The following is a 72,089-nucleotide window of genomic DNA, read 5'->3' on the forward strand; positions in this document are numbered from 1 at the left end:
TGTTGAGTTAACGAGTCTAAAGAAAAGTAGAAGACTGATGAATTTGAAAGACTCTTTGGAGATTTGTTATATATTGAGGGAGTAGCTCATTTATTTACTTACGCGCTTATAAAGATAGCATCATATTGACAAATTTTCTGAGAAGTTCCAAAGCTTGAAGCAGTTATAGTAGAACTTGTTCCTATTACTTAGAGTTAAGGAGTCTTTGACTTTATGTATTAGGTTGGTTCTTGAGTTATATTTTTTTCTAGTCTCAGTGAAGAATAAACTAAGTTAGGAGCATTGTCTTCAAGTTGGAAACTCCAAGTATTAGGAACACTCACCTTTGGAAGGTTTGTGTTTTGTAGAAATAGATGTTAGAGTTTTATTTCTAGATTACAAGAGTTTTGTAATTTGTTGATTGTTGAGGCTCAATTGTTTTAGTGGAGTTAGTGTTAAATCCTGAAGAGGTATAGGTTGTGGTTTATTAAACCTCTTTGAGTCGGGTGTTTTCCATGTAAATATCACTGTGCAAATTACTTATTATTTTAGCTAGATAGGAACATGTTAGTCAATGTATTCCATTTAGGCAACTGTTAGGCTAAAATAAGTAATCAATGGGACATGTACTCTAGCACAAAATCTTCACTTTTCATTTCCATTCTTCTAAGAATTGTATCTATAAATTCTTTGTAATCAATTGAAATGAGATACTTGGCATTAGGCTTGGAGGAGGTTTTATAGTACATTGTATTACCATCTTAAGAGCAATTTTAACACATTCAGTATCAATTTTCTAAGATTTTATCATGTTTTGAAAAGATGAATTGAATTTGAACAAGGTTGGAGAAGAAGAATTGAGTTTAACCAAGTTTGAAAAGAAGAATTGAATAGAGGAAAGACTGATGATATAATGAATGTATACATCTCTTTAAAAAGGACCTTTTTAAGATCTGGTGGAAAAAAAATTTAAACATACCTCATACATTTTTGGCACTATATTTGTATTTCACATCACTACTAAGACTACGAGAACATGATGTGGCATGGCTAAAATAGATAACTCTCTTAAATTGTGAGTTATTCATCTTACATTTGAATAACTCACATACTTTGTGAGCTTTATAGAATAAAAATGGATAACTCACATAATTTCTGAGCTTTATAAAATAAAGATAGATAACTCTCATATTATGTGAGCTTTATAAAATAAAATAGATAAATCGAATGTTATGTGAGCTTTATAAAATAAAAAATGAATAATTCACATTTTTTGAGAGTTTTATACTTGCAACCATTCTGTTAAAAAGAAAAGCTAAAACTAACCAAGGTTTCTGGTATCCTTATCGAAGCCCAATTAAATTTAACAAGTTGTTGCAAAATTTGAGTGTAGTGGGCAATATTAGTTTGATTTTCACTTAACCTTGAGCTTGAAAGAAGTGGAATTGGTTGAGTTCTATCTGACATTCGATGCACTATCAAGAATTTGTAGATCACTACCCAACCTTCAAGACCCGAGTTTAAAAAATAGAAGCATCTTTAAATCTTTAAAATTGATTGGTGTGTCTTTTTATGAATTCAAGATTATTGCATATGAATTCTTTCCCGTGTTAGAGGAATTAAAATTAGAATTGTATTATAAGTATATGGAAAGCTCAGAGAATTTTGAAGAGATAGCTTCAGTAGAGTTTTGATGTGTGAGTAGATGCTAACACATTTGAGGCTTTTAACTGAGAACAATTGTAAAGTATTTAGATACTATTGTTGTTTTTGATTGTTTTATCTTTGATATTGCAGTAACAGTCAAGATGCAAGAGAACCAGCAACAACAGAGGCAAAAGAGTTGATTTTTGAGTAAGTAGAGATGGAAGTATGGATGACGACTTCTCTGTAAAGTCATCATCTTTGTGATAAGTTATCAGAAGTACCGTTATCCTTAGACAGAGAATTGACTTCAACTGGAATACATGACGACATCTGTGATAGGCCGTCAGAGTTGCGATAAGCCATCAGGTTTGTTGTCAGGCTTGGGCAGTGCATGAGAAGTTAAAGTGAAGAAATGACGACATCCATGATAAGTAATCAAAGGTATGACAAGCCATCATTCCTTATCGTCAACCTAAGAAAGAGATTGTCAAAAGTGAAGAGGATCTGACGAAATTCCATATAAGTCATCAGACTCCTGATAAGCCATCACCCACGACGTCATCTGTCCGAGAAAAAAACTGTGATCTGTGATTTTATTTCAATAATTAGGATGAAGTATTTAAGGACAAGTTCTAGGGTTTTCATTAATCATCTTGATTATCTTGAAACGGCTGGAACTTATTCCAAAAGAGATCACCTCTCTTTGAAAACTCTTAACTTAGAATTCAATTTTCATCTCTTTGATTTGGTTGTAGGAATTTTCTATTGAACTTAAAAGAGAATAAACTTCAGACTTCATCTTTTGTAAGTTGTATTACTTTGAATGATGATTGTAATTGTTGCTATCTCTTTCTTTCTCACGTGGAACTAAAACCCAAAACTAGTGTTGTGGGATCTATGATTATTCCCTTATGGATTTAATAGTTTGTTAGGGTTTGAGTGATTGTGGGGACATCTTGATAATTCCTTTGTTATGATTGTTATTTATTAGTTGCAAACAATAAATCCCGCCTTATGTTGATTTGCTCGAACTAAGAAATAAACTAAAGGTAGCGAATTATCAATAAGGATTTGGGAAGGTTAATCTCCCATCTAATGATTAATGTTTTCATAATATTGATCAAATTGAGATAAAATCAGTATGAATAGAATGATTTCCTAAGTTGGAGAGAATTAGGAAGTTCAACATCTAGGCAAGTTGAGAAACACTTAGATGGACTGTCGAAACTGATAATTTGGTGTTTCCCATAATTCATGAGAACCCAATACTATAGTTATTATAAAATGGAGATTAATAATGTTAGTGATCACAACCCTAGTTTCTCTCTATCACTGATTTGAACCATTGAAATTTTAGTTTTGAGCTCTAAAGCAAGTCGAAACTTTAATTATTGTTTGATTGATAAAACCCCTCATTTTATCTTTTCGCAACATTGTTTAAATTCAACTTGTAGCTATAATTTCAAATTAGGTAAATATATTGACGACGACCGCCTTGCACTAAATTGACTTGTAAGTTGAGTGTTATAAAAAATAGTGCCGTTGTCGGGGAATAATTTGGCGTATAGAGTTGGTTTGGAATTTTAGCCTATTTTCTTGAATTCAAACTTGTAAATATTTGTTTTTAGTTTTCTTTTATTTCTTGTATTAGGTAGATTTTTATTTTAGTTTACTTATTACTATGGCATCGTGGAATGAACATGAGCTTGGTGGTTGGAAATCTTATCTTGATGATCCATGTCCATATTGTGATGGACTTTACTTTTGGTAAGATTGTAGATATGCTCCCTGAAGAGAGATGTGTGCACCATATCCATCCTACCGGGAGTATAATTGTTCTTTATGTGGTGGTCAATATGGACATTGGAGTGATTGCCCAAATGACCCTTCCCCCTATTGCGCTAACCCAAATTCTAGTTCTTTTTATAAGTTTGATAGGTCTTATGGTCAAGAAAAGAAATAACAAAGCACTGGTAAGAGTGGCATTGAAGCTATGTTTCAACGAATGTTGGATATGCAGAAAGAAACGTATGATATCATATGTCATATACGTCAAGACATGAGACCAATCATTCATGAGGAGATAGATATAGAGGTCAATCATTTAAAGAATTGTTCTATATTATGTTTAGATGATATCTTGTCTGTGGAATCATTTAAAATAAGTGAAGAGTGTGAAGATGAGGAGCAAGAACCCTATATTGATGTTGAGCTTGATAATGAGGAACCCTCGGTGATTTCCCAACCAACCGAACAAACCATGAGAGATGATGCCAAGATTAAGGACATGGTGCTAGAGGCAAAAAAAGAAACAAAGAAAATCTCTAATAAAAACTCTAGCCAATTCGAAGTGAAAAGGTCGAGAAGGTGAATAAAAGTGAGTGTGTAGTAGATAGTGTAAATTTTGAAGTAGGATTGATTGGGACTCATTCAAAGCACTTTTCTACATTATGTTTAGATTATATCTTGTCTGTGGAATCATTTAAAATAGTATAAGAGTGTGAAGATGAGGAACAAGTTGGAGGTCTAGTGGTTTACCATGCCAAATCTATTACTCGACTTCTTAATTTTTGTACCACCCCCTACGAACGAGGAAAGAAGATAGACTCTAAGTTGGAGGTGAAATTCATATCCTCAAGGTGGTGGGAAAACCTGAGTTGGGTTGTGCCACGACATTAAATCATGCATTGCTTGGGAGGCAACCCAAGGTATTTTGTTGTTTGTATTTATATTATGTGATTGACATCAGATCTTCACACCCATGGTGCCATAGGTATGTTTCTAACTCTCTTATTTTTGTTTGACACATTGGGGATATTGCATGATTTTAAGTTGAGGGTGGGGCTACTTGTGGGTGTTGATGTCCTCTTGGAGTTTTTGTTGTTGTACCTCTTTTTCCTGGAGTCTTGTTCCTAGTAGAGCTGGCATATATAGGCATATTGTGATTTTTTGTAAAATTTTGCAGTTGACTAGGAGAAATACAAGTACCTTAGGTAGTTAACATGTTTTTGTTGATTTTTGAACACCTCTCCAATGGTTTGTTTTACAACTGTGTGATATGCATTTATGTGTGACCAATATGCATCTTGTAATGGCATTAGTACTAGTGACATAATAACCATTGCTAAAAAATTGCATGAACCAAATGGGTAGTAGCTTGTGATGTACCTTTGTGCCATATGTGGGTGAGATACTACCTAGTTCCAGTTATTTGTTAAATCCAAAACTTGCTCGGTTGGTCTTGCCTTGGTTGTAGGATATCGGTTAGGAAAAGATCATAGGTCATTATTGATATTAGTCCACTTTTAACCTAAATGACCTTCCATGTGTAAATAATATCCCTTGATCCAGATTTTGAGCCTGAATGCCTATTTTTTTTATTATAGCTATCACCTTCCCATTTGTATCACAATGAACCTATTTTGGCCCTGGTCCTCCTTGGACATTATGCACTTTGACTTAAGAAAATAGCCTAAGTTGAGAGTGGGAACCATAGGGGTGCGTGATGTAAAATGAGTATGAAGAAAGGTAGAATAAAAGAAAAGAATAAGAAGCTGGGTACGTTGGAAAAACAATAAGAAAAACAAAAGTTGTGAAAAAAAAGAAATGATTGTCAAAAAGACTGCACCCATCCGGAGTATGTGTAATCAAAAAAGGAGAGAATTAGGTAAAGGTAAATAAGTGAGACCCCAAAATTTAGTGTAGCGCAAAGGAGTCTTAGTCACCTTAAATATCATCGAGTATCATACCGTCCCTTAGCCTACATTACAAGCCAAAGAAAAAGACCTATAGTGATCCTAGCTTATTTGTTTGAAAACCTTAGTAATGAAAATAAGGGAAAACTTATGGTATTTGGTAGACATTGACTGGAACTTCTTTCTGAGAGTGAGTGTATCTTGAACGTCCCCGCATTGACATGCTTGAGTTCACATATGAGTGAGGAGGTACCTCTTTGTTGTAAGGGCACACTGGTTATGTTGCTAGTTGCTAACTTATTTGGATAGTGTAATATTGGTACATGCATGGTTGTTATTGCTGAATTGATGTCATGTCTTGGTTCCTGTGTGTCGGATTGTTTTTCTTCAATAATATACATACTTTTTTTTTTAAAATTAATTGACCTTGGAGATGGTAAAGATGTTTTGAGATAATATGAATGGTTGACTGCCAAATGTACTTTGTATCCTCTTGGTTGTGTTTTAGTTGGTTGAGGACAAATAATTATTTTAAGTTGAGGGTATCGATGTTTGAGCAGATGCTAACATATTTGAGGCTTTTAACTGAGAATAATTGTAATGTCTTAAGCAACTTTTGTCGTTTTTGATTGTTTTCTCTTTGATATTGCAGTAACAGTCAAGATGCAAGAGAACCAGCAACAACGGAGATAAAAGAGTTGATTTCTGAGTAAGTAGAGATGGAAGTATGGCGGACGACTTGTCTAATAAGTCGCCAGCCTTATGATAAGATATCAGAAGTACAGAGAATGGACTTTAACTGGAATACGTGATGATATCTGTGATAGGCCATCAGAGTTGTGATAAGCCATCAGGTTTGTTGTCAGGCTTGGGTAGTGCTTGAGAAATTGAAGTGAAGATGTTATAACATCTGTGATAAGTCATCAAAGGTCTGATAAGCCATCATGCCTCATCGTCAACCTAAGGTAGAGATTTTCAAAAGTGAGGAGGAGATGGCGACATTCCTGATAAGTCGTCGGACTCCTGATAAGCCGTCACCCACGACGCCAGTCTGAGAAAAAAGCTGTGATTTGTGATTTTGGTTTTCATTCATCATCTTGATCATCTTGAAACAGATGGAACTTATTCCAAAGGAGTTCACTTCTCATTGGGGGCTCTTAACTTACAATTTAATTTTAAACTCTTTGATTTGGTTGTGGAAATTTTCTCTTGAACTTAGAAGAGAATCAACTTCAGACTTCACCTTTTGTAAGTTTAATTACTTTTAATGATGATTATAATTATTGCTCTCTCTTTTTCTCATGTGGAACTAAAACCCACGACTAGGGTTGTGGGATCTATGATTATTTCCCCATGGATTTAATAGTTGGTTAGAGTTTGAGTGATTGTGGGGACATCTTGATAATTCCTTTGTTATGATTGTTATTTATTGGTTGCAAAAAATAAATCCCGCCTTATGTTAATTTGCTCGAATTGAGAAATAAACAAAAGGTAGCAAATTATCAACAAGGATTTGGGAAGGTTAAGCTCCCATCTAATGATTAATGCTGTAACAAGTTTGATCAACTTGAGATAACATTAGTATGAATAGAATGATTTGCTAAGTTGGAGAGAATTAGGAAGTTCAACATCTAGGCAAGTTGAGAAACATTTAGATAGACTGTCGAAACTGATAATTTGGTGTTTCCCATAAGTCATGAGAACCCAATACTATAATTATTATAAAATGGAGATTAATAATTATAGTGATCACAACCCTTGTTCCTCTCTATCACTGATTTGAACCAATGGAATTTTAGTTTTCAGCTCTAAAGCAAGTCGAAAATTTAATTATTGTTTGATTGATAAAACCCCCCATTTTATTTTTTTGCAACATTTTTTTAAATTCAACTTGTAGCTAATAGTTTCAAATTAGTTTAATCGCCACTCACATTGTTCCTCGTGGATTCGACCCCAACTCCAAAGTTGGGTAAATATATTGACGACGATCGCCTTGCACTAAATTGACGTGTAATTTTAGCGTTATCAAGTTTATATAATTGAGTGAAAACACTCTTCTTGAAGAGCCGGCATTAAAGATTAAGAAATACATTAAAGAAATTACGGAAGAAGACAATAGCTTGATGTAAGGTGCAAATATCAAGTTCTACGGGAACTTCATCCTGTATAATATTAGTATTTTCTTGATATCATACGTATGCCCGTTTTCATTACCATGAGATCTGATGTATTATTAGATTTTTCTAAAGTGTTGCAGCTATAATCTTCTGTTACAGCAAAGCATGAAACTAGCAAGTTCCAATGCCTAACTTGGAATTGGCAGGCATAGACAGTCACCTTAACTTGGTCTGAACTGCCAAATAAGAGTTCTACCTTACAATATGATCATCTAAAATCTTCCAAAATTTATGTGCTGCGTCAATGTCGAGTGTCTATAAGAAATGTTGTGGTTGAGTAGAGGTGACTAGATGTACATACAAAAGTTGTAGTATTTAGTTGTCAGTTAAGGATCAAGTGAAGTTGTCTATCTACGTATTATGCTTATAATAATGATAGTCAGTAAAAGCAAGTAGAAGGGGCATTTTGAAAATAACAACATAGGGATGAAGGAAGAGGGATCATATATAACTGAACATGGATTTCAATTATCACAAAGTTTCAATTACAACTTCATGCTTGAGGATCAGCATGTGTTGTTTATATATGTTGTAAACGGTCATACATTTTGCTCGGAACCCTTAGGAACACTGGTTCAGATATCCGTTCATGCGCCTCCGCGACCTCCAAATCTTGAATAAGCTTTTTCACTCTACTATATCTACCCTCACCACACTTCACCCACTTAGTCCCCATCCTTATACCCTTCTCTAGATTCCAAAGTTTTTTAAATCAATTTTAAGGGTTGTTTTGTATGCTAAATGGAGTAAGGATATCTCCTGACATTATTTTATCTCACCTTGTAGATGGGATAGTGTCATTTTAGTATACATAGTGAAATAAGATAATCTGGGAATTAGCTAATACCTCGAACCAAATATGACTAAAATTTAATCTCAATTTTTATTTCCAAAATTCTTATTCTTATTTGACGTATCAAACGAGCCCATGTGACCAAATAAGAATTCCACTTAATCATGCTTTAATTTTCACTTTTTGTGCAGTCTCATTAGGTAAGGTTCCTATTTGGTCTGATCTGCAACGGTGTCCACAAAAGTAGAAAAATACAAAGGGGTAAATGACTTTTACGTGCAATTACATAGGGGTAACTTATGTCTTTTTCCTTTAATCAATGGACATAATTAGTGAAATTTGATTTATAAATAATTAATAACGTACTCACACTACTTTTTCTAATGTGATTTATCATTTTAAACATCAAATCGTATGGAGATTAAAGTAGTCCCCAGTCCTGCACTATGTGGGACATTACATTCTCTTTAATCCAACTATGTATTATAAAAGTTGGTGTCTGAGTCAATTTTTTTTTCATAACCTTTTTGAGTAAGAAAAATAATTTCATCCTTCACCTTTTTAATGGCTTTATGGCAGAGGAAGTCCAGATTAATGAAACTCGAAAGCGGAACTAAACACCGGACAAATATCCCAAAAAAAGAAAGAAATCAAGAGGTATCATTCGAGTTACGGTAAGATAGATATGATGCCTTCACCTTTAACCATAGATATAAGGTTTTAGTCTTGAAAATGGAAAATAAGATGCTTCCGGTTTATTGTGCATGAACAAGTCTGAATTAGTCGAGCCTGAAACCCAGCGGAAAAAAAAGGAAACAAAACAGGTCGGTACGCTTGAGTTAGTTTAATAATCAAAAAGAAACCTAAAGTAATAAATCCCTTAGTGGAATAATCTCAACAACTTTATTATGATGGAGTGTTTGATTTTTTTTTTACTGTTGAAATTCCTGTTTAGCCATTTACTTTAGCTTCTCTCTGAATCACCTCGTGTACTATTTCACACAGCTTCGTCTTGGCAGGTTTGTTGAAATTTAAAGGTATGATTATATATTCTTGAACCACTCTTATTTTAAAATTAACTCTTGCACGATGTTGAACATATGATTCAATTTTTCTCTCTTAAATTTTAATTATTAGTCTCTAAATAGATCCCTAAATAAAATAGTACCATCAAATCTGTTTATAACGACATTATTTGTCTGAATATTTTTGCTGCTATAGAAAAATTGTGTTATAGAGAACATGCAAAAAATTGATTCCAACACGAAAAACAATACTTTTGTTATTTATTTATTATGAGTCGTCTGGATACGTTCCTTTTCTTTGTATGCTTCAGAATGCTTCCCCTATCTTTTGCGGTGTCTTCATTTCTTTTGTTTTGTCCTTTTAAATCTGGTCTGAACTACTTTCGTAAATAGTCTGTCGAATACCACACATAGGGATAAGGTTCGTGTACGTTCTACCTTCTTCAGACCCCACCTATTGGATTACACTAGGTATGTTGTTGTCGTAGATGTCTGACCATATCTGCAGTAAATTGTTTCCTTCTATGATTTATTAAGTTTTTGTGTTCTTTATTTTACTTTCAATACATTATCAGATCTTAAGAACTAGTCCGGCTTGACTAGTAAAAGCTACAGACATGGAAAGAGGAAATGGAGGAGAAAAAGGGGAAGTGGAAGCAAACATATCATCGGTATGTTATGCAACATTTGTTTATACTTCTTTTTTTTTTTTTTTTTCATTTCACATAATTAAGTTAGTCTTGTAAGTATGTTCATTTTTATGTAGTTTCTATATAAGAAGCTGAATTTTACACCGGGCTAAGTTGGTTTAAGGGCATTGATTCAGATTGGGTAACGTGTCATTTTATGGTTGGATTTAATGTGCAAAATAGTGCTTATAACGATTTGGAGCTTGGGCCTATAATTCAAACCCAAAATAGTGCTCAAGAAAACCACCAGACCATTCTGTAGACAGTAAGGGACTCAAAACAGTGTTGAAAATCAAATGACTATCTCCAGTATATATTCATCTTTCTTTGATTTTGTACAAAGGCATCTGTTCTAATTAATATACTTCTTCTCATTGTATTCTCCATCCATTATAGTGAAATTCCTCTGCCTCTGCCCGTGGTTTTTTCCGTCAAGAATTTTCACGTAAATCTGTGTGTTCCTCTTTTTTTTTCTTTTTCTTGTGGTATTGCTTATTTTATTTGATCATATCAAACTGGTATTAGAGTAATCAATTATTTTCTTTGGGATGGAAACCATGAAGTATGATATTCCGTTGTTGGACCGCAATACCAAATTTTTGTTATGGCAAGTTAAGATGCGTACTGTGCTCATGCAGAGGTATTTGGATGATGCTCTAATAGGGTTTGATAAGATGCCCTCATCATGCACATAGGAGGATAAATGGCACAAGCATCGAAACGCTTTATCTCAGACCTATCTTCATTTATCCAATCAAATTCTACAGGATGTTTTGAAGGAGACCACAACCACTATGTTGTGGTTGAAACTAGAATCGTTATGTATAACAAAGAGCCAAACTAGTAAGTTGCATCTCAAATAATGACTTTATTCCCATTTTCTATCTGAGGGTATGTCTTTAGAGGATCACCTATCTGTATTTAAGGAAATCATTTCTGGAGGTTAAGTACAATAAGGAAGATCTAGGGTTGATTTTGTTGTGTTCTCTGCCTACATCATACTCAAACTTTAGGGATACGATTTTATAAAGTCGTAATACCCTGAACCTAGATGAAGTCTATGATGCATTTTTTTCTAAGGAGAAGATGAAACATCTTGTGAATTGGTCAGTGACTCAACGAGATGGTCTTATTGTTCGAGGAAGGACTCATGAGAGGAGCTCCAGAGGTGATGATAGAAATAGGTCAAAATCCAAAAACAAAAAAAACTATAATTACGTTTAGAAGAAAGGCCATATCAAATCTGAGTGTTATAAGTTACAGAATAGAAATAAACAGGAAGTTGAAAACCAGAAAGTAAGACAACTAGAGAAGTCCGGTGAAGCCAATTTTGTTAAAGATGGCGGTAGTGATGGAGAACTCTTGGTAGTTTCTGATAGTAACTCCAAGCCCTGTGAGGATTGGATTTTTGATTCAGCTTGCACATTTAATATGTGTCGCAATAAGGATTGGTTTACAACATATGAAATGGTCTCTAAAGGTGTTGTGTTGATGGGAAATAACACACCCTTCAAGATAGCTGGTATTGGAACAATCTGGATTAAGATATTTGATGGGGTTGTGAGGACACTTGGTGATGTACGATATATCCCTGACTTGAAGAGAAGTCTTATTTCCTTGAGTACCCTCGATTCAAACAGATATAAGTACACTAGAAGGTTAGTAAAGGTGCCCTTATTATGATGGAGGGATAGAGAAAGACTGCAAATTTGTATGTCTTGCAAGGCTCTACGGTTGCAGGTGATGCAACTTTTTCTACCTCCTCTCTAACATATAGTGATGTTGCTAAACTTTGACATATACGCTTGGGACATATAAGTGAATACGGGATGACTGAACTAAGTAGGGGAGGACTTCTTGATGGCCAGAGTATTACAAAATTGGAGTTCTTTGAGCACTGTGTTTTTGGGAAGCAGAAGAGAGTCAAATTCACTTAAGGCATCCACTCAACTAAAGGCACACTTGATTATATTCATTATGATCTCTGGGGTCCTTCTAGAGTACCTTCCATAGGAGGTGCGAATTACATGTTGACTATTCCAGAAAAGTTTGGGTGTTCTTCCTAAAGCAAGAGAATTATATGTTGCCTACTTTCAAGGAGTGGAAGACTATGATTGAAAAGTAAATAGGAAAGCAGGTAAATTGCCTATAGACTGATAATGGTTTAGAGTCATATTCTAATAAATTTAATGTTCCATGCATGTCAGAAGGAATTATGATGTCATGACCCGAGCCGAGGCCTTGGCTGCGACGAGTATCCCAAACCATGAAGGCTCGAGTGCCCTTCACTATTTGGAAATATGCACACATTCATATACAAAACAAAAAAAATATGGAAGTACACAACAACACAAAATCATGGTCAATATTATAATTCAGTTGAACAAATTTGGAATAAAATCCATACATCTCTAATAGAATTAACCTCAGTCTACAAAATCTCTAATACAACAAAGCCAACATCTTATCTAGAACTGGGATAAGGCCCCCAGTTAGATCATAAAACATAAAGAGATAATGAAATCTAATAACTAGGCCTTCCGAAATAGAGAAGGCTCACCAACTGAAAGTTCTGACACATAAGTCTACTGCTAAATGGGACCTAGGACTGTGCCTCATATCTTGAAATATAAGGGGTCAATACATTTGTACTGGTAGACAGAGCAATCCAAAATAATGACTATTATACAACATAAGCAAGAGCATTTTATAAACTCTTTACATAAGTTATGTGGAAAACACATGGGCATATTTACAAGACTTAGAACATTTATTTGAAATCCACGACTCATTATTTTATTTTACTTCTGAGCTAGGTGGTAAACCCTACAACTCTATAATCCCATGGGCTATATGGAATCCGCCCTTAACTCAGCGGCCAAGCCCCCAACCCATGTTTGCCACAAGGGCTAGAATCTTTATCTTCAATACACCAAAGGGAACTAGGCCAGTGTATGGTCCCTCTTGGGGACATAATAAACCCGTATCGTTAAAACACGATTTTGGGCTACGAGTTATCTAAATTCAAGTCTTCTTCGAGTAACCACCTAACTCTCTTTAAGCCCGTTTTAACTTTTAAGGCATACATTCTTTGAAATCAAAAATCTAAAAATCTTACTTTGTTATGACATTCATCTGCTTTGATATCGTCATACCAAGACTTGCAATTCATATCTTCTAAGCCATAAAATATCATGTACATCTCTTTTATTCAAAACAATGCTCAGACCACCAATTCAAATGATAAAAGAGGATTCATATTTCAAAACATGTGTCAAACCATGCAAAGATTCTCTCTTTTCAATATTTCGGCAAGAGGTGGTCAATTTCTCAAAACAACCATGCAATTCCTTGATTTTCACATTTAACATTTAAAAATAAGAAGTTATCCCTCTCTTCAATTCTCAATCAATACAAAGTTCAAATAAGATAGTAAAGCTCTTGACTTATACTTAAACAGGCACTTTTAGTAACCCATAATTTGTAATTCAAGGAGTAAATCAATAAGAGAGGAAAAATTCATTATTCTTGCTCTCAACTCATATTTCAAAACTAAAAATTACATATATACATATACACAAGAAAAATTAAGATTTAAGGGAAGGCCTTAAGACCAAAACGTTATCATCGAAGGATTCACAATACGTCATTGTCAATGCAAATTCAAGAACCTTTGTAAATACAAAATTTCTTAACATTCAAACATTATTAAAATGATTTCACCATTCCCATGTAGTTTAGGAAAACTCCATGTGCCTTAGATGACCTAATTCAAAGGATAGAACTAAATTCTTAATTTGTTTCTTGGAAATCTTGACCTAAGAGCTTGATTCTTAATCTTTGGGTCTCTAGGGTTTTCTTGAAATTAATAAAAGAGAATAAAGATGTACAATGATCTTTAGGGATTCAAATCATATGTTTTGGACGGTTTTGAGTGAGGTAAATGACCTTATTGCGCTTAATTATGCATAATTATAAGCTAGAAATTTTTAGAGTGCACGATGGAGGGCTTGGAATGGGCTTCATAGCACAGGAATGAGTGCACGATGTGGGATCTATAGCACTATTTTGGAGTGCACGATGTGGGCATATTGAGGGATGCTACTATTTTGGTTATCCAAACTTCCCCTTACGCTTATCAAAAAATTTTGAAACTCACCCGAGATATACTTCTTACCACTCCAATCATGATTCAACGTTAAAATCAACAATACACTTTTGAAAAAGTTGAAAATAAAATCATCAAAGTTTGAGAGGTCAAAATGAGGCTAATTATCCAACACTTAGTTTTATTTTTAAGGTTCTAAGTGTCTTAAGTTAGCACTAGGGGTGGTATCAAGTTGAGAAGGCTACGGGGTGCTATATGTAAGGCACTTAATAGTTCGTCGTACTCGGCAACAGAATGGTATGGCTGAACAAATGAATAGGACTATAATGGAGAAGGTGCATTTTATGCTCTCTAATATTGGTTTACCCAATTTTTTTTGGGCCGAAGCTGCTTTCACAATTTGTTTTCTTATTAACTACCCTCTTTTAATTGCGATTGACAAAAAGACCCCATAAGAGGTATAGTCCGGTACTCCTCCCAGTTACTCTGTTATGAGGATATTTGGATGTGTTGCTTATGTTCATGTTGATAATGGAAAGTTGGAACCTAGATCTGTCAAATGTTTATTTATGGCTTATAAGTCTGTTGTTAAAGGATATAAGTTTTGGTGTCCAAAAAGCAAAAAGGTTATAATTAGCAGGGATGTTGTGTTTGATGAAACTTCCATGTTTCGTGCTTCCTCCAAATCTAGTGCTTCGCCCCCAAATGAGTTTAGTGTCATGAATCAAAAAAATTCAAGCACCCACGTTGAATTGTAGATTAGAGAAGAGTCCACACCAGTGTCTACTTCTCAGTTTACCCTGGAGATATAGAGTGATACTATTTCTTCTACACTACCAGTGATGCCATAATATTCTATTGCTAAAGACAGGACTAACAGAGATATTAGACCTCCTCAAAAGTATGTTGAAGCTAATTTGGTTGCTTATGCATTAAATTTAGCAAAAGGTATTAATTTCGGTGAAGAACCTTCTTTTTACTCAGAGATAGTTAGTTGTGATAATTCTTGATGATGGATGATTACTATGCAGGAGGAGATAGAATCACTTCATAAGAATAGAACATGAGATTTGGTGAGATTGCCTAAAGATAAGAAAGATGACCGTTGCAAGTAGGTATTTAAAAAGAAAAAAGGAACATCAGGAGTTGAAGATGCTAGGTACAAAGCAAGACTAGTTGCTAAAGGTTATAGTCAGGTTCTAGGTGTTAACTTCACAGATGCGTTTTCTCCAGTTGTAAAGCATAGTTTGATTCGATCCTTACTTATTATTGTGGCCATGAATGATCTTAAACTTGAGAAGTTAGATGTCAAGACTGCATTCTTATATGGAGAACTTGAGTAGGACATCTATATACAACAACCAAAGGCTTTTGTAGTCTCAGGAAAGGAGGACTATGTATGCTTACTGAAAAAGTCCCTTTACGGCTTAAAACAGTTGCCCAGATAGTGGTATAAGAGGTTTGACTCCTTTGTGACTTCTCATAAGTTTAAAAGGAGTTGTTATGATAGTTGCGTCTATTTCAAGAAGGTAAGTGATGGTTCGTTCGTGTATCTTCCCTTGTATATTAATGACATATTGATTGCAGTAAAGTATATAAGAGAGATAGGAAGAGTAAAATCCCAGCTGAGTGAGGATTTTAAGATAAAGGATTTAGGGGTAGCAAAGAAGATCCTTGGCATGGAAATTCTGAGGCATAAAGAGAAGTGTAAGTTATACTTGAGTCCGAAAAGGTATATTGAGAAAGTGCTTCATAGGTTCGATATGAAAAACACCAAAAATTTTAGTACTCCATTGGCAGCTCATTTTAAACTCTTAGCCATGTTATCTCCAAATGCAGATGATGATCGTGATGATATGTCTCGAGTTCCATACTCTAGTGTTGTTGGGTCTCTTATGTATGCGATGGTGTGTTCCCAACCAGATTTATCATATGCAGTCAGTGCAGTTAGCAGATACATGACAAATCCTAGTAAATAACATTGGTAAGCAGTTTAGTGGATTTTCAGATACTTGCATGGATCTGTTGATGTTTGTTTGTAGTTTGAGAAAAATAGAAATAGAGTGATCGGTTATGTTGATTCTGGTTTTGTAGGAGACCTTGATAAAAAGAGGACTATGTTTTAACCATTAGTAGTTGTGCTATCAGTTGGAAAACTATTTTACAGACTGCAGTTGTTTTGTCAACTACTGAGGCAGAGTACATGGCTATTATAGAGGCTTGCAAGGAAGCTATTTGGATGAAGGGTTTGTTTGGTGAACTTAGCAAAGACATGTAGATTACGACAATATTTTGAGATAGTCAGAGTGCTATCTTCCTTACAAAAGATCATATGTTTCGCGAAAGGATAAAGCACATCGATGTTTGGTATCATTTTATGCGTGAAATTATTGCTCCTGGTGATATTATGGTATGCAAGATTAGTAACCATGATAAACCTATTGATATGATGACCAAGACACTACCAAGTGCCAAGTTTGTGCATTGCTTGGACTTGATTGGTGTCAACAGTTAAGATGCGCCCTTAGGGGCTTTTGTAGAAAACGTGGAGAGTTTTCTTGAGATGGATTTGAGTTCTGAATTTGAATTTGTGTCAAGGTGGATATTATTAGAGTTTGTGACCTGAATTCTGTTGATCCGGCCCTAAATATTTTGCAGTGCAACCCATCTTTGTGATTTTTTGTGATGTCAGTTGTGGTAGCATAGGGATCGGGTCGATATGGACCAGTTTGTTTTTGGGCTTAGGATTTATTTGTACACACACATTATATAAGTGCAATTAGTGGGACAGTTTTGGAAGTTTAGAAAATACGTCATTCTCCTCATTGTATTCTCCATCCGTTATAGTGAAATTCCTCTGCCTCTACCTGTGGCTTTTCCTGTCAAGGACTTTCACGTAAATCTGTGTGTTCATCTTGTTTTTCTTTTTTTTTTTGGGGTATATGCTTTTCAATCATAACATCTTCTGCATTTCTATTAGCTACATGTTGTAATTCAGTTCATGGACAATTTGAGACAATATTTGGTCTCTTTAGTAGGTGTCATCCATTGTATTTCGTGAGGGCATTATCAATATTCTTGATTTCATAGAAAAATTAAATAACGGTCGTATGAAAATTTCAATTCTTAAAATGGATTGAATTGAAGAGATGACATTTGTTTCCGCATTTTCATCAATATTGCTATTTCCTTTCAGAAGGTTGTATTGACAAAATCTTGTCTTGCATATCAAATGAGATTCATGATCTGGTTCAGTCACTTTTTCATTAGTGTGGAGAAGGCGTGCTGGTTAAATTTATGGATCATGATGTTCCTTACCTCCAGGAAAATATCAAAAATTATGTTAGCTCACATAACTATGTTGAATCATGTCATGTGCCCATGATCGAGGATCATTTGGTTGAGCTTTTTGATGCTATCCTCATGTATCTGCAATATCTACTCAAGTGTTAGTCTGAGTTGATTCAATATTAGTTTTTCAAAAATTATTTAACATTTTAAGAGATTTCATCGGTTGAAAGTAAAAGGTCGTATTAGTATGAGACAATTGAATATGTGTTACCTCATCTTCAATTTATGGCTCAGAGAGTAGTAAGCTTCTGCTTTACTCTTTTGGATTATCATCTTGATGAATTCAATGGATCAGAGGAAACAGATGAATCATATGTATCCCAATTTAATTTCAAGCTGGCCAATCTGCTTGTGGATATTATACCCATTGAACTAGAGGTTATGCACATCTATTAAACAAATTTGAAAGCTTCAAAATCGGCAGAAGTTGGTTGCTTCATTAGGAACACTCGAGAAGCCTCTCTGGAAATTGTTAGAGACTCTCTAATTTATCTGTACAAACATATGGTTAATGATATTACTCCTAGTACCTCAGTGGGAAACATTCATATCATGATAGAGTTACTTTCGATTATTCTTTCAGATGTGCCCGAGGACATCATTCATCATTACAAGTAGTTTTTTTTCTTGGCATGTGTTGAAGCACTTACCAAGGAGGTATTTGTTCTTGTTCGCAACTTAGGAGTGAACTCAAGAAATGAAGAGAATATGAATGAAATAGGTGGTGCAAGTTTAAACTTACCAGAAAAAATTGAACTCCTGAAGGAAGATCTCAAGAATGTTTTCATGAAAGCCCGCACAGACTCATACCAGCTCAGCCTCCCGCTGAGTGATGGACCACTCTTCATGACTCTTCTTCTCAGAAACTTAACTAACTTGCTCAATTCCAATGCTTATTTAGTTGCTCTAATAAAATAACGAATTAGGTAGGTGAAAGAAGACATGGAAATCATTAAATTGTTCTTTGGTAAAGTTAAGCAAGAATTGTATAGAGATCTTTGGACTCATATTCTCGATGTGGCATATGAGTCGAAAACTCGGATTAACTCAATTCTTGCCAGAGATCCTTCTCTATTACAACTTATCTTCTTACTTCCTGATATTGTGGAAAAAATCAAGATTATCAAAAAGAGGTACAAAAGCAGATCTCCAAGAATACAAGTATCATTTCTACAAACACTCACAACAAGCCAATTGAAATCAAGTCCTCAATAGTTGGTAAAACAATTACTGGTTTTGTGGAGGAGAAAAAGTGGATAATTAGGAAGCTCAATAGTGGGCCAGCTGAGATAGATGTAATTTCCATAGTCGGCATGCTAGGTCTTGGAAAAACTACTTTGTTTTACAAAGTTTATAAAGATAAGTCTGTTGTTTGTCATTTTGACATTCGTGCACAGTGCTCAGTCGATCAGGAACTTAATGGGGAAAACTTATTGCAGAAAATTTTCATTGAAGTTATTGATTTGAAAGAAAGAGACAATAAGGATGTTATAAAACTAATAAGGATGTATATATCATCAGCATCATCATTTAGAAATTCTACATTCTTTGTCTTTTCATTATCTTGCCAGCTCCAGGTGTTATTCTCCACAAATCTGACATCCTTTTTAACAATCAGTTTGACATTTTAAGGCCGATAGATGCTGTAAGCTTTTGATAGACTACTATATCCTACAAAGATTCTGGGTTCAGCTTTTTTATCCAGTTTATCTCTTTCCATCTGAGGTACATAAGAAAAACAAACATAAATAAATATTTTTCAGATTTTTTATTAAGGTTTTGTAACTAAGCCAAGCCTTAAATGGTGTCTTCTTTTGTAAAGCCTAGATTGGCAATCTGTTTAGCATAAATACTGCGGTGTGGGCAACTTCAGCCCAAAATTTCTCTGGCATCCCTTTCTCATGGAGCAAACACCTTGTCATCTCTATTAGTATCCTATTTTTCCTTTCCACTACTCTATTTTGTTGGGAAGTATAACGTGCTGTTAGTTGATGCTCGATTCTTTCTTCATTCCAAAATTTGTTGAAATTTTCTAAAGATACTCGATTCCATTATCTATTCTTATCACCTGAATTTTGCAGTCACTCTGATTTTCCACAAAAGCTTTAGTTTTCAAGAATACATCAGCGACCTCAGATTTAAAAATCAAAATATAAATCCAACAATATCTGGAATAATCATCTATAAAGGCAATATAGTACTTACTATCCTTTAAAGATGGTGTTTTCTAAGGTCCACCTAAATTCGAGTGAATAAGTTGCATTTTATTGTTTGCCCTCCATGATGAATTCTGAAAAGGAAGCCTTGTTTTCTTCCTGAAAAGCTTCACAACCAGAAAGATTTTTCTCAAAGCTCGGGAGACCTTTTGCAAGTTGATTTTCTTTCACGAAGAGTATTGAATCATGAGGATGATGTTTGAGTCTTTTGTGCCATAACTATGAATCATTTTCCAATCAGACAACGGTTGCGTGCTCCTCGTCCAATAGATTCAAGGAAAAACTCCTTCCTCTCATCTTGACCTTGAACATCTCCTTATCATCAGAATCCTTGATGACATTTGCTTTTTCTTTAAGCAACACTTTAAAACCATTTTCAAGTAGCTTGCCAACCCTTAAGAGTATTTGTTCAAGATCAGAAACAAAGAAAACATCAGTTATAAGTTTCAAACCTGTAGGGCTTTGAATTGCAACTGTTCCTTTGCCTTTTCCATCAAAATATTCTTCGTTTCCAATTTTGACTTCAGAGATAACAGATCAATCTAGCTCTTTAAAGAGCTCTTGATCAATGGTTATATGATATGTACATTCGCTATCAATCAATCAATTTTCAGAAGTGCTTTTGTTAGCAAAACAAGTTGCAACAAATAATTGCTCTTCTTGATATTGATTTATAGAAGCTTTGGCGTTTTCTTGTTGCATTTTTGACTTGCATACCCTCTCCACATAGCCTAGTTGACCACATTTTTTGCACTGGACATTTGGCCTCCACAAATATTTTTGTTGAGAGTGATTTTTCTTTTTGCAATGAGAGCAGGGTGAATTAATTACTCCCCGATTGTTATTATTATTGCCTTGCCTTTGCTTGTGGTTCTTTTTTGTTCCATTTTCTAACTCGTTCTATGATTTAGATTGAAAATCACCTTCAATAAAACCTTTTTTCCTCATCATTCTCTTTTGCTCCAATGCCTGCAAAGCTTTAATAAGTTCTGCAAAGGTAATGCTTGATAAATCGTTAGAATTCTCTAAAGAAGAGATTCTGGCTTCATATTTCTCAGAAAGTGTGATAAGAATGTTTTGAAAAATTTGTTCATCAGTAAAATCCTTACTAAACAATCTCACCTTATTGGCTAAGTTGAGTAGTTGATCTGCATAATCTTTTATAGTTTCTGATTCTTTCATTCTCTTTATTTCAAGTTCCCGAATCAGATTTATCACTTGCATATTTTAAAATCAGATTCATCACTTGCATATTTTGCACTCTTTCACTTCTTTGGTATTCCTCTTCGTGATACTCTCAAATTTCTATAGCAGATTTCATTTGCATAATTCTAGTAAGAGTTGAAGGAGATACTACGGAGAAAAAACATGCTTTGTCTTTGACTTTCCTTGTCTTTCTCTCCTTGTGATGTTTTATCTGATTCATTGTTGGATTATATCCAAGAGGAGTTACTTCCTAGTACTCTTCTACTACTTCCCAGAGGTCTAGTGCTTCAAGGTGAACCGTCATTCTAATTTCCCAAGTGGGATAATTTTTAGGTTGTGGAGCCTGATTAATATATGACGTAATGTTATATATTAATGTTCATGTTGTTCAACCTTTGAGAAATTATATTCTAATTTTCTAAATTTTAGGCTGTACCTTTTATTCTCATTTCTCTATGTAATTGAACATACTCTAATTCATTAATATCAATAGCCCATCCGCTGGGGAGGTTACCCACGAGTATTACCACAAAATTAATTCTCTCTCTCTTTCTTAAAGAAATCTCCCTCTAGTTTTCTTCATCCTCTCCATAGATTTAGTGTGTGTGAACTGCTAATCGAACCTAAAAGATAATTCTTACCGTTGAAGACAAGTGAAGTTACAAAGCTTGTTTCAGAATTCATTTCCTATAAACTATTTAAGACAACATTTTAAAGAATGGTTATATAGAAAGAAGTTATATTGATTCACTGTCTTCTCATAGTTCCCTCAAGATGACAATGCTCTTGATACAAATCTGTTGACTAAGAAAAGAAAGAGAAAAAGGCTAGGTTAAGTTTCATTGCTTATTGATGTTAAGTTTTACAGAATAATTAAAAGACCAAAAGAAGATAGGAATTTTGAAATTGAAACTGTTCCACTAATTAAGCCTAATCATATTTATAGATTTGACATTATCTTAACCAGTTGAGATTTTTGAATTTAAAATAGATTTTAACTTCTATTTTTGGTTTTGAATTAATCCAATCGTCCTTTCTATAAAAATTAACCATATAATTACTTCTAACCATTTATATGTTCTTAAATTTTGATCAAAAGTGATTATCAATTATCTTTGAATAAGACCTCATTGTTGCATTCGATTCTGATGAAGTTACACGGCAATTCATTCACTGGCTTTACCTCTTCTAGGTAACAATTTTTTTTTGCAATAGATTTTTGAATCTTACTCGTATCTTCATTTCAATACCAAGGAAGAAAATCCTCAATATACACGTATTAGAATATACACATACATGTGTTTACATGTTTTTGCTCAGTTTACATGTAAATATTTCATTATTCAAACCAATATTTACATGTCTTTGTTCAGTTTCATTTTTGTAAGCATTAATTTGATAAATGATATTCATAGGCTTTATCAGGTAAAATTAATTAAAATGGAGTAGTGATATATGAAAGGAAAAGGATGAATTTGTGGTGATATCATTAAAAGATTATAATGTTTTTGAAATTTTAGTCATTATTTTAAGAATTATGAAGAGAAGGTTTTGAAAGGGAAGAGGACAAATATAGCACTATATTTTGACGATTTGTTGCGTCTTATTTATTTTTCAATCTACTTGATTTTCTTATGTGTATGATATCTTAATTTTATATATTTTATAGACGATAGAAGTAACAAAGAATGAGTTAAGTCACAACACAATGAAATAATACTAAATAGTTGCAAATGTATAAATCAAATATAAGCAACAATAAAGAAAAAATAGAAACAAAGAGAAGCATGAAAAAATAGAAGAACAAACATATTTAAAATTAAGCTACGAAAGGTAAACACCATAGTATTGATAAGTGTAATTTAAACTCAAAGTTGATTGACTATTATTATTTTAAGCCTATACTGGATTAAACAAAAAGGATCTTCATACATGGAGGGGATCCTAATGCAACATCAGATTGAAGTTAGGACAATGTGGCTTATTTTTAAAAATGTCGTATGGATTATGAATATAAGTAAAAGTCTATAGAATCTAATTCAACACTTTATTATCATACTCTGTTTATTTCATTTTATTTGGCATCGTTTGACATGATAGGTTTAAAATAATTCTTAGATATTTGTTGGGTTATTCATCATTTCAATTAGGGATAAAATGGATATTTTAAAATAAAATTATTTTAAATATAATAATATGATATTTTTTTTAGATGGATTAAAAAGAAAATGGTACAACATAAAAAATGGAATGAAAGAGTAAAAAGTAAGGACACATGGCTTTTGAAATTCCTATACCAAACACACCTTTAGTTCTTTAAAGAACACATAAAATTTTCTCACATATAGGAACATTTTTGTTGATCAACTTTTTGAATGAGTTGACAACATTATTGGTGAACTGGGATATGTATCCGCGCGATGCATGGGCTTGTTATCTCTAACAATTATAGCAGATCAACAATTGTAATAAAACCAGATTCTGCAAGATTGCAGCCTTATTTAGCTTAACTTAATCCAACTCTGAAGTTTTATTTTGAATTACAACAACAAGTATGACTAATATCCTACTTTTGAGGCACTAGTCTTAACAAATATGAACATTTCTTTGAACCTCTTCCTTACCATTGTCATTTAAGACACTTGAGGCTTCATAAAAAGTTGGACCTGAAGAAAGCATATTTGACGGATTCTTTGCTAAATGAAATAGGCATGCTAGTTCATTTGAGGTGCTTAATCATTTAGATGGAGGAAGAAGCACTCCCTCCCTCACTTTCAAACCTCTAGAATTTAGAAAATCTAGATCGAGGTGTATAACCTGGGACCAATCTCAGTACTATCACGTAGTATCTCAAATCTTGAAAAGCTACGAAATGTGTTCAGCGGTAATTGTACTGTCTTTTTTTTTTTGGATATTGACAAACCAACAAAGTTAGAGAATCTGAGAACATTAAAGTTACTTAAGATTTCCTATTCGGTAGACATATAGATTATTTTCAGAAGGTTTTTCAATCTTTGAACCCTTGATTTCCTCATGGATTATTCAGCAGTGGAGCAGCAAATTATTTTCCAAGATTGGATGTCCTTAATAAACTTGAACAAGTTACCGTAATTTTTGTCCGCTTTGGGCATAGACATGCACATCGGTTCGATTTTCACTTCCCTTTGAGCTTGAAAGAACTGAAATTGGGTGGGTTCGATCTGAAATTCGATGCAGTACCAAGAATTGGGACATCACCACCCAGCCTTCAAAGGCTATGACTATCAAGCGCAGACATCTAGGAGGGGGAGAATGGAACATGGAACAAGTCACCTTCTAGAATATCAAATCTCTAAGTTTGATTGGTGTGTCTTTTTCTGCATGGTAGTTTATTGCAATTGAATCCTTTACCAAGCTTGAGGAATTACTTACATTGTATTGTGCATGTATTAAAAGAGCTCCCAGGTTAAAAAGTCAGCCCTCAACATTAAGGAATATGTTACATAATTGATGGGAGAAGACAAGTATGAGGTAGACTACACAGGTATATAAATTCATTGACTTGTTTCGTACATTAAATTACCTCTTCAAATATGATATTCTAATATTACTTTTAACTTATATAATCTTCCTTTCAGTGGGCGAGAGCATAATAAGTTCTGGTCGCGGTTTCAATCGCTAGAGACTTTATGTTAGTGGGAACTCATCATGATCATCTTAATTAACTGCCTGTTAATTTAGAGCATACTTAGGTCTTAGATCTATATCTCCAAACAAGTTTGAGGTACACTGCGGAGAAATGGATTCATCTTAGGTCCATACCTCCAGGCAAATCTCTATTAGTATATTACATTAACTTCTTTCCTACCCGTTGGGGCTTCAAGTGTTGGATCTATCATCACACACTTATGCCTTCTTCAAGATATTTCAGTTCATTTCCCATTAAGCACTGTTTTTCCCATCTGATTCTTCTTTTAGCAGATGCTTATTTTTACATAGAAATTGATGAATGATCAAAATGGAATTTTGACTGACAAATTGTTTCTTATCCTTTGGTTGACATATTATTTTGTTGTTGTTACAGATCCTTTTTCTTGAATGCGTTATAATTCTTCCTCTAGTTTTGTTTTCTCTTCCTATCTTATATATGTGTTACATGAGTTGGGAGTCTTTTGCAAACAAGCTTTCTACCTCCATGAAATAGAGTTGAGGTCTGTGTACACTCTATCCTTCCTATACCCCACTTGTGTGATTATAGAGTATCTTGTTGTTGTTGCACTATCCTTTCAGGATGAATCTTCTCTTCCTTTTGCCTCACAAAAGTGTCAACAAGAGTGGACTATTTGTAATTCTTTACATTGCCAGTGCCCAAAACATTAACTCTTTATATATGGTCGTTGAACGTTACTTATGATAGTAGTAAAGTCACAACTATTGTTTGCCACATTAAAGTAACTAAACTTGTTAAAATATCTCTCAAGCACTCTCACACACACATATAACTGCCATTCCAGCAGTTACTGAGCTCGATAAGAAGAAGGAAAAGAAGAGAGAGGATGATCTAAGATTGAAACTTGTATGTTAGTTATGTACAATGTGAGTTCATGCCACCTATTTATAGACTCACATGACTAAAATGTGATTATCTAGAAGATTCGTAACAAATTCCTAACAACTTAATCAAGTGGCCAGCTCACTAACCAACTTGACACACCTAACAGACTCGACTAACAAGCAATGCAATAGAGTTAACTAACAGTGTTAATCAACTGTTAACTAATTAATATAACAGAAAGTATGAATACTGAATATTGATACTATAAGTTTTGACACTCCTCCTCAAGCTACAGGGTGCAAAATGTTGAGCACACCAAGCTTTCTTAGGAGATGTAAGTGTTGATCATGACTCAAGCCCTTTGTGAGGATATCTGCAACCTGTTGATTTATCTGCACATACATGGGTTGAACCAACCCTTCCTTGATCTTATCTCTAATAAAGTGGCAGTCCACCTAAATATGTTTGGTCCTCTCATGGAATATGGGGCTAGCAGCTAGCTGAATAGCTGAATTGCTATCAGTAAAGATGATAATAATTTTAGTTATAGGGATCCCTAATTCTACAAACAGTCCATCCAACCATGTTACTTCTACCAAAGCTTAGGCCATGCTCCTATATTCTACCTAAACTGAGCTTCTGGAGATAGTGTTCTATTTTTTGGACTTCTAGGATATCAATAAACCACCAAACTGCACCATATAGCCTATAACAGACCTCTTAGTATTTGGACATGCAGCGCAATTTGAGTCACACCAACAAACAAACTCTGTAGTAGGTTGTTCCTGGAGCCATATACCTTGTCCTACAATTTCGTTTAGATATCTTATCACCCTGTTTGCTGCCTCCAAATTTTATTTTTTAGGTTGTTACATGAACTGACTTACTATTTGTACTTCATAACTGATATCAAGTTTTGTTATTCTTGCATACAACAATTTTCCAACAAGTCTTTGATACGATGTTATATCCCTTAGAATAATATCTCCTTTAACACCTGCTGCTTCATTCACTTTAACAAAGGTTAGCTTGATATTAATATCTAATGGAGTAAGATATGGCTTAGCACCAACAAGCCCTATGTCAGATGTAAGCTCCAATATATATTTTCTTTGGTTCAATATTACTCTACTTGCAGACCTCAACACTTTAATGCCTAAGAAGTCCTTAAGCTCACCTAGATCCTTAAGTATAAATTGCTGATGGAGAGTAACTTTTGTTGCATTAATCATGTTTGTATTATCCCCTATTATTAGAAGATCATCTACATAAACTAAAACCACCACCATACCTTTTGACTTCTTTAAGGTAAAGCGTGAATAATCATATCTGCTCAGAGAGAATGCTGTATTGAGCAATGCTGCAGTAGGCTTTATATTCCACTGCCTTGATACTTGGTTAAGTCCATACAATGACTTGATTAATCTTCAAACTTTGAGTTACTTCCCTCCAAGAAACCATCTGGCATTTCCATATACACTTTCTCATCTAAATCACCTTGTAGAAAAGCATTATAGACATCCATTTGGTACATACACCACCCTTTTGATACAGCTAAAGTAATAAAATTTCTCACTATAACCATTTTTGCTATGGGAGAGAATGTGTCATGGTAATCTAGTCCCTCCTGTTGGCTGTAACCCTTGGCGACCAACCTTTCCTTAAACCTTTCTACTTCTCCATTAGCATTGTACTTGATCTTGTAGACCCATTTTGATCCAATTATATTCTTGTCCAGAGGAATATCAACTACCTCCTAAGTATGATTTTCTTCAAGATCTTTAACCTTCTATTTCATAGCTTTAATCCACCTCTTATCTCCGCCAGCTTCATTATAAGATTGTGGTTCTACTTTTGTTGATAGACTGGACATAAAACTTTGGTATCTTGAACTAGTATTAGCATAAGATAGATAGTTTTCCATAGGATATCTGGTTTCTCTTTTTCCCTAGTAATGCATAGTCCAACAACCAAACAAGTTGTTTGATGACTCTAGATGATTTTCTTGGAGCAACTTCTGCAGGTGATAAGGATGGCTCATCTTTGCTGGTGAAGTTATGAGTGTCTTCATCTTGGATACTGTTAAGATTATGTGGTGATGTACTTTTCTCTTGTGGATCATATGATTGATTATCAGGATCTGTGTAAGTATCTACTTCTATTACTGCATTAGTATGATAAGATAAACTCAGCTTAAGGAAATCAACAGTTGATTCTGAGCTTGGGTACTCTACAAAAAGGAATGAATCATGTTTGAACACTGCATCTCTTATGACAAACAATTTGTTAGTACACCAATCCGACAATATATAACCCTTCTGAGTGGTAGAATAACCCTTCAATACTGCAACTTTAGCTCTTTTAGAGAGCTTATCACCCTTTGGTAGTACTGAAGCATAGCATTTGCATCCAATAACTCTTAGGTGTGTTAGTGATGGGACTTTACAGAATAATATTTCATAAGGACTTTCACCCTCAATAGCTGAGGATGGTAACCTTTTAATAAGATACACAATAGCCTTAACATTTAATCCCTAAAGCTTCATAGGCACCTGTGATTGAAACCTAATGGCTCTTGTGACATTCAATATCTGTCTGTGTTGTCTCTCAACCACACTATTTTATTGTGGTGTGTATGGGAAGATACTTTGATGTATTATTCCCAAGGTCTGAAACAACTCTGTACATTTAGAATTAAGGAACTCTTTCCCATTATCTAACCTTAATATTTTCACTTGAGCACTAAATTGATTCTGAATTAGAGTAAAGAAGTTTTTTATGGCTACAATACACTCAGACTTTAATTGTAGTAGATGAAACCATGTATATCTTCTATGATCATCAACAATAGTTAAAAACTAGTACTTCTTTTCAAAAGTAGGTGTCTTATAAGGCCCCCAAGGATCCATCTGTACAATATCAAAACATTTTGAAGATCTAGATATACAGAGAGGAAAGATTTGTCTAGTTTATTTAGCTAATGGATAAATATAACACTTATTTAGAATATGTACATCACTACTGTGTCTTAATAGATTGAAAGTTCTTAATGCCTGGGAAGAGGGATGTCCCAGCCTCATATACCACAGACTGCACTCATGCATCTCTACTCCTGTATCCTGCCCTTGATGAGCCACATTATTGATAATTCTATTCTCTCCACATACATTTTTGAGGATGTATAATCTTTCTTTTTCCTTACCAATCCCCTTCACCTTGCCACTATAAAGGTTCTAAAGTACACAAAAGTCAAGATAGAATGAACCAAAACAAGAGAGTTTCCTAGTCATTTTAGACACTCATAACAAGTTCAGTTTAAAATCTAGAACATACAACACATCCCTTACAACCTCTTCTTTCAGAACTTGTGCTTCTCCTACATGTGATATATCCACCTTGGCTCCAGTAGGTAGGTTTACTTAATCACACATTGTGTTGTCAATTTTGTGATAGTGTGAGAATATATCCTTGTGTGCTACCACATAATGTATGGCTCTAGAGCCTATGATCCATTCATATGGAACAACATGACTAAAAAAACAAGTAATAGTACTTGTCATATTAGCTTTTTCTGAGTCATTTGTCTCTTTGTTGATCAATGCTATGATCTGTCTATATTCATCTTCTGAGAAACCTTATCCCTTTAACAGACCAGCATTGTTGTTCCCTTTACTTTCCTGGTTACCAGTTTGATCAGCCAAGTATGATTTCTCTACTTGAGGTCTAATAAAGTTATGAGCTAATGACTGGCTGGTATTTTGACTAATAGCTAATTGTCCATCTCTACCACCTCCACCACCTCCACCTTGACCATTGTAGAGTTCTTGATTTTATACCCCCTTGGATTGTTGTAGTTACTTATTTTATTGTTTCTCCAATCACTTGGATATCCATGCAATTTGTAATAGTTTTCTCTTGTGTGGCCAGTGAAGTTACAACAATCATATCTTTTACCTTTTAATCTTGGCTTCCATAATTGGTTGATGCCTGATTCCTATTCCAAATCTAGAATTTGCATATTTTCTATGTACTTGCATAGGAATAGGCTTAGTTTTATGAATAATATTTACAACACAAGCAAGTTGCTGGATCTCATCTTTAATAATCATTGCATATTCTTGGTTAAGTGTAGGTGTTGTTCCCTTTATCAATATATGTCTATTTACTTGGTCATATGTATCATTTAGTCCACTTAGGAATTGTATTAGCCTCAACTAATCTAAGTGCTCTACATACTCCTTAGACTTAGAACAATTACATGATGGAGCTAGAATAACCGCATTATGTTCACTCCACAAATTCTTTAACTTAGTGAAGTAGGTTGAGACCGAGTCAGTGCCTTGGTGTAGGTTGTTGATTTCCCTGTTCAATTGGTACAATCTCATATGATTCACTTTGTCAAACCTCTTCTAAAGATTTTCCCATACCTCATAGGCATTTTTTCCATACACAATACCACTGAGTAACTGTTCACTTACTGAACTCATCAGCCATGAAAGAAATACTGCATTGAATATCTCCCATTAATCATGTAATTCCTCTCTGTATGTGTTCTTTTTACAAGTACCAGTCACACAAACATACTTCTTCTTTCCCAATAGTCCAATCTTCATAGATTTACACCAAATTCCATAATTCTATGAACCAGTCAACTTAATGGGAATCAATGCAGCTCCTACTACATCTGATGCTCCTAGGCCACTAGGATCAATCTTAGGTGCCATGTATATTTTGTAGGATACAACTATATTGGAATAAAAATGTCATAGAAATCTCAAAATACACCACTTGTATATAGAGATCTAAACTCCTCTAAGCTCACTAGCTCACAAATAGAAATCACAGATAGAAGGAACTCACTGTATTAAAGATGTATTGACATTCAATTGTTATTTCTCCAGTTCCATGATCGCGTGGATTTGATACCATGGTAAAATATATCTCAATCACTCTCTCTCACAAACACTAATACCATTGCAGCAGTTACTGAGCTCGATGAGAAGAAGGAGAAGAAGAGAGAAAATGAGCTAAGATTGAAACTTGTATGTTAGTTACGTACAATATGAGTTCATGCCACCTATTTATAGATTCATATGACTAAAATGTGATTATATAGAAGCTTCCTAACAACTTAATCAAGTGACCAGCTCACTATCCTACTTGACACACTTAACAGACTCGACTAACAAACAATGCAACAGTGTTAAGTAACAATGTTAACCAACTGTTAACTAACTCATATAACAGAAAGTATGAATACTAATTATTGATCCTATAAGTTTTAACAGAAATTTATCCACTATAATGGTTACTAAACGTTAATACTATTGTATACACGTCTTAGATACAAGCAACTGAGAGTTCTTGAATTCAACTTATCTAGCAAAAACTAGACGGTTGTGCAAACTAATTTTCCCTGCATATACTCTGGTATTGCTTAGCATACAGTTATAGAAAAAGCCTATAATTCAGCAAAATAGGAGTGCCCAAACTTAACTTTCAATATTACAATTCATAGTCTCCCTTTCGTTTTGTTTCTTTTTACTCTCTTTTCTATATCTAACCTCTATTTCTCTTTTTTCATATTTTTTCTTTTTTGTTTCTCTTTCTGTCTCTTCTATCTCTAGTCGATACTTCTCTTTTTTATGTTTTATTTTTTTCTTTTTCATTATTTTTTTGATTGTATTTTATATTTTATATCTTTTTTGTATTTTTGAAAAAATATGGCAACGTCTAGTATAAGCCGTGGATAATGATGGAAACATCATGACTGCTCATTGTCTTTATATTAACCATCATTTTTTTCTTTTCATTTTCTCTTTTTTCATTTTTTTACTTTTTGTTTTTTACTATTTTCATTTTCTTTTTTTTTCTTTTCATTTTGTTTTCTCTCTTTTATCTTTAGCTTTCGGTTCTCTGTCTTCTTTTTCGTCTTTTCTATTTTTTTTCATTTTTATGTATTTTTTTATTTTTTGTGCCTTTTCCTTTTTCTTTTTTTTTTATTTCCATTTTCTTCTTCTTTTTTTCTTTATTTTTTTATTTTTGTTTTCTCTCTCTTCTATTTCTAGTTACTATTTCTCTTTCTTCTTTTTTTCCCTTTTTCCTTTTTTTTCGTTTTTTTTTCTTTCTCATTTTTCTGTTATACTTTATATTTGTTGTATTTTTGAAAAATGTGGCTACGCCAAGTACAAGCCGTAGATGATAAGAAAAATACCATAGTCAGTTATTATATTTGTATTCACACCATCATTTATATTTTTTCATTCGTTGATAGAATAGTATTTGTATTTTATATATTATAGTTCACGCTTGTATTTGTATTGTATTTTATAATTTGCATCTATATTTGTATTATATAGTTCCCACCATCATTTATATTTCATATAATTTGCACTTATATCTTAAAATATTGTTTTGTATTTGTATTTAATTGTTGACTTCATATTGTATTTTCATTTTTGCATAATTTCTTTCATTTTATTTGTATATGTATCCTATTTTTGTTGATATACTTGTATTTGTAAAGAACTATTGTAACTCTCCACATTTTCAGGCTAGAATTCAAATCGTTGTTCCAATGTGTATAGGCCAGAACCCAATGATACTAAGTCAATCCAAGAGTGATGATCAATTCTATAGTTTGGGAACATCTTTTATGATCAACCGAGATCATAAAAATCTCTTAACTAAAAGATGAGTTGAGAACTTTTTGTCATGACCCGAGTCGGGGCTCTGGCCGTAACAAGCTATAACGCTCCGAATCTGATACCCGCAATGCTACACAATATTCATGACCCCGAAGGACCACAAGCTAACCCATGACTGATATCTTTACCTGTATACTATATAATATATTGTATAATGCAGAAACATGAACTGAAAGGCGACAAGGTTCAAAACTGTAACATAAGATTTGATAAATCATAACATATGGATGGGGTATAATAAACCTAAAGCAACTGAAATAACTAACTGAACATGGTAGTCTAAAAAGCCTCTAACTGACTGAACTGTCTGGATAAAGAGTTGATGGGACATGTCCCCAACTAACTCCAACTAATAAATTAATTAATGAGATAATAAAAGAATGATCATGTCATCGAAAGATGGGGAATCACTGCTCACTCTGACTACTGAGACTGGAATACTACTGATACTCTGGAGCTCATGCTTCTGAACCTATGGTATAAGACACCATACCGCAAATGCTTCAGTACTTTGAATGTACTGGTATGCATATGAGGTAGGCTGAATGCATGAGGTTCATATACATGAACAATACTAGGTAACTGACTATATGAACGTGAGAATACATGCATGAATTCATAGTAACTTTATCTGAGATCGTGATAACATGAATTTACTGATAACTAACATGACTAATGACTGAGTTCTGATAACTAATATAACTGATAACATGATAGACAATATCTTACATTCTTGAATCTGATGGAACTAGATAAGCTCCCTACTGTTCTGAGTTGACTGTATCTGATAGTCCTGAGCCTGAAGAACTATCTGAGTTCTATTACTGATACTGATACTAAAACTGTGGAAAATAGTTATATAACCGACAAGACCCAAATAACACATTATAGTTGAATGGGTCCAATCTATGCCCTGATTGGAAGGGTTTCAATACCACGCCACTGGTAAGGACAATTTATGAGTGACCCTCATATAACAAGTAATTCCAATGAAAATGGTGGGAACCCTCATATGACAGGTTAAGCCACCTCATCTACCCTCATATAGTAGGCTATGATGTCTTAACTTATGCTGGCTACATAGTTCTGGAATGCAAGGATTGCTTCTAAGAATCACATCCTTATATAACAGGTGAGTTCCCATCCTTGGGTTCACTCGGTGCTAATTTCTACTCCCATTTGTATAGATACTGAACATGATTAACTGAACTGACTGGACTGAGTTAACTGAGTTCCATTGACTGATGGAATATTACTGAGGTCTGATAACTGACTAAGATTTACTGAATTTACTGAGGTTTCCTAAGTCATGAGACTGACTGAATTCTACTGAACAAGGCTTGACTGAGAGTATCTTGAGAACATGACATAGGCTCTAGGCATAAAGCTAAATTGTCGGATACAAGTACCCCTAGGACTCAATGGAAAGAAACTGACAAAGCAAGACTTTCTTGAATACATAACCCACATCACAATCCCTAATTAATTTATTAAGGCTTTTCATCAAACAATTGGTGTGCCAAACAAGGTTTTGGGCTACGAGTTACTTGAACTCAACCCTTCTTCGGGAAACCACCTAACCCTCTTTAAGCCCATTTTTAACTCTTTAAAATATGTATTCTGTGAAATCAAACTCTGAAAACTCTAGCTCTATTATGACATACATTTATATGGTATCGTCATACCATTGTCTAGAAAGTCACATCTTTGAGCCATTATTAGCACATTAAAATCTTTGTTTTCAAAAAATAAGTTTGGGACCACCATATCAATAAATTAGTTCAAAGAACTCTTTCTTTAAATTCATGTAAACACATGCAAGGGACTTTCTTTTTGTCAACATTTCAATAATATAAGGTGGTCATGTCACTTTACTCAATAACATGCAATTCTCTCTTTTAACCAAGCATATAGGTATAACAAGAAACTCCATCTCATTATCTCTAAATTATGTCAAATACTTGGATATTGAAAAGACCACTTTCAAATCATAAAACATGTACTTCAAATCATTCCCAATAAGTTCATAAACTCTAATTCATCAAAAGAGAGGGATTTCAATATTAATGCTCTCAATCAAATCTTCAATTTCATGCATATACATATAGGTATAAATCAATTTAAGGGAAAAGACCACAAGGCCAAAATAATTCTACCATTAAAAGGTTCAAATTCACAACTTAAAACATAGGATCCAAAACCCCTTTATAAATTCATGCTTGATAACTTTAAATCATATTCAAGATATTCAACAAGCCCATGTAAGATTTGAAAGATGGAACCCAGATCTTGATCCGTCTCTTGGAATTCTTGATCTTAGGGATGAGTTCTTGATCTTTAGGGATGAGTTAGGGTTTTGATTTGAGAGGAAAATTGAATTATAGAGTGTATTGTCGTTTTTGGGGCGCAAATCTTATGTTATGAATGGATTTTGGGTGAGGGAAAGTGACCGAAATTCGCCTAGACCCATTAGAAAACTGATTTAACGAGTTAAATATTCTCGTAACGTGCTGGCCAATGTGTCGCATCGACAACGTGTCGGCTTACTGCCTCATATGGAAAATGTCATAACTTTTTGTTCGATTGTCGGATTTTTGCAAAATTGGTATCGTTAGAAAAATAATTCAATTATCTACAATTTGATGGGTCTTGAGCTTAAAAATTCTATGTGTATCAAAAGTTATACACATTTAAAGTAGACCCTTGTAGAATCGAATATCCAATTTTTTATGAATGAAAGGTTCTTAGCTCAACTTTGCTTTAGGCCATTTCAATGAATATTTTTCACCTCATAATCACTTCATAGGCGAAAGATCATGACACATGAATCTAAACTTAAACCATGGAATTAGAGATTACGCATGTAGGAATGACGATTCAATTTCTAGCTTGAAAATGCAGGACATTACATTATCTCCCCATTGGGATCATTCGTCCCCAAATAATAGGTAGGGACTTTTGAGGACGTAAAAGTGTAGAATAAAGAATATAATCTTGCATTGAATAATTTTCCTCAACAAAACATACAAAGGCATCAAACGAATTTCATGGTATCCCCGACCGAAACGTGTAAGCACGAAACATGAGGCAATGACACTTTACATAGGGATGATCATGCACATGAGCTCTATGAACCATAATCATCACAACATAAGTCATGAGTGAATTTGGTGATCATAGATCTGATTTATATTGGTACTAATAATGAAATAAGATTTCGCGAAAGATAGGACAAGAAGCATTTTCTACCTTACAAAGTATGACGAATAGACTTAAACTTAGGGGAACTAATAGTCTACACTCCAAACAATCAATAGCATACTTCACACTTTTCAGCTTACATTTATCCCATCATATGTCTAGACACAAGAGTTTGAGTCGCACTACTTAAACTATAGGACCCTATACTTTACATCCCTTTATGAATATTGCCTCACCTTATCACTATCGTCAAACACTCTCGGGTTTTAATTCAAGGAATACTAACCACATAGTACATGGTATGAGTTTTCATCAATCACAATATTCAAGCCTGTCATTACTACACCCACTTCATAGATTTCCCCCACAAAGACAAGAAAACTCATCACATTCACAAAGATTTTCACCATATATCTCATTCCCAGCTATTTCTCATAATAAAAATCCATTCCCTTCTTAGCTATTTCACACAACAAAAGTTCATCTCCTTTCTTTCGCTTTCACCTATAACCTTAGCCCAAGAAATCACATCAAAAAAATTTTCACCTTCAAGACCATCTACACTCCTACCTACCACATCACTACACTTCTACATCCACCATCCACTATCATAAGGAGGGTCATTAACGGACCCGAGCACAAATGTCATAAATGGGAGTAACACTATCAGACCATAACTTATAATTGTTGCACTACTCAAGGAGGGACATGAAGTGAAGATACGATAAAATAGACATAAGGTGCTCCATATATTAAGTATTTGGATCATAAGCAGAGAGTTATTTCAAAAAAACACAATAATGTATGAATTCTTAGGATAGAGCACTGTCAGACAACATTAGTGCACATTTCAAGATAAGATTAGGGAAAGAGATTGAATTACCCTCCTAAACCTAGAAATTCATAAGAAATGGGTACCTAACGCATTAAGCGATGCACCATGTCAGTCCTTATCGATGCGGCGTGATGCATCAACATTGCATTGGCCTACTATTTTGATCATCCAAACATACCTCAAATATCATCTGAAAAATCTAAAAATTTCTTGACACACCCCCTCTACATCCCTGATCATTAATCAACTCAAGAATCTACGTCTTGATGTTGGGAAGATCAATTTGAAAATCATGGAAGTTAATAGCTCAAAAATATGACTAAGTCTTTTAACAATTAGACAAATTTTTAGGTTGTCATCTCTCCATACATGCAACCAAGAGTGGTATTGAGTCACGGAGTGTTACATTACAACTAAGACAAAGATTTCCATTTGAAGCGATTGCTCCTTCGCAAAGAACTAAAATTTTCCATGAGTTTACAAAAACTCTATCACTTTGGATAAAATGAATAGGTGACATATAGAAACATATTTCCTTTGGACCAAGCATGCTGAGAGACATAGATTTTCATGGATCACGAACAACATAACATATGGCTTGAATACATGAAAGACTGGATTACTGAGAGACATAATTGCTTCTAGTTTGGAGGTCAAATCATAAACATAAGTCTATAGAGAACTCAAACCATAGGCATAGGCATGACTTGAACATATGACGTAGGACATTAGCAGAATAATATCTGAAATGGAACTAGGAGGAGTATGCTTGAGTAAGAATAGATTTGTTATAAATCCTCCGCACAACTTGCCGAATTGAGAAAAATTTGGGAACTAACTTAATTCACCATCTCCCCCTAGATAAAAATAACAACTCTAGACTTACAAACATATCCCCACATCAAAATCTATAGCCACAACTCTCAACATAAAAGAGACATTACCACATACTTAAACTCTAAACTCTCTATGAACAACTATACTTTCAAGGCCTTGCTTTTCTGTAAGTGTAACTCTTAATTGCCTCTATATCCATCACTCTACAACTACCAGTCTCATGAGCACACATATCCCACTCCTTATCAAAAAATGGGGTATCAGTATATACATGAACACAAACTCTTCTCATTAATCTCTAATACAAAAGAACTAAAATTTTTTCTAATACATCCCCTTTCAGGGACACGAATCGTAATATCTTCTAACTCCCAAAGTCAATAACTTACGAATAATATTTTCATGGGCATAGACACCCACGCTTCTAAAGACTTAACACTCCATCTTCAATTCCTTAGAATACTATCATTACAGCTCAAATCACAAACCTACAACTTAACAAATCTGTGGAACTATACCAAAGGTGCACATTGTCTACCTATATTTCCTCAAGTTCAACTTTAATGAACACTATACAACAACTCCCCAGACTTCTTCGTACTGCAAAATTCAAAACATAAGTTTGGTATACATGACACTTATACCATACAACCTTATCTAACAACATGCTATCTCGGGTTCAACTTATTCTTATATGACTGTCACTCTTATCATCTTAATGACTCAATCATAATTCATCATTTTTAACCCTAGTTCTCATGTACACATATAACTCACAACAACCACATCAACTTTTCAAAAATCATCAACCTACACCATTTCACACATCACATCAAACTTGCTAATTACTCCACAAAACATGCATCATTAATCTTAAGCTATTATTCTCACCACTACACTCCATATCTAAACTCCACATCTAAAGTTTAAGCCTATTGTCTATCCTCAATTATATACCACCGGTAAAGCATGCCACATATTATAATAGTCCATCAAATTGAGAAATCATTCCAAATACTTTACTTCACTTAGCTACTATCTACAATCACAACCCCACCATAACCTTATTATTACAACTCAAAATCCGCTACTTACCTTTTCACATGAAATACTAGTTTACTACTACTAAAGGAAATACCATCAAAGGGGGTAAAGTCACACAATAGTATTAGTCGATCTTAACCTTATAGTATAACCCATTTCAATCTTATCAACATATTCTAATTCCTCATATCATACTTATGTAACCAATCATACATCACAATGATTCTATACTTATTACTTATTAACTAATCTACCCCTTTATACTTACCACTTATAAATGATTTGTACAACAACCATAACTATCTCTTTGAGCTCCTTCTCTATTTTGAATAAATAATAATCATATCCAGTCACTTTCTTCACAAACTACCATACAATATAAAATTATTGCTACCATATTATCTATTACTATAAAATGGAAAACCATACTTAATTAACAGTTCTACAACTAAAACTCTCTATTTACACAAAAGTTACCCCCACTCTGACTTCAAACCTTGTGACTCTGTATCATGAACTTCCTGACAAACTCAGTACCAATAAGTCATGACACTTTAACATACACTACTACTCGGGTGGAAATACAGTTCCAATATTCTGCTACACATCACTACCCTTATGGAAGACATTTGTAATTAGAATTTTAGAAAGGGACTAAATAGAATTTGTACCTTAGGCTAAAAGGCACGATTTTATTAGAATAAAGGTATACACTCAAATCAATACACCTTATGTACTAATGGACTCCTCTCAAGTCCTTATGCTATTTCATAACTTTATGGATAACTCAATGAAAGAGAACCACATTATTAGGAGAGCTAGGCTCTTAGACTTTTATCACCTCAACAGTGAGGCATGGCCCATGAAATTAGAATGAGGAAGGAACTTGGATAATTTTCTTATGGATGACCCTATAGCACGAACTAGAGTATGAAAGAATAAGAAACAACTCCTAAATGTCTGGTAGCATCCTGATTATAGGTGTGGTGCACAACACACCCAAAAGAAAGACTCTACTAGACATAATTTTGCAGACACCCTGGGTTATGAACCGTGCTCTAATACTAAGTTTGTCATAACCCAAGTCGAGGCCCTAGCCGTGGTGAGCATCCCAAATCATAAAGGACCGAACACCCTTTCCTATCTTGTAATGATGGACAATATTCATGCAATAAAGAAAAGATGCAGAAAATAATTCATAATGGAATCATGGTCATACTCTGAGTTTAATTTGATAATAAAGAAGGAAATCTAACAACATCTAGACAACAGATAAATTAGTTTGCAAAATCTCTACTACATGCAAAAATAACAACTATTTGAAACTGGGACAAGGCCCCCAGCAGACCTAAACCCAAAATAAATAACAAAGTCTGAAAGACATGGGCCACCCAGAATAAAGAAGGCTTACCCACTGTACACTTCACTTCTATCTGAAAACTCTATGACTTAGCAGGACCTCTAGATTGAGTCTCAGACCTTGAAAGGTAGGGGGTCAATACAATTGTACTGGTACATAGAGCAAATCCAAAAATAATAATTTTTATTCAACATAGATAAGAGAAGTTCAAAAATAGTTCATAAATATAACATATGATATGAAAACACATGGGCATTTTTAGAAGACAATGAACAATTATCCGAACTTTGTGACATACTATTTATTTTACTTCTGGACTACGTAGTATACCCTACAACTCTGAAATTCCATAGGCTATATGGAATCTGCCCTTAGCTAGGTAGCTAAGGCCCCAACCCGAGTTTGCCGCTAGGGTTGGAGTCTTTCTTTTTGATATTCCTTAATGCACTAGGCCAGTGTATAATCACTCTTGGAGAAATAATGAACCCATATCGGCAAAACACAATTTTGGGCTATGAGTTATTTGAAATCAAGCCTTCTTTGGGCAACCACCTAACCCTCTTTAATCCTATTTTTAACTCTTTAAAACATGTATTCTCTGAAGTCAAAATATGAAAACTCTAGCTCTATTATAGCATACATTTATATGGTATCGTACTACCATTGACTTGCAAGTCACATCTCTGAGCCATTATTAGCATATTAAAATCCCTATTTTCAAAACATAAGTTTGGGATCACCATATCAATAAATCAGTTCAAAGAACTCTTTCTTTAAATTCATGTAAACACATGCAAGGGATTTCTCTTTGTCAACATTTCAATAACATAAGGTGGTCATGTCAGTTTACTCAATAAAATACAATTCTCTCTTTAAACAAGCATATAGGTATACCAAAAAACTCCCTCTGATCATCTCTAAATTATGTCAAATACTTAGATATTGAAAATATCACTTCAAATCATAAAACATGAACTACAAATCATTCCCAATAAGTTCATAAACTTTAATTCATCAAAACAGAGGGATTTCAATATTAATGCTCTCAATCAAATCTTCAATTTCATACATATACATATAGGTATAAATCAATTTAAGGGAAAAGACCACAAGGCCAAAACAATTCTACCATTAAAAGGTTCAAATGCATAACTTAAAATATAGGATCGAAAACCCCTTTATAAATTCATGGTTGATATCTTTAAATCATATTCAAGAGATTTATCAAGCCCATGTAGTTTTAGGATAAACCTCACGTACCTTAGATTATAAGATTATAAAGATGGAACATGGATCTTGATCCATTTCTAGGAATTCTTGATCTTAGGGATGAGTTCTTGATCTTTGGGGATGAGTTAGGTTTTTGATTTGAGAGGAAAATTGAATTATAGAGTGTATTATGGTTTTTCGGGGGCAAATCTTATGTTATGGACAGATTTTGGGTGAGGGGAAGCGACCAAAATGCCACTAAACCCATTAGAAAACTTATTTAATTATTGAAATAGTCCCATAATGCGCTGGCCAATGCGTCACATCGACATCACGTCGGCTTACTGCCTCACATGGAAAATGTCATAACTTCTTGCTCGGTTGTCGAATTTTGGAAAAATTGGTATCATTGGAAAGCTAATTCAATTATCTAAGATTTGGTGGATCTTTATCTGAAAAATTCTATGTGTATAAAAAGTTATACATGTTCAAATTAGACCCTTATAGAGTAAAATATCAAATTTTGGATGAATGAAAGGTTCTTAGCTCAACTTTGCTTTAGTCCATTTCTATGAACATTTTTCACCTCATAATCACTTCATATACTAGGAAAAAGATCATGAAACATGAACTAAAAATAAACCACAGAATTAGAGCTTACGTACATAGGAATGACGATTTAATTTCTAGTTCAAAAATGTGAGGCGTTAAGCTTTTCAACTGATAGAGTTTTAGCAGATGCTCCTACTTGGATCAACTTCCAATAACCATTACTCCTATAATATAGTTAATAAGGTGGCCTAATTTTGAACAAATGAAATATCTTCGAGCCTTCTTTCCAACACATTAAATTTAACCTTAATCTGATATCGAAGTAGAAAGTTATGCTCATTTTACCTAGAGGTAGGTGTCTGTCTAAGAGAAGGTAACGACTTGAGTTGACAAGATGTCAACTAAGTGAAGAGCTATAAAATTAGTGATCTGCCTTAACCAAAAAACATCGTAAATTATTTAGAGAAGGTTATGACTAAGTTGACAAACCATTAACAAGTTGACAAGCTATCAACTAAGTCGTCAACCTTAACCAGAAAGTGTCCAAATCAAGTTAGGATTGATGAATAATTTGTCAACAATCTGACAAGATGTCAAGTAAGAAATTTCTATAATTATTTTTAGTTATTTTTTGGGGTATTTTGGTTTTTTCTGGACTCAAACCCTACCCCACGATTTAAATTATTCAATAAGCATTGTATATCTATTATTAATCAATTTTCAATGCTCTTTATCCTCTCCACTCTCAAGAGAGAAAAGTTTGAGTTTCTTGCCAAGGCTCATACTTAAAAGTGTTAGATTCACGATGTCTTGAATTTTGTTCATCAAAAAGGATGTTTAGCTGTATTAACACTCATGGGTGTAAGTAAGATGTTTTAATAAACTTAAAATAGTATATGTATATATGTTATGGATTTTTAAATTGTTTGAAGAGCATGCATCAAGAACCCGTTTTCATGATAAAATTTTGTATTAACTATAGGGTTATCTATAAAACTTTATAATTGTATTTATGTGTATGTATTATGTATTTTTTAAGTAGATTTGAGAGCATGAACTATAAATCTCCTTTTTCAATCCTTAGATTTATTTATTGACTTGTGTCGGGGGTCGTTTAATGAGTGGTAATAAACTTGAGTTGTAAATGTCTCTTTATCAATTACGCATTGTCATTTTACGTGTGTTCAAATAGGTTTCTCTTATTTATAAATGATCTTTGTGTTAAATGGAAGAATTGTATTTGATTTATAAAAGAGATGGCCACCCTATGTTAAAGTCTTAAAATGAGAGTACTTTTGCATAAGTTTTATGTGCTTTTGAATTAAGAACTCTCATGTGATATGTAAATCTTTTAATGGTCATTAACATATTTTGTAATGAGAAGGGCTATGGATATGACATGATATGATATGATACAACTTTCAAGTGTAGGTATGATGCTACCTATTATGGAATGCCCTTTACATGGAAAAATGAATGCTTATAATCATGAAACATGGTTTTAAGAGGCTAAAATTTGGACTAAAAAGAGTTAGATGGTTACTCGAAGAAGGCATGAGTTTAGATAACTCATTTCTCAAAACCATGTTTTACCAACACAGAATTATGATATCCTTCTTTTTGATCTTTTGTACTATCATTTCATGTTGTTTCATATAGTGATTATGGTACCCTTCTTTGTTATCATATGTACCATCATCTCATATTGACCTAATTATGGATTATGGTACCCTTCTTTGTGATCTTGTATACCATCATGCCGAGACTCAAATCTTTGCAGAAAACTCGAGTTATGGTAAAACACCTTGGTTTCAGGACCTTAGAAAATTTCCTAGAATTCTGTTCTCCAAACCCAATATGCCTTAAGGGTATGAGTTATATTTTGGGGTACATATGGTATGGACCTATCATATGTTGACCAGTGTTAGTTGGTGGGATTGATTTGGTCACTATAATAGGTACAACTTAGGTGGTATGAGTCATATGTTGGAATATGGATCGTATGGGTTGGATTTTTCTTCACTTAACCTTAGACTTGGTAACTTAAGTTGCGTCTAAGTACGAGTGGCTCACCTGGAGCCGTAAGATAGGATACAAGTCGTAACTTGCACTCATATAATGGACAGTGTTTAATACTCTTAGTATTTTCTATGTTGCCAGGGGTAAGGGTTAAAGGTATGAATCATATTTTGTGGATATAACTTGGATTGTATAAGCCATATTTTGGATAGTTTTAGGTCCAAGGACTGAGGCTTAGGATGTGAGTGATGGGTACCACTCATAATAGAGGGTACGACTCGTGTGGGTCATTCGTATCCTTGCATCAGGATTTTTGTACAACTTAAGTAAGGGTATTCTGGATATTTTCCCACTTAACCTTATAGGACCCCATGACTTCTATCCTATTTGGGAGAGTATTTTCCCTATTATTTTATTCATTAACAGTTAGCAACTCTTCCTAAACACTTTATAATCCTCTCAAGAGATTTTACGAAAGGGAAGCTAGAGTTTCATCTTAAGGACCAATTTGGGGATTTTGTTGGTGATTTCTCTCCATATACTTTGTCAATTAAGGCATATTCTCTTCCCTCATTGCTAGTTCCAACTAAAGGCATAGTTTTTACTATTGGTTTTCATGATTTCATTATTGTTTGCTTTTGGTTTTCAAATATAATTTGGGGGTTTTGTTTATAAATGGTTGGTCATGGTTTCTCATTGTTTTAATTATGATTTATATGCATTAATGGTGGTTTTGTATGCATTGATTTCATGGAAATGGTTAAATGGTACTTGGAAATGGTTTTGGTTATATCATGCCCCTAAAGTGTTTGAAAAATGCTTATAAGGATGTTTTTATTGCATTAAGGTATTTTAATGGAACTCTTGCTTATTTTAAACTTGGTAAAGAAACTCAAATAGCTTAAATGCTTTAAAAAGGTAATATTCCAAATGGTAATATTTGTGGGGTACATGGTGATCCCCAAGTTGTTTGATATGGTAAATGGAAAGTCACTTAAAATTCCCCTTAATCCATAAATGGTAGGCTATGGACAATACGTGCAAGTTATTGGTTGGTAAAACTATTGATGGCCTTTGTTAATAAATGCATAATGATTTGGTTGGTTTGAAATGGTTTTAATTGGGCATCAAAGAGGGAGGTGTAGCAAAACCGTAGAAGGTGGAGGTTCGAGGGGACCAAAATTGTAAACTCATATTTACTGATATGAGATTGGTCTTGGTGATCGTGTACATATTGTCACACTTTACATTGGGGGATGTACTAGTCATCCTAGCTTATTTCTCTGATCATGCGGCTTCATGCACTGGGGCCTTTTTAGTAGGTTGAGCTAAACCCATATAGCCTATGGATGATTTAGAAATGCAATTGCTACACAACCCAGGTAAAGGTTTTACGTGTATGATAAACACGGTTCCCTTTCCTGGCATGAATATATATCTATATATATATGGGGGGCGTATGCATTATGGATGGTTTTACTTGGTTTTATAAATGGTATTATTTTCTTATCCTGAATTGATGGTAGCAATAACTTGCTAACCTATCTACTGGTGGTTGCAAACCTATGCTATGCAGGAACCCACTGTTCTACTCTTCCTACATAGTGTTTGACTAGGTATTAGCATTTGGATTAAAGTGGTGAGCTTCCATCTTTTCGGAAGGCTCCATCTCATGATATGGATATTACTACATACTTTGATTTTACTTTGTTTATTAGCTTTGGCCATGGATAGGTGCATGTCCCAACTGGTTATTTTGACTTTTTTGGTTAGAGGCTTTGTGTAATGCCTGCGTTAGCTCATTGTAATATCCTCTTAGAGTTAAACGACTAGAATGGTGTCAAAGAGACTTAGTCTCATTTTTGAATTCTAAAGTGAGTTAAGTTTAAACCATATATAATTTCCCAAATTTCAAATTTTTATCATGTGGGAAATTAAATGAGCTTTTTGTTGATATAAGATTCACCCAAATCCAATACCCGGGCAAGAAGTTATGGCTAATTTAGGTACTAGTCGTAAAACACTGTCATTTTGGTGCTTGGTGCGTCGTGGAGGGGGTTTATTTAAGAATTGTCAAATTCTAGTAGCCTAGCACGATTGTGGTATGTTTCACTGAAGCTTCAGGTCCCAACCAATGGGAAAACGCGATGGCTCCACGTTGCGGTGATCCTAAGAATCCTATTCATCAATTTCCAGTTAGTCACCACGATTGTGGCGCGTCATGCTGGCCCATAAATTCGGGATCCCAGTTATATTTTTATTCCATCTCATTAAGGGTATATTAGGTATTTTCCACCCCCTTATCAGCTTAAACATGAGATTTAATCCTAAAGACACTGGAATACATTCACAATTATCCAAATTACTCAAGAACACTATCTAGGGTTTCAAACTAAAAACCCAAATAACTCAAGATTCAACCGTGGGTTTTCGAAACAAATTGAAGATTTGGAATCCCCAAACCGTAGGCTTCAAGAATCATTCATCAAACTCCTAAATTGATGTATGTGGGGTTTTCCTAAAAATCTCATAGGCATAGAAATCATGATTTTAAGAAAAATGGTTTTAGATTTATGATTTATAATCATGTTTTAGATGTTTCAATGACATTGTTTTTATCTTTAGGACTTTCCCCAAATTGATTTGAAATTCTATATATATGTATGCATGTGTTTTAGGATGAATATTCAATTGAGGGCATGAATTATAATGAATTCCTCTCCTGTTATGATTTTCCATTCTTTCATATGATATGAATTGTTATGAAATACACTTGAAAAGCATAGTATGAAATGTCTTCATTATTACTACGACTTGAATATGATTTGTGAATTCAAAAGAGAGGGTTGTTTGTATTGATAAATATTGAATATGAATATCTAAGGGAAAGAGTTGCATGGTTTGACAAAGATTTCAGAACCACCACATTGTTAATGAAAGAATGATAATCTTCCTATAGTTTTTACTTGTTCTTTCGGAACATAAAATCTCTTATACTATTTACATTTTTGGGTGGTCTGAATTGAGTTTTGATGAAAGAATCATGCATGATGCATTATGACTCAAAAATAGGACTTACAAGTCTTGGTGTGATGACACCAACTCAGATAATTCCATGTTAATTCAGAACAGAATAGAATGCATGTTTGAAATCAGATTTTTCAGATTTTGAAACTAGAATGGTGGATGTTTCATCACAAACTAAAATTGGGCATAAAGAGAGCTTAGGTGGTTCCCCGAAGAAGGCACGAGTTCAGACAACTCATTGCCTAAAACCGTGATTTGTCGATCCCGGTATATTATATACGCTGGCCTAGTGCCCTGTGGTGTATCAGACTCAGACACTCCAACCCTTGCGAAACACTTGGGTTGGGGGATTCCTTGCCTAGTCAATGGCGGATTCCATATAGCCCATGGAATATCAGACTTGTAGGGGAATGTCACCTAACTCAGAAGTAATACAAAGATCAAAGGCTACATTGACAGAAAAGTTTTATGATTATCAAAGATGCCCCTGTTTTTGGAATTTATATCGTATGTGATGTTTTATTACTAGCTCTCAACTATTTTATTTATATTAAAAGCTTTATTTTGGATTTCTCTACGTACCAGTACATCTGTATTGACCCCCTTACCTTCTAGGTTCTGAGGCCAGTCTAGGGGTTCTGATAAGCAGTAAATTTTTTCAGATAGAAGTGCAGGGTCTGGTCGGTGAGCCTTCTATATTTTAGAAGGCCTTGTAATTTTCATACATTTATTATCAGTTATGTTTTTGGTTTACTGGGGCCTTGTCCCAGATTTTTAGACAATTATCTTTATATCATATAGTAGAGATTTCGCAAACTGTTCTAGAAGTTGTTTAGTTGTTTTTAGATTTCATTCCATATTATTAAACTGGAATCCAGAGTAAGACCATGTTTCCGTATTAGATCATAATTCTACATTTTTTTTACTATATGAATGTTGTACATGATTACCAGATCAGAGAGAATAGAACGTTCGGGCCTTTAGGTTTTGGGATGTCCGTTACGGCCCGGCCTTAGTTCAGGTCATGACAAAATTAGTATCAGAGCATGGTTTATGGTCCCAAGGTATCTGTGAAATCACGTCGGGCAGAATCTTATTTGTGGGCTTGTACCGCACCATACTTATGAACAGGAGGCTACAAGGCGTTTAGGAATATTTCTTTTCTTTGTGGTTTAGTTCGTACTTTAGAGTCTAAATTATCCCCTAATCAATGATCTCTTACATTTTAGAAAAACAATCATGCCTCCCTATCGTACTATCGATCAGAATGCACAGACAGATGAGGTCCATCCCCTAATGGGATAAAGACTCGAAATAAAGCCCCGACACCAAAGATTGATGCTACTATGGGAATACCAATTACTTAGACCATCCCAACTAGGGCCCCCAGAGCTCCCCAAATGGGGACTAGCCGCACTCAGCCTCGCGCGAGAGAGGTATCTAATGCAGAATTCAGACAGTTAATTCACATGTTTTCACAGTTGGTAGCCACACAGACTCAATGGTTGGAAGATTTTGGGTCTACATCGGTCATATTTGTGGCTACTAGGGTGGGTCAGTTCATGATAATGAGCCTGCCCAAGTATTCAGGCACAAGGTAGGAAAGGATCCACAGGAGTTTGTGGATGAGATGGAGAAGATCTTCAAGGTGATGCATATAGATGAGGTGGAGGGGGTGTAATTTGTAGATTACCATCTTAAAGAAAATGTGAACTAGTGGTATAATGAGTAGGAGGATTCTAATGATGAGAATGCTGAGCCCACGGTGTGGGGCGAGTTCGTGGAAGCCTTCCTTGATCGATTCTTTCCCCTTGAGTTGAGAGAGGCCAAAGCTGAGGAGTTTATGATCCTTAAGCAAGGAAAGATGAGTGTCAAGGAGTAAAATCTAACGTTCAAATAAATGGCTCATTATTCTCTAGAGATAGGTGCTAATATGAGAGCCCGAATGAGAAAATTTACGTTGGACCTTTCAAATGACTTAGTTCTTAATGTAAGGGGACTATGCTGAATAGGGACATGGACTTCTCTAGGCTGTCAATGTATATGTAGTGGGTGGAGGAGCAGAAGAAGAGAATTGTTGAATATAGGGAGAATGACAGAAAAGCAAAGAGAGCCAGAATAATGAATTAGAACCACAGACAGCCACAAAGTGGTAATTGGGAAAATAAATGGCAGAAGAAGAAGAATTGGGGTAACGCTCAGTATGCAGCCAGCGCCCCAGGGCCCAGACCTCTATTAGACCAATGAACTCAGAGTTTCCAAACTAATCATGGATCCAGAGCTCAGGATACCTAGTCACAAGGAAGAATAGCTCAGCAACATCATATGTTTCTATGGTGTGAGACCTGCGGTAGGCATCATCCAGGATGGTGTCAGCTGGGTTAGCTGGTATGCTATTCATGTGGTTAGTCAGGTCATTTTCAGAGAAATGGTCCTTCATCTAGAAGGATTATTGGTGGGGCTAAATCTCAAGCAAATTCTTCCGCACCACCACCGCCTCAAAAGGGCACTACCTCAGTTGCTGGGAGTGGTTGTAATCGGATGTATATGTTATCCAACCACCAGGAGGTGGAAGCCTTGCAAGACGTAGTCACCAGTATGTTACAAACCCTTTACCATGATATAATTGATTTTGATGCTATCCTAGGGATGGGATGGCTTCATTTGTGCTATGCCACATTAAATTGTAGAACCCGTAGGGTCACCTTTTCTTTTTCAAATAAACCAGTGATAGAATGGGAGGGGAAGTTTTTAGCGCCTAGAGGGAACTTTATATCTTATCTCACAGCCTGTAAACTTATGTCCAATAGTTGTTTGTTTAATCTTATTTGGGTTAAAGATTCTAATACCAAAAGTCTTCCTCTCTAGTCATTCCCTGTGGTAAATGAGTTTCCAGAAGTCTTTCCAGATGATCTCCTTGGAATACCACCCGGTATAGAGATAGATTTTGGTATTGGTTTGTTGCCAGACACCCATCCTATTTCTATTCCGCTATATAGAATGGCTTCTGTAGAACTGAAAGAGTTGAAAGAACAGCTAGCAGACCTTCTATACAATGTTTTTATAAGTCCCAGTGTTTATCCCTGGGGTGCACCTATACTTTTCATGCGAAAAAAAGAAGGTTCCCTGCATATGTGCGTAGATTACCACCAGCTAAATAAGGTCATTATTAAAAATAAATATCTTCTTCCTAGGATTGATATCTCTTTGACCAACTTTAGGGTGTTAAATATTTTTCAAAGATAGACCTTCATTCGGGATACCATCAGTTAAAAGTTAGAGAGTTAGACATTCCAAAAATAGCTTTCCGAACCAGATACAACCATTACAAATTCCTAATCATGTCTTTTAGGTTGACTAATGCCCCTGCAGCTTTCATGGATATTATGAACAGGGTGTTCCATCCGTTTCTAGATCTGTTTGTTATAGTTTTCATTGATGATATTCTGATTTATTATAAGAGTGAGGAGGACCATGCCAATCACCTCCAAATCATCCTATATATTATCAAAGATCATAAGTTGTATGCAATATTTTCCAAGTGCGACTTCTGTCTTAATGCTATTGATTTTTTGGGGAATATCGTGTCTACTGACAGGATTAAGGTTGATTCCCAAAAGATTGAGGCAATGAAAAATGGCCCAGACCCACGACTCCAACCGATATTCGAAGCTTCTTGGGTTTGGTAGGGTATTATAGAAGATTTGTAGAGATTTTTTCTTCCATAGTTGCACCACTTACTAAGTTGACTTAGATAAAGGTGAAGTTCGTGTGGTCTGATTCCTGTGAGAATAGCTTTGAGAAGTTAAAAGATAAGTTGACGACTGATTCTATTTTGAATTTTCCTAAAAGTACGGAGGGGTTTGTTGTGTAATGTGATACGTCCCGTGTGGGACTCGAGTGTGTAATTATGAAGAATGGTAAGGTGGTGGACTATGAATCTAAGCAATAAAAGGTGCATGAGAGAAATTACCCCACCCATGACTTGGAGTTAGCAGGTGTGGTGTTTGCGCTTAAAATGTGGCGGTATTATCTCTATGGGGTACATATTGATATATGTACTAACCACAAGAGTTTACAATATGTTTTCTCATAGTAAGATTTTAAGCTTAGGAAAAGGCATTGGTTGGAGCTTTTAAAGGATTATGACATAATCCTGCACTACCATTTGGGCAAGGAAAATTTGGTAGCCGATGCCCTCAATAAGTTGTCTATGGGTAGTCTTTCTTATATTGAAAAAGGAAAGAGGGAGATGATGAAGGATATTCACTGACTTGAAAATCTAGGAGTATGACTCTTGGATTCCAAAGATGGGGGAGTTGTTGTTAATGAGGTAGCTAAATCTTTCCTTTATGCAGAAGTTAAAGAGAAGTAGGTTGAAGATCCTATCTTAATGTAGATCAAGAAAGATATGGGTCAGTAGAAGGTGATGTCTTTTAAAATAGGTGGTGATGGTATTTTAAGATATCAGGGTCGACTATGTGTGCCAGATGTAGATGGGTAACGAAAAAGAATCCTTGACAAAGCTCACATATCGAGGTATGTTGTTCACCCGAGCTCTACTAAGATGTACCTGATCTAAAGACCTTATATTGGTGGAAAAATATGAAGCGCGATGTGGCTAATTATGTTTCCAAGTGTTTGAACTACCAATAAGTTAAAGTAGAACATATGAGGCCAGATGGTACGTCCTAAGAGATAGCTTTTCCATTGTGCAAGTGGGAGATGATCAATATGGCCTTTATTACGGGACTTCGGAGGTCCCGAAACTAGTATGATTCTATTTAGGTGATTGTTGACAGGCTGACCAAGTCAGTACATTTTCTGCCTGTGAGGACCAACTACTCGGGAGATGATTATACTATGCTTTACATTGAAGAAATATTCCACTTGCATGGAGAGCCTATATCCATCATATCTGACCGAGGTACGCAATTCTCTTCTCAGTTTTGGAGATCAAGGTGACAGACTCATTAGCATATAAAGAGGATCCTATTGCAATCTTAGATCGCCAAGTTCGGCAGTTGAGGAGCAAAGAGATAGTGTTGGTTAAGGTATTGTGGAAAAAATAGAAAGTTGAAGAAGCAAGTTGGGAATCATAAAATGATATGAGAGCAAGATACCCAAACCTGTTTAATCTGGTGAATGACGAAATGGAAGGTACAATCCTTTCCTTATTCTTTTACGGTCTTAGTATACCTTAAATCATGTTTATGTGTGTTCCACATCATCATTCCGGGACAAATGATCCAAAGGAGGGATAATGTAATGCCCCACATCATGAATGCCTTAGCTCGTGGTAATATGCTCTTAGAGTTAAATGACTAGAATGGTATCAAAGAGACTTAGTCTTATTTTTTACTTCTAAAGTGAGTAAAGTTTAAACCATATATAATTTCCCAAATTTCATATTTTTATCAAGTGGGAAATTGAATGAGCTTTCCATCGATTGATAACGCTCAAATTACACTCTTGAATGGGTATAAGCGATCGTTGTCAATATAAAACCCAACTTGGTTAGGGTCAAATCCCATAAGGAACAATGTGAGTGGCAATGAAACTAGTTTGAAACTAAAGTTATAAGTTAAATTCAAACAATCAATATAAAAAGATAAAATGGGGGTTTTAGGTTCACAGATAGTCAATTATCACTTTCAATATTTTAGTGTTGTAATCAATATCAAGAGGAAACCAGAGTTATGTTCACCATGGCTTTTGGGAGTTGATAGGTACTAGGTAATAATTGGGATTCTTAAAGTACATAGAACATCCGACTATCCTTGACTATGATACTTTCTGACTTATCTCTCGACCTCACCAGACAATTTATTATCTAATTCTCTCAAACTTAGATAACTTATCTATTTCCAATAGGATTTATCTCAGGTAAATTAATCCAGTTACAGCATCAATTATTAAACAGAAGGTTGGTAGCTTCCGAGTCCCTGTTGATAATTCACGACCTCTAGTCTATTCCTCGATTAGAAGAAAATAAAACCTAAGGCATAATCTAATGTTTGCAACCACTAGATTTCAGTTAAAACAACAGAATTTCAAGATGTTCTACTTCTCTAATTCATTAAACACCTAGCATCTTATCAAACCCTAATCCATGGATCCCATAAATCCAGCTAATGAAATCAGCCTCTCATGATTTGATGAACAAAATAACAATTTGAATTCATGATGATATGGATCAACTTACGAATGGATGAAAAACAGCAAGTAGTTCCTTCAATTTAATCACAAGGTGGAAGACCAAAAATAGTTGATAAGAAACAAGAAGAATAATTAATGAAAGAGAGCCATGTACGTCCCTCTGTTCTCATAGTTAATGTCTCCTAGATAATGACCAATCCTCCCCGATCACTTGTATCTGTATTAACACATTAAAAGCAATCAAAAATAACAAAAGATGCTTAAGATCTCACAATTATTTAGAGTTAAAAGCTTCAAATGTGTTAACATTTGCTCACACATGATCAATATAAAATTTGCCCAAATCTAATACCCGGGCAAAAAGTTATGGCTAATTTAAGTCCTAATCATAAAACACCATCATTTTTGTGCTTGGCACATTGTGGATGGGGTCTATTCGACAATTGTCAAACTCCAGTTGCCTAGCACGATTATGGCACATCACGCTGAAGCTCCAGGTCCCAACCAGTGGGACAACGCGATGGCTCCACGTTGTGGTGACCCTAAGAATACCATTAGTCAATATCTAGTGAGCCACCGCGATTGTGGTGCATCACAGTGGCCTATAAAATAGAGCTCCCAGTTATATTTTTATTCCTTCTTATTAAGGGTACATTAAGTATTTTCCACCCCCTTATCAGCTTAAACATGAAATTTAATCCCAAAGACACCAGAATATATTCACAATCATCCAAATTACTGAAGAACACTCTCTAGGGTTTTAAACAAAAAACCCAAATAACTATAGATTAAACCATGGGTTTTCAAAATAAATTGAAGATTTGGAATCCCCAAACCTAGGCTTCAAGAATCATTCATCAAACTCCTAAATTAAGGTACATGGGGTTTTCCTAAAAATCTCATGGGCATAGAAATCATGATTGTAAGAAAACGGGTTTTAGATTTATGATTCATAATTATTTTTTAGAAGTCTCAATGACATTGTTTTGGTCTTTACGCCTTTCCTCAAATTGATTTAAAATTCTATATATATGTATGAATGTGTTTAAGGATAGATATTTAATTGAGAGCATGAATTATAATGAATCTCTATCTTGTTATGATTTTCTCATCTTTCATATGATATGAATTATTTTGAAATGCATCTTGAAAAGCATGGTATGAAATGTCTTGATTATTAATTTAACTTGAATATAATTTTTGAATTATAAAGAGAGGGTTGTTTGTACTTATAAATATTGAATATGTATATATAAGGAAAAGAGTTGCATGGTTTGACAAAGTTTTCAGAACTACCACATTGTTATTGAAAGAATGATAATCTTCGTATTATTTTGACTTATGCTTCCAAAACATAAAATCTCTTATACTATTTGCATGTTTGGGTATTCTGAATTGAATTTTCATGAAAAAATCATACATGATTCATTGTGGCTCAGAAATAGGACTTGCAAGTCTTGGTGTGACGACACTTACTCAGATAATGCCATGTTAATTTAGAATAGAATAAAATGCATATTTGAAATCAGATTTTTCATATTTTTAAACTAGAATGGTGTATGTTTCTGAACAAACTACAATTGGGCATAAAGAGAGCTTAGGTGGTTCCTCAAAGAAGGAACGAGTTTAGATAACTCATTACCCAAAATCGTGATTTGCCGATCCAGGTATATTATATATGTTGGCCTAGTGCCCTGTGGCATATCAGACTCAGACACTCTAACCCTTGCGACACACTTGAGTTGGGGGATTCCCTGATGAGTCAATGATGGATTCCATATATCACATAGAATATCAAACTTGTAGGGAAGTGCCACCTAACTCAGAAGTAATACAAAGATCAGAGGCTGCATTAACAAAAAAGTTTTATGATTATCAAAGGTGCCCATGTGTTTTGGAATTTATATCGTATGTGATATTTTATGACTAGCTCTCAACTATTTTATTTATATTAAAAACTTTATTTTGGATTACTCTGCATACTAGTACATCTGTATTGCCCCCCTACCTACCAGGTTCTAAGGCACAGTCTAGGGGTCCTAATAAGCAATAAATTGCTTCAGACAGAAGTGTAGAGTCTAGTCGGTAAGCCTTCTATATTTCAGAAAAATAGTTATTTTTAGACATTTATTATCAGTTATGGTTTTGGTCTATTGGGGGCCTTGTCCAAGCTTTTTTGACATTTATCTTTAGATCATATAGTAGAGATTTTGCAGACTGTTCCAAAAGTTGTTTAGTTGTTTCGATTTTCATTCTACATTGTTAAATTAGAATCTATAGTATGACCATGTTTCCATATTAGATCATAATTCCACATTTTATTTTACCATATGAATGTTGTGTATGATTACCATATTAGATAAAGTAGGACGTTCGGGCCTTTAAGGTTCGGGATGTCCATTACGGCCAGGACCTAGTTTGGGTTGTGATACTTGATGGCACTACTATGGGTTTGTATGGGTAGGATATGTACTGGTGTTGGGTCTTGGAATTGGAATAAGCTAGTGGGCTAACACCATGTCACATAATTTCTCATTGTTCTATAGTATTATATTTTGGGATTGATATACTATGTCTTGATATTTGTTTGGTTATGGCTTGGTTTGTAGAAAGTTTGGTATGATTGGATGGTTGGTTGGTTGTACTCAGTTGGGTCGATCACGGTCATAATCCTATCCCAAATTCTTCATATGATCTGTTAAACTATTTTGTTATATACTTAAAATTCAGCCAGCTTAGGGTAGGCGGATGGAGGTTGGGTCAGGTAATGGGGGTATTCTTTGGTCCCAGTCAGATTTAGGATGCCCAATACAACAAGGCATCCAGTCGGGTTGCATCAACTTGGTATCAGATTTTTAGGTTTATGGTTAATTTTGAGTCCACAAAGCCGTGTCAAGTAGAGTGTCTTTTAGGGGTGTGTAACATGCGACACTCATAAGGGAGAGGCTACAACATATTTAGGAATGTTTCACTTGCTTGGTATTCTATTATCAAGATTGGAGAATAAAGTCCTGAAATCTTCTCTAATCCTTGTTTGTACATTTTCAAGATCATGCCTTATAGATCTGGAACACAAGAAAATTCTTCTATCCCATTTGGGGACAATGCTGAAGCGGTACATCCTTTATCTTAAATTCATCTTCGATCTCAGGGGTCTATTCCTGATGGTGTTGGGGTTCCTCCTAATCCTACCAGTTTTTCTCAGGCCCCTTAGGGTAATATGATGAATATGGAATATTATCAATTTATTCATGTTATTGCTCAGTTATTTACTACTCAGGTTAAGTGGGATATATCTAGTGGGTTATCTGTTGAGGCTGTAAGGGTTGGCTGATTATGAAGATCGGTCCTCTTACTTTTATTAGAGTAAAGGTAGAGGGGGATCCATAGGCTTCTTGGATGAAATGGAAAAGATATTTTGAGTAATGCAGACAACTAATATAGAAGGGTTAAACTTTACAGGTTATTAACTTAAAGATGTTACATACCAGTGGTTTGAAGAGTGGGACAGGGATAGGGGTAATTTGGAGGAATCAATGTTGTGGGAGGCCTTTTCTAATTCCTTTTTGGATCATTTCTTTCCTCAGGAGTTGAGGGAGGCAAAGATAGAGGATTTTGTGAATCTCAAGAAGGGGAGAGTGACTATCAAGGAATATGCCTTAAAGTTCCATCAGTTGTCAAAGTGTGCTCTTAATTTGGTGGATAACATGAGAGAGAGAATGAGGAAGTTTTCTTCTGTGTTAAATCAAGATTTGATCTTAGAGAACAAGACTACTTTGCTCATTAAGGATATGGACATTTCTAGGCTGACTATTCATATGCAATAAGTGAAGGATGGGAAGAAAAGGCAGGAGGAGTTTGGAGATAGATAGGGTAAGAGGAGCAGGTTTTCTTACTAGGGAGGTTCTCAGTATTAGTGTGGTCGAGATGGTGGTAAATGGAAAAAAAAAAGTGGGGGAGTTTTGTTTTCTTCTCTACTGCTGGTGTCCCTTACCCAAAGCAGTCGGATGACTGGCGTCATTCAGGTGGTGATAATTTTAAGGCACATAGTTCCAAATCTCAGGCGAGTAGAGGTCATTAAATTCTTCATGCCCTCCTTGTCAGTTCTATAGTTGACCTTATCGGGGTTATTGCGATAAAGGAAGGGACAAATGTTTAAAGTGTGGCCAACCAGGTCATTATCTCAGGGATTATTCAGTTAATAAGGCCGCTATGTGGATGAACAAGGTTCTATGGATTTATGTTTTGCTCCTACACCTGGTGGTATTACATCTTCTTTTGTTATTGCTCCTTGTTCTAGTGTTGGTCAGAACAGATTGTATACTTTGCCATCCCAATAGGAATTTGAGGCATTACCTGATATCGTTATTGGTACGTTACAACTCTTTTATCATGATATATATTATTTGTTTGATTTGGGGTCCACTCTCTATTATGTGACTCCTTATGTGGATTTATATTTTGGTTTCAATCTAGAAGTTATTTCAGATCTTTTTTCTATTTATACCCCAGTAGGTGACTCAGTTAGTACTAAAAGAGTCTATGGGGGGGTGTGGTATCTATTGGTGACAAATAGACCCTGGTGGATCTGTTTGAATCAGGAATGGTGGATTTTGATAGTATTTTAGGTATGAATTGGTTACACTCCTATCATGTATCCTTAGACTGTCGAGCCCAGAAGGTTATCTTTAGGCTTCCTAGTGAGCCGGCTATAGAATGGAAGGGTGGTTCTCTGGCTCCTAGGGGAAAGTTTATTTCTTATCTTAGACCTTAGAGGTTAATTTCTAAAGGGTGTCTTTATCACTTAGTCTGAGTTAAAGATTCTAGCTCAGAACGTCCTTCTTTAAAGTTAATTTTAGTGGTTAACAAATTTCTAGAGGTCTTTTCGGATGATATTTCTGGTGTTTCTCTAGATATAGAAATTGAGTTTGGTATTGATTTGCTTCTGTACACTCATCCAATATCTATTCCTCCTTATAGAATGGCTCCAGCTGAGTTTATGAAACTCAAGGAGCAACTTAAGGATCTTCTGGACAAGGGGTTTATTTGTCCTAGTATTTCTCCATAGGGTGTACCAGTGTTGTTTGTGCACAAGAAAGATGGTTCCCTTCGAATATACATTAACTACAGGCAATTGAATAAGGCAACGATCAAGACCAAGTATCCTCTTCTACGGATAGATGATATATTTGATCAGTTCTAAGGTGCTAGGTTCTTTTCTAAGATAGAACTTTGGTCGGGGTACCATCATCTTAAGATTAGGGAGGTCGATATCCCTTATACAACTTTTGTACTTGGCATGGGCATTATAAATTATTGGTGATGTCATTTTGATTAACTAATGTCCCGATGACATTTATGGATCTAATGAATAGAGTTTTTAGGCAATATTTGGATCTCTTTGTAATTATATTTATTAATGACATTTTGGTTTATTTAAAGAGCGAGGTGGATCATGCTAATCACCTCCATGTGTTGTTCTAGACCTTGAAGGAACAACAGTTGTATGCCAAGTTCTCTAAGTGTGAGTTTTGGTTGAATGCTGTAACTTTCTTGGGTCATATTATTTCTGGCAAAGAGATAATGGTGGATCCTCAAAAGGTTACTGTGGTTAAAAGGTGGCCTAGACCCATGACTCCATATGATATCTAGAGCTTCTTGGGTTTAGCTGGGTATTATAGGTGGTTCATGGAAAGCTTTTTGGCAATAGATGCTCCTTTGACTAAGTAGACTCAGAAGAAGGTCAAGTTTTCCTAGTCAGATACTTGTAAGGGGAGTTTTGAGAAGTTAAAGGATATGTTAACTTCAGCTACAATTCTAACCCTGCCAGAAGGCAATGATGAGTTCGTAGTTTATTATGATGCAGTATGGGAAGGTGATTGCCTATGCTTCCAAGAAGTTAAAGGTGCATAAGAGGAATTATCCTATTCATGACTTGGAGCTGTTGGTGGTTGTGTTTGCTTTGAAAATTTAATGGCATTATCTTTATGGTGTTCACGTGGATATCTTTTCTAATCATAAGAGTTTATAGTATGTGTTCACTAAGAAGAAGCTAAATCTCTGGCACAGGAGATGGCTTGAGCTTCTCGAGAACTATGATATGAGTCTTTCACTACCACCCACGTAAGGCTAACATGGTTACTGATGCTCTTAGCAGGTTTTCCATAGAGAGTTTGGCCTATGTAGAGGAAGGAAAGCAAGAGTTGTTGTAGGATATTTATCGCTTGGAAAATCTTGGAGTTCATCTCTTGAACTCTAAAAATGGTGGTGTGGTGGTGCAAAAGTGGTTTGGTCATCTCTTGGTGCTGAGACTAAGGAGAAATAAGTGCTAGATTCCATCTTGATGAAAATCAAGAGTGATATTAGTGGTAAAAAGGTGGTGGTGCGATTAGTAGTGATGGTACGTTACAACTAAGGGAGGTTATGCATTCCTGATATCGATAATTTGCAGTAAATGATTTTAATTAAAGCGTATGAGTCACGCTATTTTGTTCATCCTAGCTCGGCTAAGATGTATCATGATGTCAATGAGAACTATTGATGGAATGATAAAAAGAGGGATGCAGTTGATTTCGTGGCCAAATATAGTGTGTTAGCAAGATTAAGTTGAGCAGATGAGTCCTGGTGGGTTGTATTAATAAATTGACTTGCCCGAATGGAAATAAGAGATGACCAATATGGATTTTGTTACCTATGTTCCTTGGTAGTAGAATCATTTTGATTTGATTTGGGTCATCGTGGATAGGATAAAAAAGTCTGCTCACTTTCTGCCAGTGAGAACTTCCTTTTCGATGGAGGATTGTGCAAAGCTATATCTTTAGGAGATTTTAAAGTTGAATGTGGTGCATATTTTGATTATTTTTTATCTTGGTACGTAGTTTACATCTCTCTTTTGGCATTCTTTCCAGAAAGGGTTGGGGACTAAGGTTAGTTTGAGTACTGCTTTTCATTCGTAGTTGGATGGGTAAGTAGATAGAACTATTCAGACATTGGATAATATGCTTCGGGCATACATGGCTGATTATGGTGGAAATTGGGTTAATAATCTACCTTTGGTCGAGTTTGCTTATAACAACAGCTATTATTCTAGTATTGGTATGGCCCCTTTTAAGGCATTATATGGTAGGAGGTGTAGATCTCCTATCGGTTGGTTTGAGTTTGGTAAGGAGAATATGTTTTATCTGAATTTGGTTTACCAAGCTATGGAGAAAGTAAAGGTGATTGAGGATAGACTTAAGGTTGCCCAAATCCGCCAAAAGTCTTATGCGGATATTAGGCATAGATACTTGGAGTTTGAGGTTAGGGATAAGGTATTCCTAAAGGTGTTACCTATGATAGGACCAGTCATATGCTGACCAATGTTGATTGGTGGGATGGATTTGGTCTCTGGAATAGGTATGATTTAGGTTGTACAAGTTGTAAGGTTGGAATACAAATCGTATGGTTTGTGTTTTCCTTCACTTAACCTTGGACTTGGTAACTTAAGTTGGGTCTGAATACGAGTGGCTCATTTGGAGCCGTAAGACAGGATACGAGTCGTATCATACACTCGTAAGGTGGGTAGTGTTTAATTCTCTTAGTATTTCCTATATAGCCAGGCGTATGGTTTGAAGGAAAGAATCGTATTCTATTGATACGATTTGGGTTGTATTATTCGTATATTGGACAGTGTTGGGTCCAAGGACTGAGGCTTAGATATGAGTGATGGGTACCACTCGTAATGAAAGGTATGACTCGTATGGGTCAATCGTATCCCTGTGATGGGATTTTTGTGTAACTTAAGTGGGAGTGTTCTAGACATTTCCCACTTAACCTAATAGGATCCCACAACTTCTAACCTAATTGGGAGAGTATTTTCCCTATTTTCTATTCATTAACACTTAGAAACTCTTCCTAAACACTCTATAATCCTCTCAAGAGCTTTTGGGAAAGGGAAGCGAGGGTTTCATCTTGAGAAACAATTTGGGGATCTTTTTGGACTCTCCACCTACTTTGTCGATTAATGCATGTTCTCTTCCCTCATTGTTAGTTACAACTAATGTTATGGTTTTTACTATTGGTTTTCATGATTTCATTACTGTATGTTTTTGGTTTTCAAATATGATTTGGGGGTTTTGATTATAAATGATTAGTCATGGTTTCTCATATTTTTAATTACGTTTTATATGCATTAATGATGGTTTTGAATGCTTGGATTGCATGGGACTAGTTAAATGGTAATTGGAATTGGTTTTGGTTACATTATACCCCCAAAGCGTTTGACAAAATGCTTATTAGGATTTTTTTCATTGAATTAAGGTATTTTTAATGGAACTCTTGCTTGTTTTAAACTTGGTAAATGAACTCAAATGGCTTAAATGCTTTGAAAAGGAAAAAGACTAAATGGTAATGTTTGTAGGGTACATGGTAATCCCTAAGTGGTTTGATATGGTAAATGGAAAGGCACTTGAAAGTCCCTTAATCCATAAATGCTTGGCTATGTACAATACTTGCAAGTTATTGATTGGTATGACGATACCACTATTAATGGCCTTGGTTAATAAATTGATAATGGTTTGGTTGGTTTGAAATGGTTTCAATTGGGCATTAAAGAGGAAGGTGTTGTGAAGCCGTGGAAGGTGGAGGTCTGGGGGGGACCAAAACTGAAAACTCATATTTGTCGATATGAGGTTGGTCTTGGTGACCGTATGCATAATGCCTCACTTTATATTGGGGTATGTACTAGTCATCCCAGGTTATTTTCTCCGGTCATGAGGCTTCATGCATTGGCCCTTTCAGTAGGAGGAGCTGAACCCATATAGCTTGTGGGTGGTTTAGGATTGAAATTACTACACAACCCAGGGAAAGGTTTTAAGTGCATGCTAAACATAGTTCCCTTTATATATATTTATATATATGTATGTATGTATGTATGGTTTTATCTATTAAGGATAGTTTTCATTGGTTTTATAAATGACATTATTTTATCCTTATCATGAGTTCATGATAGCAATCACTCGGTAACCCATCTACTGGTTGTTGTATACTCACATTATATAGGAACCAACCATTCTACTCCTTCTACTTAGTGGTTGACTCAACATTTAAATTGACGAGGTGAGTTTCCATCTTTCCAAAATGTTCCATTTCATGATATGGATATTCCTACATACTTTGATTTTCCTTTGGATATTGGTTTTGGCCATGATTGGGGACATGTCCCAATCAAATATTTTAACTTTTTTGGTTAGAGGCTTTTTGGTACTACTAAGGATTGGTATGGGCGGGGTCGGCATTGGTGTTGTCCTTGGAATTAGAATAAGCTGGTGGTATGACACTGCATCACGTTATTTCTCACTATTCCATCGTATTATATTTTTGGATTGATTATACTATGTCTTGATATTTCTTTGGTTATGGACTGGTTTATGGCCTTTGGTTTGGAACGGTTGGATAGTTGGATGGTTTAGTGGTTGGACTTGGTTTGGTCGGTCACGGTTGTGATCCTATCCCAGAGTTTTCATGTGAGTTGTTATACTATCTTGTTATATGCTTGAAATTCAGCTAACTTAGGGCAGGATGATGGAGCTTGGGTCGAGTAATGGGGTGATCTCTGATCTTGGTCAAATTTGGGACGCCCATTTCGACAAGGTCCCCGGACAGGTCGTGTCATAGATCCTGACCGACGAGTTAATGGAGAACCCATATAGCCCGTGGGAATAATGTGTGTAGGGATACCATCTAACTCAGAAGTAAAAGAAAGAGTTTTGTCTATGTTTTTGCTAGATTGATTGAAGCTTTTTAACTGTGCCCATGTGTTTAGATCTCCATTATTTTAAGTTTTTTTCACAAGACCTTGATTATTATTTATGAAATATATGTTATTTTTTATTGTTCTGCATATAATACATTTCAAGTATTGATATTCGTCGGACGGCTACATTGTCTCATAATGTAGGTTCTGAGTCTTGGTCTCATGGTCCATCACATCAGTAGAACATTTGTATATGTCAGAGTTGGTAAGCCATCCATCTTTTGGAAGGCATTTTATTCATATGTTTATTTATTTTAATTTGCGGTCTAGACAGGGGCCTCGGCCCTGCCTAGACAATTGGTTATTGTTTTGTCATGACTTTGTTGACATAGTCTGATTATATGTTTTCCTTATATTTCATTATATCTTTTGCACTTTTATTTCATATAAATTATGCTTATGATAGTATGCTAAGGGGTTTCTCGGACCTTCGGGGTTTGAGAGGCCCGTTGCTCCTAAGGTCTTGGCTCGGGTCGAGACAACCTTGGTATCACATAACGATTTAGGGTCCTAGGGTGATTACAAAGCCATGTCTAGTAGAGTTTTGATTATCAGTAATTTATGCACCACACTTATAATCAGGAGGATACCGAGATTTTAGGAGTTATTTCCCATTCTTTCACACTCTAGATCGTTTAATAGTGTTGTCCATATGAAAGTTTTCAAATTTCTTCCTTGCTCTAATATTGTGGGGTATGACTTATTATCTTGGCAATATAAGTGCAAAACGCCTAGATTCCTAATGACATGGTCCCTTTCAGTTGACTCATTAAATGGTTATGAAATAGTATAAGCACTTGAGAGGAGTCCATTAGTTCATAAAAGTGTTTTGGTTCAAGCGTATACCCCTATCTATATAAATCATGCATTTGAGCTCGAGGGAAAAAGTGTATTTAGTCCCTTCAACAGCTTTGTTGCAAATATCACTCTTAAGGGAAAATTTATGTATCTAAAATTTCCACCTAAAGTTAGTGATATGGAGTCAGAAGTTTAGAAGTTAGAGTGAATGCAACTTTTGAGTAAAGAAAGTAGTTAGAGTTGTGTAACCTTTGAGTGAAGGTCGTATCCCTTTTACGATGATAGTCTAAGATTGTAAAAATGAGTGATTCGTTATGATAATTTGGAATCTGTCTGAAATATCCAAGGAGCGGATGATTGATAGTTATTGTAGTGAAATCATTTATAGGTTATGAATGAAAGTGTAATGCCCCGAGTCTAGTATCTCGGACGCTACACGGTGCTCGAAATCCCAAAGGACAACAGGCTAACCCATGACTGATATATGGAACTGAGCACTGAATAATTATATTAACATAAAAGCAAAAACATAGACTGAAAGGCCATAACGTTCACTACTAAAAATATGGTATGACAATACCAAAACTGAACATAAATACTAAAAATACTGAAGTCTCAATATCAAGTCTAAAATCCTCTAAACTGTCTGAATAAGGATTTGATGGGACAATCCCCCAACTAACTCCATCTAATAAATACTGAATATGATGAATAAATGAAATAAGATAACATCTTCGGATGATGAGGACTTACTGTTAGTTGGCCTGCTGAACGTCTGACCTCCTTAAGATGCTCTGGAGCTTGTACATCTTAACCTATGGTATAAAAAACCATAGAGCAAAATAAAAATATGTGTCAGTACGTGTGACTGTACTGGTACGCAAAATGAGGTAAGGCTAAATGCAAGGGTTCATATTAATGAACTAAAAACTGACTGAGTAATATGAACATGACTGCGTGAGAATACATGCATGAATACTTAACTACAACTAAAATCATAAGGATTCTGAATAGTGAGTTTTTTGATAACATGAATTACTGATATAACTGAAAACTGAGTTGACTGTGTCTGACAGTCCTAATTCTAATGTCACTAGCTGAGTTTCGTACTGAGCAGGGTAACTGTATCTGACAGCCTTGAAATCTATAGAACTATTTGAGTTCTATTCTGAAGACTGAGACTGAGACTGTGGGAGGTAGTCGTCTAATCTACATGCCCTAAATAAGATAATATAACTAAGTTGGGGTCCAATCTGTTACCCCAATTGGAAGGTTGTCAATACCGCGACACTAGTATAGAAAAGCTGTGAGTGACCCTCATCTGATAGTGTCCCCTAAGGAGAATGGTGATACCCTTATCTGACAATGTTAACCCACCTCATTAACCCTCAACTATCAGTGTTGATGTCTCAGCTGATGCTGGCTACATAGTTATAGAACACAAGGATTGCTTCTAAGGGTCACACCCTCTGCTGTCAGTGTGTCCCCTCATCCTTGGATTCACTCGGTGCTGAATCCTAATCCCAACTAAATAGAAACTGAACTGATTAAACCGAACTAAACTAGACTGAGTTCACTGATTTCTACTAATCATGTCTTGACTGAGAGTATCTTGAATACTGATACTGGCTCTAGGCACATAGCTAAATTGTCGGGTATTAAATACCCCCAGGACTCGATAGCATGAAACTGAGAAGACATGACACTTCTTTGAACACATGACCATAGTCCACAATTCATAATACAATCATTGAGGGATCTCATGAAGCATTAACAAGTCATAAGCTTACACATGAATAGGAATACATACTAACATAACATAATTTCACAAATCCATACTCATGAGCATTCCACCAAATCATTATAAGACATATCTAAGGCATAGGAGTCATTTTGAACATATAATTATAGCTTAAGTTTATCATTTAGATCAATAAAGGATTATAAAACATAATTCTAATCACTTGGGCATTTTATCAAACACATGGGATGCATATACTTGGGCTTAGGCATTAGCATTAAACAATTACATCATGGCTACATTAATCAACTTAATTTGATGAAATTCAACCCACATGTTCACATAAATTCATGACAATCATTAAAGGTCTCAACTTGTAATCACACAACAACATTAACATGGGTACATTCTAACCCATAACATAAAAATCATGATTCAACTTCTTAAAGGAGGATTCTTGAACTCTAAGGGTGAAAGGGACCCTTGGATGAACACTTTACATACCTTGGATGGAAATTTCTTGAAGCTTAATGGAGGTAAGACTGAGTTCTTGATTTGAAGTTAATCACCTAGGGTTTTCCTGTTCTTGAGAAATTGTCAAATAGTGAATGTATTTGGCCCAAAAGGGGCTAAATTTTTTGTATTGAGGGCTGAAGGTCGGGGGAAAAAGACCTAATTACCCTTAAGGACACGGTTATTTAATGACTGAAAAGTAGGCACCGGCGCGATTGTCGATACGGCGCATTGCTGGTATGATGCGATACTCGATGCATCGCACCATTATCGCACCGTGTCTCAGGAATTTCACTCTGGCAAACTGCAACAATATTAACCAATGTGATAAGTGATGCGGTGCACCAAGATTGCGTTGGTCCACTGTTTTTGGATTCCAAACTTGGTCTAAACGCGGTCTAAAAAATTTACAACTTGCCAGGAATACCTATTGACCTTCCTGATCATGATTTAAAAAAGTATAGACCATTAAAGGACATTAAGGTCGTAAGATGAGATTTCCAACTTTCAAAGGAGAAAAATAAACTAAGTCTTAAAACTTAGCTAGAATTTTCTAAGCCTGAGACCATATCAAAAGCTTAAAGGACTGAATGAAGCTAGAAATTTTTTGGGGTCTTACAATATCTCCCCCTTAGGAACATTCATCCTCAAATGAGACTGACTAAGATGAAAGAAAAGATAAGCTGAAGTACATACTGAACATGAATAAATGAAACAGATTACATGGCTAACATGACTAATAAGCTGAATGTATCATAGTAAACATGCATATCTGCTGTATGAGTAACTGATTCTGAAATACATGAATGAGATTACTAATAAGCTGATTATTTTATACATGCATATTTGATGCATGAATACATGACTGAATATGCAATGGTATTTGATACCAAGTTTATAATGGGAATTTGAGCGTCGAACTGAATATCAAGTTTGTGACCCAAAAATGAAAATGAAACTGAATAAACATTAACGAAAGCTATTACCTTGGGTTGAGTTTGAGTTTGCGGAGAAGAGGTAAAGATACTTTGTCTGCACGTCTACTTCTACTTCCTAAGTAGCTCCCTCAATGGACTGATTCTGCCAAAGAAATTCGGCTAGAGAGACTTCTTTGTTCCTTAATCTGCGGGTCTGATAGTCAAAGATTTAGATTGGAATTTCTTCGTAAGAGAGACTGTTCTGAATATCTACGCCCTCAATAGGGAATACATCTACAGGGTTACCTATGCACTTCTTAAGCAAGGAGACATGAAAGACTGGATGAACTGAAGCTAGATCTAAAGGCAACTCTATCTCATAAGCTACTTTCAGAAGCGACTGAGAATTTTGAAGGGACCGACATATCAGGGACTGAGCTTTCCCTTCTTGCTGAACCTCTTTACTCCCTTAATGAGAGAGATTTTCAGATATACATAATCACCAATCTCAAACTCAAGATCCTTTCTGTGCACATTTGTGTATGATTTCTATCATCTTTGAGCTATTTTGAGCCTTTCTCTGATTAACTAAACTTTCTCTAAGGCATCGAATACCAAGTCAGGCCCTAAAATTACGACCTCACCAATTTTGAACCAACCAATTAGAGAAGAATGCTTCAAATGGAGCCATCTGAATACTGGAATGATAGTTGTTGTTGTATGCAAACTTGATCAAAGGCAAGTGGTTATCCCAACTACCCTTGAAATCAATTGTACATGCTCGCAGCATATCTTCTAAAGTCTAAATGGTCCTTTCTTCTTGACCATATGTCTGAGGATGGAAGGCTATACTGAGAGGAACTTAGGTGCCAAGACCTTTTTGGAACTCTTTCCAGAAATAAGAGGTAAAGTGGGTACCCCTATCTGAGATAATAGATACTGGAACACCGTACAATCTGACAACTCCATGATATAGAGTTTGGCGTAAGCCTTGGCTGAATAAGAAGTATGGACTGGAAGGAAATGAGCTGACTTGGTCATTCTATCTACAATAACCCTAACTGAATCATGCTGACAACGAGTATGAGGCAAACCTATCACAAAGTCCATGTTCACTTCTTCCCACTTCCAAGTGGGAATACCAAACTCCTACATGGACCCACTAGGCTTTTGATGCTCAATCATATCTTGCTAACATGTTGAGCACTTAGCCATAAACTATGCAATGTCTCTCTTCATCCCACTCCACCAATATATCTCCCGCAAGTCACGGTACATCTTAGTGTCCCCTGGATAAATTGAGTAACGCGCACCATGCGCTTCTACAAGAATTTGCTGTCTTAAGTCATCAACACCTAGTACACACAAATGACCCTGACAATTAAAAACACCAACTCTTTCTTAGGAGAAAACCTCTACTTTTTGATCTTTGACTGACTCTTTCAACTTGACTAGACTGGGATCTCTATCTTGTTTTTCCTTAACTTCTGAAACTAGAGATGATTCTGAACTATTCTGAACCCATATACTACCTTCTGCTGAATCAACTAAGCAGACACCTAGTTGGGCTAACTGGTGAAATTCCTGGGCTAATTTCTTCATACTGTCCTCAATGTGAGTAACATTATCCATAGATAGTATATTGAGGGCATCAACCACTACATTGGCCTTGCGTAGATGATAAAGGATACTCGTGTCATAATCCTTTAAAAGCTCTAACCACCTTCTCTAATGAAGGTTTAAGTATTTCGGAGAGAAGACATACTGAAGACTTTTATGATCTATTAACACATCTACATGTACCCCATACAAGTAGTGCCTCCAAATCTTTAAGGCAAAAACTATTGTTGCTAACTCAAGATCATGAGCAGGATAGTTCTTCTCATGTGGATTAAGCTGTCTGGAGGCATAGGCTGACCTTACCATACTACATGATGACACAATCCAAACCTACTCTGGATGTATCATAATACATAACATACCCATTTGGACAATATGGAAGAGTCAAAACTGGAGCTGAGGTGAGTCGAGTCTTCAATTCCTGAAAACTCTTCTCGCATAAATCTGACCACTAAAATTTAACTTTCTTCTAAGTCAATTTGGACATAGGGATGTAATAGAAGAAAATCCCTCATAAAACCATCTATAATAGCCAGACAAACCCATGAAACTCCTAATATCTGATGGAGAGATGGGTCTGGGCTAGTTTCTTACTACTTTGGTCTTTTGAGGATCAACTCTAATGCCATCACCGAAAATGATATGACTAAGGAATGCTACTAACCTTACCCAAAATTTTCACTTACTAAATTTGGAGAATAATTGATGATTCCTGAGGGTCTACAATACTATTCTGAGGTGGTCTGCATGTTCACATTCACTGCGGGAGTAGACAAGAATGTTATCTATAAAGACTATGATGAACATGTCCAAGTACTGCTTGAACACATGGTTCATCAAGTCCATGAAAGCTGTTGGGGCATTGGTAAGACCAAAGGACATGACTAAGAATTCGAAGTAACCATACTAAGTTTGAAAGGTTGCGTTTGGAATATCATATTCTCTGACTCTGAGATGATGATAGCCTGATCTGAGGTCTATCTTAGAGAAATAGCCAGCACCCTAAAGTTGGTCAAACAAGTTATCAATTCTTGGAAGTGGATACTTATTCTTGACTGTGACCTTATTGAGGTGACGATAGTCTATGCACATTCTGAGAGAACCATCTTTCTTGTGCATGAATAAGACTGGTGCACCCCACGGGGACACACTAGGACTAATGAATCCCTTATCTAGGAGATTTTTCAACTATTCTTTCAATTCTCTGAGTTTTGACGGTACCATTCTGTATGGACGAATAGATATGGGCTGAATATCAGGAAAAAATTCAATGCCGAAGTCTAATTCCCTTTTGGGAGGAATTCTTGGAAGATCTTCGAGGAATAAATTTGAATATTCATTTACTACTTGTACTGATTCGAGATTGGGAGTTTCAAAATTAGAGTCCTAACTTGAACAACATAGTAGACACATCCCTTAGAAATTATTTTCCTTACCCTTAGGTAGGAAACAAGCTAACCCTTGAAGGTTTAAGTACTACCCCTCTACTCTAGGACAGGTTCATTTGAAAACTAAAACTGGACAACTCTATTTCTACAGTCGACTATGGAATAAAAGGAATGAAGCTAATCCATACCGAGAATGACATCAAAATTAGTCATCTCTTGTTCTACTAAGTCTGTTAAAGTGACTTTCTGAGATACCATAATCGAACAGTTCATGTATACCCACCGGGATATGATTGTTTTACCCACTGGGGTATATATTGAGAAGGGTTCTTGCAATACCGCGTACTTTTCCTAGCTTGAAAACTTTCCCCAAGAATGTTAGAAGATTTTTTTGAAAGATGAATCTACTTTTGTACACATGATATTTTCAATATTTTCACTTTTTATCATGTGGGGAATCGAATAAGCTTTCCATCGATATCAAATTTTCCCAAATATGGCACCCGGGTGAAGAGTTAGAGCCTTTTTAGTGAGACAGTGTATCACCTGAGCCTTCAGCGCATAGCAGAGCTAGCTCAAATGGAAATTGTCATTTCCAATGTTGCTCCATGATAGTAGCGCGTCACGCCAAACTTCCAAGTCATAGACAAGGTGGAAACGTAATAGCTCCGCATCAAACCACTATGCAATTTCCCATTTGTCACATTCCAGTGACTTGGCGCGATAGTGGCGCGTCGCAACAAGGATGAAAATAAAAAAAATTCTCAAAAATTAAATATGTGTCCTAGGGTTAAAAGGGTCAATTTCCCACCTTATATAAGACTTATAACATCAGATTTGGCCATAATTCAGCATCTTATACTCAATTACTCTCAAAAACTCTTCAGAACAAACCCTAGGGTTTTCATAGAAGGTTCAATTTAAAGGGAATTCACCATCCAATTTCAAGAATCTCTCTGTAAAACTTCATAGAATCTCAAGCTAAGGTATGCGTAATGTTCATTCATGGACTCGGTTCATCCATATAGCCCAAGAATCTCTTTTCTAAGTTTAAGTCTGGATTTCTTTATGAATTTCATGTTGGGGTTGTTTTGTTTTTGTTGAGAATGATCAATTGAATTCAAATCCATGTTGGGTCATCAATTTTCTTTGGAATTGATTTGCATAGATATGAATAAACCCTAGGATGATGAAATTAGAGATAAATCATGATGCTTAATTGTTGTATAATGTTATCTACATGTGCTATGCCTACCATATGTTTGATTAAATGCTTAGATGAAGGAACAATGCCCAAGTAGTATGATATCATGAAATCCCCATGTATGTACAAACTTATGCATATCACATGTTTGGTGAAGTGCTTCAATATATGAATTATGAATTGTGTTGTTGGTCATGTGTTCAAGTAAGCCATGCTATGTCAGTTTCTTCTTATCGAGTCCTGGGGGTACTTGTACCCGAACATTTAGCTATGTGCCTAGAGCCATGTCATGTTTTCATGATCTCCTCAGTCAATCTTGATCCATAGAACTCAGTCAGTGATGTAACTCAGGAAATCTCAGTAATCTCAGTAGTTCAGTATTCTCAGTGATCTCAGTACTCAGTAATCTCAGTAACCTCAATATTCCCAGCCAATCTCAGTAACTTTAGTATTCTCAGTCAGTCCTCAACACTCAGTACATTCCTTCAGTCAACGAAACTTAGTAAATTTAGTTTAGCTCCGTAAAACAACACCACTAGTTTCAGTTCAGTTCAGTTAATCTGCTTAGTTCAGTTAATCAGCTCAGTGTCTTTCATATGGGAGTAGGATTCAGCACCGAGCGAGCGTAAGGATAGGGACTCACCCACTAGATAGGACTAAGATCCCTAGAAGCAATCCCTAAGTTCCAGAACTACGTAGCCAGTGTAGGTACAAGATTTTACCCATTAAATAAGTCTGATATACTCAGGGATCACCCGTTACCGCATTTAAATGTATAGTACTGATCCTAGGGTCACCCGCTAGATTTGGGCTGACTCCATAGTAGTTGTCTTTACCAATAGCAAAGTACTGACACCCTTCCAACTAGGGTTATAGGTTGGACCCCAGTTAGCTTACTATGGGGCATGTCGTTTAGATTAATATATCCCACAGTTTTAGTTATAGAATTAGGACTGCCAGATACAGTCAATTATGCTCAGTAGTATAGATTTAGAACTGTCAGATATAGTCACTCCTTATCATTATAAATAGACTCTAGGATCACCTATTAGATAGGACTGATCTTAACTATGGTCAATCAACAATGATATCATTAAATTTAGAGATCACCTACCAGATAGAACTGATCTCATATTCAGTTACTTAGATACAGTAAGGAACTCAGCTAGTTCCATCAGATTCAGGACTGTCAAATATAGTCACCCATGTTATTAGTTATATCAGTTATCAAAATTCATGCTATCAGTATTCAGCTTCAGGACTGTTAGAAATAGTTAACCAGACCAGTTCTTCATAATTAGAACTGTCAGAAATAGTTATTCATATATCAGTAACATAGTATTAGTCCCTCAGCTATCAGTAATTCCATGTTATTATTAAACTCAGTAGTCAGAACTTAGCATTCAGTCCTATCACGATGTCAGTTATAGTTACGTATGCATGCATGTATTCTCACATTCATGTTAGTCAGTTAGTTATTATTGTTCATGCATATGAACCTATTGCATTTAGCCTACCTCACTTGTATACCAGTACATTGAATGTACAGACGCATTTGTGCTATGGTGTCTTATACCATAGGTTTAGAAGCATGATCTCCAGATCATCAGTAACATCCCAGTTCAGTAGTCAAAGTCAAATATGAGTCCTCGTCCTTCAAGGACATGATGATTACATTACTATTTCAATTTTCAGTTTATTTTAGTAGATGGAGTTAGTTGGGGACATGTCCCATCAACTCCTTA

At 35.3% G+C, this 72,089-nt stretch overlaps 1 long non-coding RNA gene across 1 annotated transcript; it reads left to right on the forward strand.

Annotated features, from left to right (window-relative positions):
* The first annotated feature begins 8,978 nt into the window (after window positions 1-8,978).
* On the forward strand, window positions 8,979-30,974 carry LOC124898971. Its single transcript, XR_007056123.1, has 4 exons — window positions 8,979-9,328; window positions 9,892-9,987; window positions 24,322-24,409; window positions 24,504-30,974. It is a non-coding gene; the product is annotated as an uncharacterized LOC124898971 (long non-coding RNA).
* The last annotated feature ends 41,115 nt before the right edge of the window (window positions 30,975-72,089 follow it).

Source organism: Capsicum annuum, chromosome 5, assembly GCF_002878395.1.
Source record: "Capsicum annuum cultivar UCD-10X-F1 chromosome 5, UCD10Xv1.1, whole genome shotgun sequence".
Taxonomy (NCBI): Eukaryota; Viridiplantae; Streptophyta; class Magnoliopsida; order Solanales; family Solanaceae; genus Capsicum; species Capsicum annuum.